We start from the raw sequence: 72089 nt of genomic DNA on the forward strand, positions 1-72089 counted from the left end.
ATTGCCCTACACCCGTTATGTGTACCCCACCACGCTGACGGAATGAAGGCATCAATTAAAGACACATGGCACAGCTTTTAGTGCACGATCTTATTTTATTTTTAGTTAGATGTAGAATACAACAGTAAGACAGGTATAGGTACACTAAATGGGGTTTTATACACAAGTTTTTAATTCTTTTACTTTGTCACATTCTTTTGATGGGAAATAGGTGACAATGATGTAGTTATTATTATGCTCTACGACTATTTAAGGACGCATTCGTCACATTTTGACAGACGAACCAAATAACGTTTAGGATAGAGCCGATACAGCTGAACTACCGTATGATACTAGTATTGGCGCAATGCAGGTTGGAAAGTTGCCATTGATAAAGACCCGGTGACGGGTGATGTGTGATACTGCCCATGAAGTGGGAAGCTGGCCCGGCTCGTATACTCGAGAATCTCCGTAAACGAATTTTGGATTGTGTATGAATACAGCTGTACCACTAATGTCTATGTAACTTCACACACAGCCGAAGAATCTCGACTAGAGTCGACCGTTACCGATGAGCGTACGAATGAAAATTGATCCAATCGGGCCAACCATTCTCCCCACGCTACCCTACTGGAAAGAACATAGTGTCCCACAGTGTGTTCACATAGTCGACTATGCGAAAACAGTGTGAAGATGATTTCACACTGTTGTGTGGTTTTCACAGTGTTCACATAGTAATGTTATGTTTCACACTGTGAATTAATGACTCACATTGTGTTCACGCTTTAAAATACTCGAATTTAACAGTGTGAAGAGATTTTACACTGTGTCCACACTGTGGTCACACTGTGTTCTTTCGAGCAGGCTATATAATGGGTCTTTACATTTTCAGACAATATAGCGGTTATCGGTTCGTCCCCACCCCCACCCCCCACCCCAACATGGACCGCGCGATATCGGTAACCCCATTTACTGTGATAGTACGATTTAAACAATAATTGTTTTGACCCAAGATTAAAATGGCTTAAAATCACATGGCTTAACACTAAAGGGCCTACACCTGTTCTGCCAGAGCATGTTTATAGCAAGTAATAGTCTAATCTAACTTACAATGACGATTGAAAACGATACTAGTGATACTAGTGATAATAATACACATGTATTGATATTAATGAATAACCTCTTCAGTACAATGTATCAACATTGCTGTTAACATTTAACATTAATATGACAGTATGTTTACATGAATAATTATTGCCATTGTACCGATTTTACACATCTTGATCAGTGATGAACGCACCGAGAAGCATTCGAACCCCGAACCGTCTGTTTTTAAAGCCAATGCCTCAATCGCATACAGCCACAATACCACAGTGCTCCCACAAAAGAAGGCGGCCAGCCGACCGTAGTCTTAAGGACCAGTTGTGAGAAGAGTGGCTGATGTGACGATTGCATTTGTGGTTCCTCCTGTTGTCGCAGCTTAAGGAGTAACGGCAGCCATGGTGTTAATGACAACGGTTGTAGGTTCGTCCTCATCCTCATCCTCATCATCATCATCATCATCACTATCTTCAGAGTTCGACCCACTGCTGCTCCTCCTTCTACGATGACCTAGATTAGGGGAGAGACAAGTCGGGTAACTATTACTAAGAGACACAGAACTCCCAAATGCACTTTTGTTCAATGACACACGTTAACGTGCTGACACACCGTCTCCTTTCCAATACTTCCATTTCTGCTCGTTCACATTCCCAGAGACTCCAACTCTCCCGCTTTCAACGGGAGATCTCCCGCCGAAAGCCCATTTTTGCAAAATCCCCCGTTCTCCCGCTTCAGATTTAATTTCTCCCGCCCTGGCTCTGTGTCTCCCGCTTGAAATGATTTCCTACTTATTGTCAACGTATGTTGAAAAAATAAGCCTTAGAGATAGCACGGAGAGAGAATCTAGAACCCTAGAACTTCGCACTTCGCGCACATCAGATTAGAGTCACCCGTTCGCTAGGGGTTTCAGGCGGGAGAATCTCCAGATCAGAAGGGGCTTAGGGTTTGAGTCTCTTCATTCCTTGTCCAGATCATTTTTCTGCAACAGTTTTATTTACCAACCATCAGAATCAAAGTATCGTTCTATCAACCATTTTGAGGCCTTTCCATGTGTGACCGTGCATCACAAAACCAACAGAAAGTCACACAATCGGATTTTATGTGAGGACTCATAATTATTTGGTTAGTACTGTTCAACTTAGTCGTTAATTTGCATAATCTTCTGCTAGGGCGATTCTTCTGCTTGGGCAATTCTTCTGCTACACTGTTCTAAAGTTTGGGATCCAAAAACGAACGGTAAATTTATTTTTAGCAGTGTTTGTAGAACACCTTTTGATAAGATACTGTAGTGTAATTAGGTGTGTCTTAGATCCCAATGTATTTTATCACAGGCCCTTTTCATAGTTTTAAACTTTTATACACTCTTCACTTTCAACACAAGTAACTTTTGAAAGAATGATGCTACTGCCTTGAAAGTTGGTATTAGCCATGGGTAGAATGTTTTAATAGGGATGCCTAACTTCGGCTTAAACCTTCCGCAATGGAGTTTTACAACCTGCTTTTCGTCCCATTCCTTGCTCACAGCACGGCAATGGCAAGACTATCCCCAAACTCCAAAGACTCTTAATATTCTCATTAAACTATACTTTTCCAGAATGTGTACCTTCTATCCATTATTTGGACAGGTTAAAAAAGTCCATTTGTATTGCATGAGTTATACAAGCTCTACTCTTTTATACTCTCTACTCTTTCAGAATATGCTCTGAACTAAAACTCCATGGGGTTAGACAATACTTTTTATTGGTTTTATGATGCAGGGTCACATTTACTTCACTTGGAAGAATCACACCCGTCTCAGACCGACGAATTGTATGTTGCTTTGCGTGGACACATTGATGTCTTTAACTACCTGTGTCATAGAGATTGGGAAACTCTACCTTCAGTTAGCTCTCCTGTCGTGCCTGTGAAACGAATAACCGATACCAAACACTCAAAAGCCAATGAGATTATTAAGATCACGAGAGAGGAATATTGCAAGGAACGGAGTGATTATGATATCTATGCGTACTGACGGATGAAGAAGTGAATTTTCTTATTTTGCTACCAGTGCCTTCTGAACTCTTATACCTAAACCCTTCACCTAATTCTAAACCCCTGCCCTAACGTGTGAATTTAATCACAAACCTTTATGCACCCCAAAACCCATGACTAACCGGTAATTTTATACATGAAGTTAGCCACGGTTATAACTTATAAGGGATGGTACGGGATTTTGGTTTTAAATGGTGAACATTAATTGAAGCTGAAACAAAAAATGAATTGTAGTGTGTACAGTCTTACCATGCTGGTGACCATGTCCGGATCCATGCCCGCCCTCGCCCTCGCATTTCTTTAAACCGCTGCTGTTTCCCATCAAGCAGATCTGGTCTAGGATTTCGCACGAGTTGTTGAATGAGGTTCCATTCTCTCTGCACACGACACTGCTCAACATGGTGACGGAACGCCGACCCATACCCCTGCTTTTATTCCGTGTCGTCAGTCCATCGAGGAACGCGTCGGTGCAGTTTGCTCGCGCCTCCTCAGATGACGTGTTGTATGCTGGACACACTTTTTCAGACAAACGTGATGCGAGATTTCCGATGAGCCCATTGCCACCATGTCCGCCAGGGCCCCCACCGCCACCATGCCTGCCATGGCCCCTACGACCTTAAAGATAAGAGGAGTGGTGCGAGAATGAGTGAAAAGTTTTTTTTGCGGTGTCCCTTCAGGCCTTCCATGAGAAGGTGATAATGCATGTTGTGAGACTGGAAGACTTGGGCAAATCTCAGCTAGAGCCATTGACTCCAACAATTTAAAGGGGAAATTCAGTCCAAATATAAGTTAGTCTGATAAGAAAAAGTAAAATATTACTAGTTCAGCGGTAAAATTTCGATCGAAATCGGCTGAAAAATAAGGAAGTTATGACATTTTGAAGTTTCGCTAATTTTTCAGGAAACAATTCAAGAATGGTCAATATGAATATGCACATGGCGAAGTGAGCACGTCATCCCCTCAATACTTGCCATATATACAAATAGGTTTGTATGCATAAAATTTTGAAATTTCCAATTTCTCATTAATTTTGTGATCACTATTCTGAAGTTATTCAACGAGGAATAACTTTGTGTTTCAGACTTCAATGACAGAAACATCGAGTTTTCGTCATTTTTCTTTGTATACCATGAATGGAAAATTATGAGGTTATGACATGCTTAGCTCAGTCATTTGCATATTCATATCCACTGTACAAGTACCGTTTTGCAGAAATAATCAGGACTTGAAAATGTCATACTTCTTTATTTTTCATGCGAATTCACTCAAATTTTATCTGTTGAACTCGTAAGATTTTACTCTTTTTTATCAGACTAACTTATATCAAGACTGGATTTCCCCTATTGAAGTGAATTTCCTGCCTCATTATTCACAACTTCACAGACAGATCTCTTTGAATTCCCTTATAAATCATAATTATAAACAGTTAACATTCTATTTTGTACATCGGTACTTTATATTACGAATTAGTCCAATCTCAACGAGGAGCTCTCTAGATAAGAACCAAAGAAGAAGAAGAAGAAGAAATTAAAGATCCGGCAACACCAGTCCATAAGACTACATCATTGTTGTCTCATTCTTTCGAACCACTGCTGATGTAAGAAATGAAAGGACTGGCCTGTTTTCTGTCTTCCCCTGATAATTATTTTTAAAAAATCATTGCCTATAAAGTGAAGTTGATGTTAGTCAAATGAAAAATCTCTGAAATGAAACCTTTCATACTACTGAGTTTCTCTGGTTGCGTTTTATCCAAATCTCCGAATGAGTGGCTTTGTAATTCGTTTACTACAGATAGTCCTTAGTGTAACCAAGCCATAAAGACATCCCAAAATATTTATATGTTTTGTGTTTCCTTTTGAAAATTCAGTTACATGCATACACCGCCATGACGGCCGTTATATCGTGCACTGCCACTGTCACGCGGGGTATACAGTATATATCATTGTATTTGTTGCTGTTGTTGTTTTCGACCAATTCTCTCTAGCAGCTAGAGTTATTTATTTTTAATGGTGTGAAAAATTAAAATCAGACAACTGGAAACTGGAGATTTCAGGAGAGCTGGAACTGAAATAAGAGAGTTATGGACTGTCAATTTTACATATTTTCACAAAAGTATTGACAAAAAAGCCCCGCATTATTGTCTAAATGAACTGACTGGATAATTTCATGACTGGCAAACGAGCCACCTCGCTTGTTTATTTACATGAAGCAAAATAAACCTGTATACCTGAAGTATACTGTGTAGTAGGTTTTACAGATATTTCAGAATCTCGAAGAACGGATTAATTCAAAATGCTCCTACCTTCAGCGGTCAGCAGAAAAATGACGACGAGGACACACCCAACTGCTAGTATTGACTTCATCTGTGACAAGCAAGAAAGATAGAAATGAAGAGTGAAAACGACTTTAAACGACGATCAAACGCGATCATTTTCCACCTGTTGTACCGATACAGGGGAACCCCGTTATAACGAGGACCTATAAAACCATGACATCACGCACTTGGTTTTTGCCAGGTTTCTCACTGTCAGGGTACAAAACATACAATTTGCAGTTACATTTTGATAGAATGATAGCTTTACACAAACCAATGTACCCATATGCCTATAGTATAGCGTCACTGACAGGGAAACGTTTGAATTGGTGAACACAAGCACACACACACACAAATCATTAAGAAATAGTTAGGCCTTTGTACATGTATATTTATAAGATATAACAACAACAGTTTTACAAAGGTTAGGCCTTTGTACATGTATATTTATAAGACTTGCCCGAAACAGTGAAAAAAAAAATATGCAGAACTCTTTGAAGAAAGGACAGCTTAAGAAGAAGAAAAAAAAAACACGCACTAAAAACAACACTAACTTAATCCTAATACATTTATGATGAACCGCCATATCAACTGCTATGAAATCGAACAAACAAAACATGTAATAAGGAACAGTAAAGACGAAAAGAAGGATCCAGCAATAACACTATCTGTTGAAGTCAAAATGAATATAACAAAATAAAATTTGAAACTATAAGTTTTGAAAATAGAAACTTACTTTGGCAAGAGTATTAGGCCCTTCGGAGAAAGAGAAAAGAAGATTTTTTTTTTTTTTCGCACGCCTAAACGGTACTGCTAGAAAAGCTAACAGATGCTGATTTATATTACTCACTAAGTTCTCCCGGTTTATATACAGTTACGCCTCGGGCTTACAACGTGACGAACAGATTCCCAGTTTTTCGTGGTTTCCAGCTTCCGACTGTTCCCGGTGGTAGCGGTTGGTGTCCCAGTTTTAGAAATGAAAAAACAAAGAATAGGTACACACCTAATTCCCTCTTTAGTGACTTAGTTTCACCACAACGATGAGAAAAGAAGTTCCATGTGAAAAAAAAAACCAACAAAAAAACCATTAATTTCTAAGTAATTGGACCAAGGCAAAATATCGAGGGCATGATTCTGTCGAGTTTAATAGTGGCTATCATTGTACTTGCATAGCACACAAGTCCATCTTGCGGTACTCATGGCGCTTAAAAAAAAAAAAAAAAAAATAGATAAACTATGTACAAAGATGACAACAGAGAATTTGAAAATGACAAACAACATACGAACAGATACCAGATACAGAACACAGTTGTTCCGAACACTATACACTGTAAAAAGAGCTGCGTTAGATTTAAAACTACGGTAGTTAAATCTAACACCGATCAGGTGTCAACAGAGGACCACACCGACAGGACTGGTGTAGAAAGTACGTTTTGATGGTAAAAAGTGTTCACCTGACCCTTCCTGAGGGTTAATTTGACATTCTAGCTGGTGATATTTTGACACTGCGCTGGTGTTAATTAAACAATCATGACAATGACATTACTTGGTGTTGATTTGATATTTCTGGTGTTAATGTCAATGGTATAACACCAGCACAGCTTCAATAGGAGAACACAACAACTGGTGTTACTGATGTCGTGGATACTTTATCAAAAAGTTCTTGTTCGTCTCATTGAAGCTCCAAATCAACAAGAAAGTTATTTTACTAATTACCCATCTGAACATTAGTTTTACATTTTGAAGTGACACCCGAGGTGTTGATTTAACACCACAAATGAACACCAGAAATTTAACACCAGCACAGAGTTTCATAACACCCGTAAGTTTGGAATTGAACGTTTCTTTAGATTACAGTTGCCGTATGTTTAAAACTGAATGGAGTTATACTCAATGAAAAGTACCTTAAATTCATTCCTGCTTGAAGGAAAGTTTGCGCTGTCATACGCAATCAATTACAAATTAAGCATCAGAATAAAGGACGATTGAACTTATTATCTAAGAGATCCCGGTAAGTTCAGTGCATGATATACGTCTAGGAAAGAAATTAAAAACAATTGCTGATTAATTTGCAGTTTGTCGTCCAGAATGAACCTCCTGCGTAGCCAGTATAGATGGGTACACCTGATTTTTCCACTTTTTTTCCCTTTTTTTTTTTTACTCTTCGTTTACTGAAAGTGTGTTCAGAATTATTTTTACTTACACTCGCCTATCATCTCATGACTTTACATTTTTCTTAATTCATACAACTGCCGAACATACCATAATTATGAATGACTATAGTGTGGAATACAATAAGAAGTTCTTTTTGATTAACAGAGTAAAATCAGACTGACACAATGCGAAAAATATCTTCAAAATCAGATCATACTACATAAAATGATTTACATGGATTTTGTGTTTTCACGTAAAAGTAAGTATTATTCGTAGCAAAGACATGGAAAAAATAGTACAAACAATGAAGTCAGTATATCATCTGCAACTAGTTTACATAGATTATCAAAATTTCAACACGATGAAATATCAATACCAAAAAAAAAAAAAAAAACTAATTTGATGCAAGAGGTATATCACTCATACTTTTATCAATACCAGGTCAAAAAAGAATTTGGTTGATAATGCACACATAATATTGAAGACTTAATTACGTAATGACATTATAATCTCTGCTAATTTGAATATGCATGGTTAAGACTAAATACATCTAATAGAATTTCCCAACGTTGTCAAACATTTTCCAGAGCAAGGGATATTTGTGTACGTATTACAGATTAGAAGGTAATTGACTATGGTGATTTTTTATCATGGTAACAATGTTTGTTTCTTTATTTGTCGCTGCGATGGGGTTTATAGAAAACAAAGCAAAACAAAACAAAGAGCAAACGGGAATAACGTGCTAGCCTTGTGACGTAATAGAGAACCCTGAAACAACGTTCAACTTATTGGTCGTTTTGTTGTGTTTTATTTTACTTTTTTCTTTAGGGTTTTATTTGGACCCAAGGGCATTATAACCATGCAGAGCATACCGCGCGCTTTGACCACAGAAAGAACTCCACATAATCTGAGCTGTGATATCAGAGCTGTGATATCCTGTTAAAAAATATACAAAATGATGAATACAAATAGAAATACAAGTCACAAGAATTCAATGTTCTATAGGAGCTATACTTGAAGCTGGCAAAATGGAAGAAGAATTAGGTAAAAGGAGTTTTAAAATGCTGAATCACAATTATAACCGCCATTCACTGGGCTTTTTCCGTAATTTATTCTTTTTGTTGTGAGTTTCGAATGTAATTTCATTGCACAGAACTCCAAGTTAGCTTTTGTATCATAGAGAGTAAACTCTGGTGAATCACGAACTGCAGAACTGTAATTATCATAAGACAAATTGAAATTTGAAATTTATGACATTAGAATTTAATCTGTAAGCACAGTGATATTACATTGGCGTCAAAGAGAAACTCATGCATTTACAAGTTATAATGAGATGAAGTTACAGTGTACAAATTAATCATCCTAGAATACATGACTGACACATCGATCTTCACTGTATTTCTTTTAATATCTTTCGTTGGATGATTAAAATGAAAGGACTTGAACTTGGAATCGATTTTCTTTTTAATTGATATTCTTTGGCAGAACACATTAATGACAAAAAAAACAACAACAACAGATCAGAACGAAGTTTGTATCCAATGTTGTATTGCGAGACCGGAAATGTTGGCTGTGTGAGAAGGGGTGCACTTGCTAAAATACAAACAAAAGACAATAAAAACACGCCCCAAACCATTTTGTACATACTATTGGGAGAACAGTATCGTTGTAAGAAGATGTAGGCCCTGTAATTCTATGTGATTGTGACTATTCGTTTAAAGTATCTGTGACCCTTTGAAAGTCACTAACTTCTCTTTACCGTAGTGAAAATCACCCGCTATACGTCTGTTGACTTCCCTCAATCATGTCAATCAAGTCAATTTCACTCTTGAATGTATGTAGCATTATTTGACCCTTGCTTTCTTTTTTAATGCAACGCCAGTTATGGTCTACAGGGCAAGTGTTTTAAATAATTATAATGATAATAATAATAATAACAATAATAATAATAATAATAATAATAATAATAATAATAATAATAATAATAATAATATCATAAGAAGAAGAAGAAGAATATCTGTATGATAGCATACATATTTTCACTTTCGAAAAGAATAACTTTAGGGCTGTTATCCTTATATGGTCAATTAACTGTAGTTTGCGTTCAATCATTAAATGTACAAATGCAATATTGCTTACAATGTAATTTTCATACAGATGAAATTATGGACAGGCCTATACATTTTCAATTGTATAAATTGCCCTAGTGCTCCATGATTTAATGTGTTGTGTTTCTCAGGAGTCCCCCTCCAATTTCTGCTTGTTTGTTTGTTGTAGTTCGTTCTTTCTTCTTTTCCCATAAAGATAGATAGGTGAACATTGGCAAATAACAAATGAAAATCAAACTTGATATCAAATAAAGCGTTCATAGGAATATCAAAGCAACAAATAATTCATGAAAAAGAAACAGTAGCAAGTTCAATGAGTGACACATGTAAATCCGCCCACTTTTGGTTTGTTATACCTTGATAAATTTGCTTGTTTATTTATTTATTCATTTATTTATTTTTTGACTTTTTCCACCGTTTGAGAGAGCAATTTGGTGTCAGGCTGAATCAAGGATCAATGCCACCTTGGGATAATGCTGAATCATACATTATCATCGGCATTCTTTTCCGCTGTGAGAGTTCTGCAAAAACACACAAACAAAACAAATACTGCGACACTGATGACAATAATAATAGTAATTGTCGATATATGCACGTAATTCCGGCGGAACTTTGTAAGCCTTTGTTTATATTTTTGTTCCGTTTGTGTATTTTCCAACACTGAGTTGGAGCTGAAACATTTTGCTCTGCGGACAGCACAAGCTATTATTTTCCTTAATATGGCCGACCATTGAAAATGAGGTCAGTCTTTTATCATTTGATTCATCGGACATTGAAAATGAGGTCAGTCTTTTATCATTTGATTCATCGGACCGATACACAAGTTAATAATTCATCTTCTCAATTTTAAGCACGCTGAATTGCACGCTACCTTATCTTAAAAGACAGATTTACCATGTAGGTCAACATACTTATCAAAAAACTATTAGTAACACGTATAATGTTTTCGATGAATATACTGCGTGCTTCAAGAATCTAGAACAAAATAAATCAGAAATTATCACTGACCGGGGGCTAATCAATTTCATACGTACTGTTCACTCGAATTTGATATGTGTTAAATGTGATGGGGTAGCAACGCCTCTACTGATTTCAGAATCTAGTTTAGAACGGCTTGAAGATTATCTTCCTTATGTTTTCTACGTGATTCCCATGCTGTATCGGTCGCACTATACATGCAGATCATGTTAAACCCTGTGACCTTGATAACACAGAAATCTATAATAATGTGCGTAGATCCGCAATCACATCAGCATATATTATTATCCATAACATTTCCTTTTATGGCTAATCAAAAAGAACAGACAGAAGACCAATGATTCAGAGCCAAATCAAAGGTTATTTCGTAATTGCATCTTTCCAAAAGGACCCCCCCCCCCCAAAAAAAAAAAAAAAAAAATCAGAAAGAGCTGCTATACACACTGACACACTATAGGCCTGTATACATTATACGTCTTCATTCGAAATCTATTGAAAGAGCTCTGTTTTATGTGAATTTATTATATACATGTATGCCCTATATAATTCAAAATGACAATGTATGGTATAAGAAGCATGATAATATAGAAAAAGGAATGCAAAACCATAACGATTACAATATATATATAATCATTTTGACCCTTTCCAACAACGTTTGTATATGAACCCGTCTTTTCGTGAGCATCGCAGTTTACTGCACGATTTTTATATGGTATAATGTAGATTGTAAGAAAGTGCATGTATATAATGATAATGTTAGTGATTAGTAGACTGCTGACTGAATGATCGGCACTTCATGGATCATGCAGATGAGGAGGACGTGCAAGGAAAAATTGAAGATTCTGGAAATTGTATAGTAATCAACATGAAACGAACAACCCCACAAACTGTGACGTCACATAAACAGTGTTGTAAGCCTCATAATAGATACGCCTTAAAAAACAATGAGTTATCAAGGTGATGAAAATGAAGGATGTGGGCCTACACGTATTCCCACGTGTTGACCTCGATATCTGATTGGTCTAAGGTCCAGTCCAGCGGTTTTGACCAAGGTCCGTAATGGCCGGATACCGCGTAGCGCTCAAGGTTGAGGCGAACAACTAGAACTCCTCCCCCCCCCCCCCCATGTCGTCCATGTGAGCAGCGCTATAGTAGAGGTCACATTTCTTAATTGATTTTTTAAAATCATGAATATGTTTTTGATGATATTTACCCCTACATCATGAGGAATTGCACATTGAAGGGTTGTAAAGCTTCTCAAAGGGACACTTTTGAAAATGATGCACATTGGGGTTTTTCAAAAATAAATCTTCAAATACCATGAGGAAAGCTTTCATCTTCCAACTAAAATGCAGTTTGTATATAGAGTAATTCATACTTAATATCTGCAGCTGTTCATTTTTTGCCAAACTGCCTTCACAATTTTAAATATTTTTTTCTTCATTAATCTTAGTTTCTTTGGTACGATTTTGTGATGAGATCAGGGATATTCCATTATATCTACAGGTGTGAGCCCTATAATAGTATGGGACAAAAAGGGACACTGCCTTGACAATTATATCTAGCCACTTTGCTGAAATGCATTATGATAATCAACACGCATTACTCAAATGCGACAATGCTTTAAATAGACAACATATTCTCTGCTCCTTCTCTTTCCCCTCGTTATTCGCTGTGCTGAAAAATGGCATTCTGTTCTCGTTCTATATACATGTAAAATATTTCGTTAATCGTGACCATTTTGACATTCCTGCATGCATGGTAGGCCTACACATCTCATCACGGCTCAATGGATATTGTCTGCATGAACAGTCACGTGACCATAATGATTATTGTTATGTCATTCTAAGTTCACATTTCCCTGTCAACGCACGAATAACGTATGCTATAAATTTGGATACGCTTTATATTACGGAGCCCACCACTGTGACAATTAATGTTTGGTTTTGTATTTTGTATTATTTGTCTGATGGAAATGAAGTACACACTGCTCGCATATTATATACCAAAATTGAACTGCATTATTATTTTGTTATCATTAAATCGGTAAATCTTCAGTTGACAGCATGTACCCTCTGGAGAAAGATTTTATGAATCGAAAAAAAAAAGTTATGCAATACGCACAATATTAAGATTGTAGACAAAACAAAATAACAAATCTTCTAGATTGCCTTGTAAATTTGATAATCAGGAATCAAGGTCCCATTAATTCAGCGATAAAAAAAAGGCTTTCAATCATTCTACAAGCGAAATAAACAGACCTGTAAACAGACCTATTTGACTAAAACACATGGCTCTTGTTATTGTATCTTAAGAAATGCAAGCGATGACTGATGCAGAAGCAAGTATATCAACTCATTAATGTGACTGGTTTATAGGTTGAATTGAGGGTAGTCGAAAAGGGGGCACGTCACGAGTTCGATACCCACGAAAACAGCCCACGAGTCACACAGCCAATGAGTTCGAAGCTAAGCAAAGGTCCGGCGCTATTCTATAGGCAAAAGAGGCCCACGGGTTCGACATTATCAAAGCATGCAATGCCCATGCATGCACGAGACGGATACATTAAGCCCCATGGGTCGTTTTTTATAGAGTCGAACTCGTGATCCTTTTGCGCTTATAATGTCGCAACTCGGGGGCCTTATTTAACAAGTGTCGAACTCATGGACTATTATAATGATAATAAGATATGTGGGCTGTATGACTCATGTGGACCTTTATTCAATGTTGAACTCGTGGCCGTATAACTTGTGGGTGCATAGATCTCGTAGGATGACTCCGTCAAAAGTAGCTGTTATGGTGTAATATGCCAGAGGCAGGGTCTATGAAAGCAAACAAATCGTGGGTGAGTCTGACTGTCTCTGAGATACTTCTAGGCCTATAATGTATAGTTCTGAATTGTTGTTGTTTTGTAAGCCCTTGATGCTGCATGTGATTCAGTCGTAATGAATACTAATTTTTGTATGGTGAAAGAGTTTCACTTACACAGTAATCACAATTTATTCCACAGTCATAACAGTAGTGCAGGCATGTTCAATGGGCCTTATAATCTATCTGATGTTTGATGATGATTATTTACGTATAAAGTTTACGTTTCATTGAAATCTGCAGAGATCGCCTTCATGAAATGAACGTCTAATAGACGGGGAATGCTGCCTTGAAATACTTTTTTTTTAGAAAAAGTGTTAATACATCTTTAGGTGTATAAGAAGTTTTTGATACAGAATTTGCAGAAGATATAATGCATTCTTTAAGAGTGCATGCCATAATAGTGATTAATGCTTGTGTTTATTACGTCAATTAACATTTCAGAAGCCTTTTGGCAACTGCAGTAAATTCATCCTTCTGTCCTCATGCACTTTTGTGACGTATAGATGACTTTCTCTTTAAACTCAACTTATTTCATATTTCTTTAATCAAAGACAATACATCGTAATACATAGATAATCATAATTATGATGTTAATCATACCGGCACCAGTAGAATAAAGCACGGAAACACTGACTGAATTAGGAAAATAGCGGTTGTTCAACCATGGTTGTTCAACCAACACATTGAATCTTAATGGAGCAGTTAAAGATCAATGTCAGAGACTTAGATTGACTTGTAAACATATCAGCTATATAGATACTACTGTAACGGCAAATCAGTGGCTGTTGAAATTGATACACAGCACCGATTAAAAAAACCCGAATTTGACACTCAGAAATACAGAGGGTATAAATATATAGGCCTATAAATCAATTCAATTCAATTCAATCTATTGAAAACCAGACATGAGGTGAACTATACTTATTAGAATTGCATAGTATACCATCCGAGGAAGTACCATCCCAGCTAATATTTGGACGTTTTCTGAACGTTCTTGAAACGTTCCAATTTTGTTATTTCTAACGTTTTCTCAAAACGCTTTCCGCACAACGTCTTTTTGTGGAAGGTTTTCGACGTATTCAAAAAGTTTCAAATAGACGTTATAAAAACTTTTTTTAAATGTTTAAAAAACCAATGAAATTTATCTATACCTATAATACATCCTATTCCCATTTGATGTAATCACATTCTTTTATATACCAGCCAATGTTGAATGCATGAAAACATGGCAACTAAAATTAAATCATACACACCTTAGTTAGGCCTATTAACATATGAAAATATCTCTTCATAGACAATTTGAAATTGGATAACGTAGGTATAATTTTTAACACAGAAAGTTTGAAACCGGCATAAATCTTCTATCTATTTCCACTAGTTTTGAAATCTTATATTACTTTTCTTATTTGGGTATTTATAAAGCATGAATATTCATGATAAAAAAACCAATGACGAACACGTAGCGGACCGTCTCCACAGTCAGACCGCAGCACGTATGCTAATGAGCCGATCCGGCAAGATTTATTCAGCTCTCTCGTTGACGATCTTTGCGTTCGAAAGGTGTCTCGTCGTGCGAGATTTTGCGAGAGTTTGACAGGGCTATGGGTTTTCACAGTGTAGCGATTTGTACATTACATTCATCATGGCTACAAGTCACGGTAAATTGTTCTGCAGACTCTGATCTTTATTTTGATACTAAATTTGCGTATAACATCGGATCTTATCATGACGATATAATCAGTTGAATTTGCGTAAATTTTACCTGCTTTTCACGGAAGATTTTGTCGTCTAAAGTTCGTTTTGGGGTCCTGACCGGTTTAAGAAACTGTTGTTCCTGATTTTGGCTTTTCATAGAGAAGAAACTTAGATACTCATCATATATTAAAGTCAAGGAGATGCAAGCATGATTTATACTAGTTTTTCTGTTTTGAAATGTCTGTAAAATTCACTCCTAAGCCGGAAGTATGCTCCACACAAAGTGTACAATGGCGTCGAAAGAGCTCTCTCATTGGACAGTGCTTGCATTCAGCACTTTAACTTGGCTTGAACTACACGCGTGCCAAGAAATCGCAAGTGGCATCAAACCGTTATGTAGCGTAATGACGTAATGCAAGCGCTGAATGCAAGCGCTGTCCAATGAGAGAGCTTACTCTTGAGATTGCACGGTTTCAAGCTGATCAACACTGACATCGATGTATATTTTACTGGTTCCTGACCGAAGCAACAAATTGTCAAAATGTTTACATGTGTAGAAAGATTAAGAGATAGACTACCAAATTATGCATTTCCATTGAGATGCAAAGTGAATTTGGTATTCTTTTGACGTCTTGAACGTGTACTGCACGAATGACTTTTTTCATCACTTTTCAAGCTCAAATTACGCTATGATACTTTTCATTTACAATAATTTGAGTAACATGTGACGATAGTTTACACATTTTCCTAGAATTTGCTACCAAATTTGTGAATTTAAGGTGTATTTTTGTTGCCGAAAGCCAAAGGACAAAATGATAATAATAATAATAATAATAAAAGGACATTTATATTGCGCAGCTCACTATAATGATATACTCTACTGCGCATTACAAAATGACATGCATATAAGAAATTCAAACAGAATGTACACTACTTCAAGAGATGACTTTTTAACCTGGCCTTAAACTCATTAATTGTGACTGCTTGTCTTACAAACAAAGGGAGATTATTCCATAATTTTGGTGCAGCGTACAAAAATGCCCTGTCACCAAGAGTAACTTTTGATTTCCCCGATGGATATTTCAATAATGTTTGATCCCGTGAACTTCGAAGATGATAAAATGTTTGAAATGATGTTTTTAACTCTACAAGTTCTTGTATCCCCCCCCCCCCAAAAAAAAAAAAAAAAAAAAATCCCCTTCCGCAGCTCATTACGTATGCAAGCCTAGAGCGGGCTTGCATACGAGTTGAATAAATACGAGCGAATTATCGGGTGCTGCGGTCTGACTGTCCACATTAAAACTTTTTTAAAAGTTCATTAAAGACGAAGTCGACGTAGGAGACCTAATAAAAATGTTTTGCAGACGTTTATAAACGACGGATACGTAGCAGACAAAATGAAAACGTTTTGTAAAGTACATTGACGTTTTTAAAACGTTTTCCAAAAAACCTGGGGCCGTATTCTGAGAGCTAATTAAGTGTCTGGGGTGGTATTCTGAGGTCGTAATTAAGTCTGTAATTAACTTCGTGATTAAGTCGTGAAGTTAATAGGCCCTTAATCATGGGCAAAATCGGTATTCTGAGGACGTAATTAAGGCATGATTAAGTCCCCTGTAATTATCTTAGGTCCCTCCCATCTAATTGTTATTCCATCCAATCAGACGCGTTGTTAGAAGCCAAAATGATGATTACACGCGCAAATATGCCCTCAATGCGCGCTCCTGCACGCCCCCTGTAATACAACCCAAGAGCCCCGTGCGCACACTCCGGTATTTGATTACAACCCCTCACCTACGCACGCGAAGATCTCAACCTCTTTGCTCACATAAAATGACAAAATTCCTCGAAGATCGGCTGTATTTCTTTTTTTCTCTGAATTCTACGGATACCATGATTACAAGATTCAACCGCTCCTCGGTTACCGAAGACGGTAAGCATCGTTGTGGCAGAGAAAACACGATGTAATGCGTGATATCGGAGTAGTTAATGACACTCTTTGGTATCATTAAGTTTTCCATTAACTTTCATACTTAATTACACCCTCAGAATACCGATTCGTAATTAACTCTGTGATTAAGTCCTCTCAGAGGTGCACGCGCATTGATACGCGCAAACGCGTAGGTCCTTCCCGCCAAAACACTTGTTGCTATGGTAGTTAATAAATCCCCTACTTAATCATGCTCTCAGAATACCAATTCGGTAATTAAGTGCTAATCAGACACTTAATTAGCTCTCAGAATACGGCCCCTGATTAGCACTTAATTACCGAATTGGTATTCTGAGCGCATGATTAAGTAGGGGATATATTAACTACCATAGCAACAAGCGTTTTGGCGGGAAGGACCTACGCGTTTGCGCGTATCAATGCGCGTGCACCTCTGAGAGGACTTAATCACAGAGTTAATTACGAATCGGTATTCTGAGGGTGTAATTAAGTATGAAAGTTAATGGAAAACTTAATGATACCAAAGAGTGTCATTAACTACTCCGATATCACGCATTACATCGTGTTTTCTCTGCCACAACGATGCTTACCGTCTTCGGTAACCGAGGAGCGGTTGAATCTTGTTATCATGGTATCCGTAGAATTCAGAGAAAAAAAAGAAATATAGCCGATCTTCGAGGAATTTTGTCATTTTATGTGAGCAAAGAGGTTAAGATCTTCGCGTGCGTAGGTGAGGGGTTGTAATCAAATACCGGAGTGTGCGCACGGAGCTCTTGGGTTGTAATTACAGGGGCGTGCAGGAGCGCGCATTGAGGGCATATTTGCGCGTGTAATCATCATTTTGGCTTCTAACAACGCGTCTGATTGGATGGAATAACAATTAGATGGGAGGGACCTAAGATAATTACAGGGGACTTAATCATACCTTAATTACGTCCTCAGAATACCGATTTTGCCCATGATTAAGGGCCTATTAACTTCACGACTTAATCACGAAGTTAATTACAGACTTAATTACGACCTCAGAATACCATCCCTGTGGTCTTGCTGCGGTAAATGCTAAGTCCCAACTTTGACGTTGTACGTACGTTTTAAAAACGTCCATTTTATACGAGGACGTACGGAACCTCAAAAAAAAAAACGATTAGGAAACGTTCTGAAAACGTTATGTGTTTGTTGGTATAAAGTAGAAGATGTATTTTATTGTGTATACACACATTTTTGAAAACGTAGACAAAATGGTAGAGTCGGCGGTGTAATCTATGTTGCGTATTATGTAAAGAAAACAAAAAGTGGGCCATGTTTCGGACTCTATACTAGAGTTATGTAGGCCTACTACAACTTTTTTTTTTCAGGCCATTGCTTTGTTACGTCATGAGACAAGCGCAGAATAATGACAGTGGTGGGAATCCATTCATGTCGTCACCTAGCTTTTCCAAGGTGATGCGCGCAATTAAACTCGCTCCGCGTAGAGCACGCGATGGTATATGTTGCTAGTGTGTTCTTTGTTTGATGATGATAGCGAGTATTTTCTGCTGAAAATTGAAGAGCATAAAATAACAACAAGTTGCTTTGAATTCAGCGTATAAACATCTATTTGCACGTGAATGATATTTGGTAGGCGCCTACGTGGGGGAAATCGCTTCCATACTTGGTAAGTAGAAGGTGTACAGGTTAGTCGATAGTATTTTGTAAACACCGAATTAGGCCTATCTATGGCTATGATATGACGCCCAGTAAGTCGAAGACTTGTAACATGTTATAACGTTAGAGCCATTCAAAGAATTTAATCCTGAGCCTGAGATGAGTGAAGAGTTCAATTTGATGTATCCACGGGGTGGACGGTTTATGCAATGGGGGGTGTTTCATAAAGCTGTCCGTAAACTTACGAACAACTTACGAGCGACTGGTGATCAAAGTTCTTGTGCTAAATTAGGCCTAGTATCTATGGAAATTCTGAGTAGGCCCCATTAATATATATAGCACATCAAAACTGATTATCTGGTAGGTGTCCAACCCACCGACCGGGTCCATAACGACCGACCGCACATTATAATGGCATTGCGCGTACAGAAAGAAAATGTACGCATGGGACTACGCGCAACGGTGTTCGATTCTTCACTGGGCTACGCTACCGAGTAAAATATGGCGAAAACAACTAAGTATTCCCTCTAAATTACCGAAATTTAGCAAGATCGAATAAGGTTTATCGTGTAACTACATATAACTAGGCCTACCTTTGCTGATTCGTTGTTAGATGTAGAGTATCCTTCCGTAATAAATTTGACGATTTTGACCGCAAAATTGTCACCGCCGCTTGTACGATCGTGCACACATACACATGACATAAACATTTTGTCGCCCGCTACGACCGTACGAGTTGATGCAGAAACGAGAAATGAATGTGAAAAAAACAAACCGACTCATCTAATCTAGATATCTATTTCAATTACGATGAAAAGTTTCCTAATGAAAATCAAGTCAAATTCATCAAACAGTCCTTCAAAAGTAATATCGAAGGATTCAAAATATATTCAAATATTATTGGGGAAAAAATTACGACTAGAAAAAAACAGCAGCTTGTCGAAAAAAACGCGTTTAAGTACGCTTTATACGTATTGTCAATAGAGGGCGGGGTGGTCGGTCGATATGAGCCGGGCAACTGAGTGCGGAAAAAATGACACCCCACGCGTTCGAAGCCGCCATCTAGAGCGCGTACCTCAGATTGCATTTTCAGTGCGCGCTTGTGAATCCGGAGTATTTTCTCCACACGTGAGTAAAATTTCAGGCAAATTGTGAGATTTTTCACGTTTCTATTGATAGAAAAACGTTAGGTGTCCGATATTATGAACACCCAACCATACCACTCAAATACCAGTCGCTCGTAAGTTGCTCGTAACTTTACGAACAGCTTTATGAAACACCCCCTGGATTAACACAACTAATACATAACGTTAACTAGACCTCTCTATTAAACGTTACTAGTCCTATTCTAACTTTGTTAGCATTACGTCTACGGTCTAGATGCATACTTCATTCAAATGCTGCAGGTAGGCCCTAGCCTAGGCCAGGGTAGAGTAGGCCTATCACGTCCGAATTAGATAGCAGTAGTAAATTGAATAGCAATACCGGTATCTATGAATTTATGATCAGTTTTCTAACGACATGTTTACTGTTACATGTACATAAACTGCTTGACATTTTGTACGGCACCCCGTCTCACATAGCAAAGCCAAAGTGCGACACTAACGTTACAGCCAATACAGGTTCCAGGGCCGGCCGCCGGCGCAGCGTTTTCAAAAGTATTGGGGCCCACATCCGGGTTTCATGAGCTAACCAACATCTTAAAGAACACACACACACACACGCAGCTCATCTCTCCCGTCCACTTCCGGGTTTCTTCAGCTGACAAGCAAAAAAAAAAAAAAAAAAAAAGGCCTCGGCTCATTCTCTCCCCTCCTATTTCCGGGTGCTATCAAAAAAAAAAAAAAAAAAAAAAAGGTCTTCAGAGAAAAAACATAACCTTACCGCCTCCATACTTCAAGATATCTAGGCACCTATCTAAAATAATCTATTTCTATTTTAGTGCCACTTACGTACTTCCGGGTTGAAAAAAGTGTGGGGGCCCAAAGTGATGACACCTTATGTATTCCTTTCTATGGTGCACAAAAAGTTTAGGGGGAAGGCCCCCACGGCTGCGCCGGCCATGGGTTCTACCAGATTGCAACATGACGAAGCAGGTTTCAGACTGTACCAAGTTAGACTCTTCAATGAATATCAGACGAAAGTTCGCAATTTTTTTCACTAGCTCTATTTATTTTTTTTTTTATTGTTATAATGTTAATGTTAGGGCCAAAGATCGGCAGGATCTTTGCTAGGCAGGGCCTAGAAATAAAATTACGGGGGGGGGGGGAATTTTTACTACGGTACTGCTTTAGTAAAACCTGTTAGGTCCCTAACTGTTACTGTTAGTAGGGCCTAGTAGAAATCTAACAAACGTTAGATTGGCCTCTAACTCGTAACTGTTAATAGGTCCTACTGTACTAAAACTCTTAACTACTTACCCTAGAGTATCTAACGTTAGACACTATAGCCTAGGTGCTACTCCACCTTACAATCTCTGTGTTGATGTGAAAACTTTATTCGATTAGAATTTTTAGACTCACGTTATTCCTCTAGGCTGCCTTTTTCCTACATGTATAACTGTATAAGGCATACCAAATACAGTTACCTAGATCTACATCTAGACCGTATGGTATAGACGTCTAACGTTAGATCTACATGACATTACATGTTCCCCCTAGCTACTAGCTGGACCGTTTCTGATGCAATGTTTGTTTGTTTGTTTGTTTGTTTGTTTGTTTGTTTGTTTGTTTTTCCATCTCCAGTCCAGGTGCAGTCGCTTCACTTCCGCAGCTGCAAGGAACTTGACGACTGAGGGATATCTAGAATCTAATTTCATTACAAATCATGGTCAACGAAGGAATCAATCAGGTGCAGGTATCATTAGTAAATTATCTATATTGATTATTCAAATTAGAATTTAGATAACTACAATTCACAAACAGTAGCCGATGACAACATGAGAAATGCAGGCAGAAGTAGCTAGCGGTTGCACAGCTAGTCTACAAAGAGCAGGTTCTGTTCATGTTCTAGGTTCTGTTTGTTTGTTTCCGGGATTCTTCACCTGAGAAGATGGCTGGGCGACAGTGGTCTTTCGTGGGGTCCTAGTATGGGGTCCTAGTATACTCAGCATGTCCTCTCGCCATGTCTTTTGTTAGTCACATTAGTATGATAATAGTGAGACTCTTATAAAGCGCACATTTCTACCTAAAAAAGATACCTGGTACTCAAGGCGCTATAGAACAGAGTACATATTGTGTCACGTTACAACAGTATCACAGAAAATAATAAGACAATAAACCAACAAACAATAGGCCTATATACGTACACATACTATACATACAGGTATGCAATATTGTCAATTTAAATTGAAAATATATGTCTTGAGATTCTTTTTGAAACCATCAATGGAAGATGCTTCTCTAAGAGATTTTGGTAGGCCATTCCATAGTTTTGGGCCCATATATGAAAAAGCCCGATCCCCCCCCCCCCCTTCCCCCAATTATGCTTGATTCGAGGTACCTGTAATTTTAGCGAGTTTGATGAACGGAGATTCCGTGGTTGTTGGTGAAGATGAAGAGTATTTTGAAAGTAGACAGGGGCAAATTTGTGCAATGTACGGTAAACAAGAAGAAGAATCACAGAAACATGCAAGTTATGCTGACTCGAAAGGAAGGTGCATTCCAAGGTCTTTTGTTAAACATTTTCAGTACTTTATCAATGATTGAGAGATGAGGTCATCTCAAGAATATTGGTTTGGAAGGATTGTTTGTGGGCGTTCCCAAGTAATCTGAAGAAAAATAGAAGAAAAAATGCTAAAAATATATGGAATGTTTCTAGATATTCATTTCACCGCAAAAGTGATGTTGAGGGTATCTGAAATCAACACAAATCAACATGCATTTGGATTTCAGGGCTCCTTTAAGACTGTGAAGGCGTGAACTGATGCCACCTGGACAGTATCAGCACAAAAGCTATTAAAAAATCAAATAATGTATTGCTTTCTTGGTTGAAATAGTTTAAGGACGTTCCTCAGTGAAAGTGAAGTCCATGTCATTTTCTTCAAACTTTCCATACCTTAACTTTGACCCATCCGAAGCCCAAATATGTAAATAAAACCAAAGGTTCATGTGCTTGTTTTTCTTCTACGGGACTTTGAAGAATGTGACAATCTGAAGTCCAGTACCAAACTGATAGCGTTACAGGATCAAGACCATGATTAGCCACAAAATCTGCAATGACAAACTTAAATCCCCACAATTCTTTCAAAATCCACGTTATTTTCTCAAAATTTGCAAGAATTGCAGAGAAAGGTACCCAAAACGAGGAAAAGGTTTTAAAGTTAGGGTTTACATTCTCATTCTTGAGCAAGCAGCGCCCTCACACGGCAGAAAACACCGAAATCTCTCAAATCCTTGTCAGGGCGGTGAGTTGGCTCAGTCGGTAGCGCGTCTGCCTCACGATCACGCGGCCCGGGTTCGAACCCGAGTCTGGATTGAGCAATGTTGTGTGTAAGCATACCGTCCCCTCTAGCAAGAGGCAAAACACTGTCCCTCGGATAGGACATAAAATGGAGGTCCCGTGTATGAGAGAGTAACAACTCATGCACGCAAAAGATCCCGCTTCATTTATTCATCCAGATTCATCGCAAAGAGCAGGGTGTTTAACCCGGTGAAGTGGTCCCATCTCACATCCAACTGGACCACATGAGACCAGCTTAACGTAGCTGAATATGGGCTATATGACCCAGCCATCTTCTCAGATGGAAATGAACAAATAAACAGGGACGTTTTCTGTTAGGGGTGAGCTAAAGGACAAGGTTCATAAAAGTTATGCTGTACATTCAAAACCCATGTCATTTTCACGAAATTTGACCAAATTGTAGAAGAAGGCTTACTAATTCCAGAAAAAATGATAAAAAGTGGAGGTTCATGTGCTCCTTTTTTTTTTGTGCTAACAGCGCCCCCATGCTACATATACCTGTATCATCGTAAGTCCCCAAAATCTGGTCAGGAACCTATGCAGGGATGCCCTAACAGCAAGGGCGCCGGAAGCGGGGGGGGGGGGGGGGGGCAGGGGTGGCACTTGCCCCCCACACACACACACACACAAAATGTTGGGGGGCAAAGCGAGTTTTTGCCCCCCCCCCCCCAAAGTGCCCCCTGTAACAAATAATTAATCACTGATTTAAATATCAAAATTAAAAATAAAGACATATTTCTTGTCTAAATGTTGTAATTTCATAACTGAAAATGCAAACATTTTCCCCCCTAACGGGGCGAAAATTATAATACACTAACAACATACATTATTGTATCTATACACTAATAGTAACTTAAGAGTAAGTTTAGTGTATAGATGGTAGCCTCGTGTCCTCGAGTGTGCCCGCTGAAACATACCTTCAGTAAACCTTACATTTTTCATTTTCTTCTTTGCTTTCTAGCAGTATAAGAATATTCTTTATTGTTCGAACGATGCGATCACGTTTATAAGCTTTTAATGAGTGCATTTCAAATAAATTGCAAAGTGAAAGTGGCTCGCTCGTTCTGCCCGTACTTATAGTAAAATGAAAAGTTTTCATATAAGTTATTATCATAGTCCTTCGCAGTGATATCTTTTACTATGTTTAATTCCTCAGAAATTTAATTTAAAATGCTTTGAAAAGCGACTTTTATACTCTGTTTTTACAAAAAGTCCCTACCGCGGGAGGGGGTGTCCCCCCTCCCACACCCTCCCCCCGCTCGGTCGCTTCGCCCCCTCGCCGAGGATCTCACACCATCACATTATTAATGTACTCCCGCATGTTATGATCATAGTCCTTCCAACTGATTTTTTCAATATGTTAATTCCCTATATTTGCTTTAAATTCTTTAAATTCTCTATAAACGCGACTTTTATACTCTGTTTTTACAAAAAGTCCCTAACGAGTAACATAGTGATTATTTCTCACTATGTTTAATTCCTTAGAAATTTGCTTTTAAATGGTCTATAAACGCGACTTTTGTACCCTCTTTTACAAAAGCTCCCTACAGTGTGTGGGGGGGGGGATCCCCCTTTCCACCACCCCCCCCCCCCACCTCTCGCTCGCTTCGCTCCCGCGCCGAGGATCTCACATCGTCACATAGTGTGCCCCCGTTGAGATTTTGCCCCCCCCCCCAAAAAAAAACAACAACAACAACAACAACAACAACAACAACAACAACAAAACAAAACAAAACAAAAACAAAAACAAAAAACCCAGAAGTGTTCCGGCGCGCTTGCCTAACAGGGTGGGTTCATTAATCTCACGCTGTACATTCAAAACTCATGCAATTTTCACGAAACTTGACCAAATTGTAGAAGAAGGCTTTACATTAAAGTCAATAGGCAAGGTTTGCACTTTTTGAACAGATAAAACTTCATCTGTCCATGAGACGGCAGAGTCACTGAATGGTAAATGGTTATGCTTGCAGTATACTTAGTATAACTTACCCCTAATAGTGTAATGACTTAGATTTGGACCGAATGTATTTTAAAAACGACTCTGAGTCATGCATTATGTTTTCGGTTTTTGGTTTTGTTTTGTTTTTTGTTTTTTGTTTTGATTTTCAAACTCTCTATTTAATTTCTCGCATGGTCGCCTCGTGAATTTTATCCAAGCATTCTTCTTTGCTCTTACAGCAGGATGTGTTACATTGCTATATATTATACATTCATATGTTGCTTTATTGGTGTAACATAATTTTGATGTTCTTTTTTTTACAATTTCAGTTTCAATAGTGTATTTATTTCCTTAAAAAAGAATGATTCAAATGCATATGTGTCAGTTTGGCTTTCATCCAACTGAAAAGGACAGTTCATTGACAAAAAAATGGAGAAAAACTGCTATAGCACACTTTCCCATTTATTTCATGATCCCAAAGTTAGGAATAATGTAGAAGAAAAGCTCTCTTAGATAATATCATACAAAGCTCAAGATTGACTTGGTTGACCCGTTTCCCCATTTTTTAGTCCTCACAAAAAAAAAAAAAAAAAAATCAGGGTGTGTGTGTGTGTGTGTGGGCGTGCGCGCGCGCACGTAATGTAGACTTAAAGTATGTGCAGGTGGATCCGCAATTACAGATACAATGCCCTTTAAAATAAAATTACTTATATGACTGACATTGTCAGGCCATTGTCAGACATGTCGGGTGGCGATCCGATAAGTCAAGATCGTCCGATTAAGGATCACGCGCCACGTGTCTGACACTCACCTGATAGTCGACCAACCAGTTCGGATTTATCAGATTGCGATCCGATATGTTTTGATGGGTGGGCGGAAGCAATGAAGTTTAGCATAATTGATCGATATATACGGGTAGTCCGGTACTGATGCATGCGCAACATATTACCAGAATATTAATCATGACAATAGATAACGATTATATGAACAACATTATGGAATGCGAGCAAGCTAGTATTTTCTGAAAAAATATTATGAACTCCCTACCTTTGTCGTGATGTGGAGACATTATTTAACTTTGTATACCTATATTTTTCTTTTATTTTTTCCGTTTCACCCACTTTAATTGTTAGCAGCCAATAGCTGCTCAGCCCGCGGTACCTCCCCCTCCGACCCATACAACGGTCATCGTGCGGGATGCCCAGGTGGCCCCCAGTAACTATATGGTGCAGGCCATCCTCGTCACTATCTTCTGCTGTCTACCATTCGGCATCGTGGCGATCGTGAAGGCTACGGAAGTAAGTGCAGCATCGTAAAGTGGCGCTGTTGTGCAGGTGGCAATAGATTACTAATACTCTGTTATAGGGGCATTCTACTTCCAGACAGGTTTCGAGTTCGAATTCGGTGAAGTACCTATGTCCATGGACAAGATTCCCCCCCCCCCCCCAAAAAAAAAAGAAACAACAACAACAACAAACAAACAAACAAACAAAAACAAAACAAAAAACTGTTTCTTTCCACGTTTGAGTGCAACGTATGGGTAGACCCTAACTCCCAAAGCCGGTACCATAATCATGTAAAACCTAGTATAATTATAGGCTATGTTTATCTCAAACGCCACACCTTCGTCGAGCACATACTATATATTTGATTGATTCAAGGTGCAGTGCTGTTTTCCTATTTTCTTTTGTACCTCTCACTCTCTCTTTGTTTCTCTCTATCTTCCCTTCCTCCTTGCTTTCCGTCCATTTTTTTTTTGTATCTTTCTCTTGCCCGTATCTTCTTATTTTCATTGCATCGTTTCAACATACGTTTTTCAAAGAATGCATAATTTTTCAGTTTGGAGACAAGGGATTATACAAAACAATGTAAATATGCTCATCCCTTGTTTTTAAAAAGGATATTTCACTTTTCCCATACTCTACATGTTGTGAATATAGGATACTTGATGATTATGTTGATACTGAAACGTTTGTATGATTTTTGTTACCGTATGTGCATCTTATATGGTTAGGCGTTTCTTTAGAACTGATAAGTAGTATTTTGTTATCATTTTTGTTCATTCCTTGAAAAAATAAATAAATAAAGATTGATCATAACAGTGATGATAATCAATGTTTGTCTCTTTAGGTACGGCGACTTATGTATGTGTGCATGCATTTATGTTTGTATTGATGTGTATACATGCAGGGGCGGATCCAGAAATTCCGTAAAGGGGAGGCGCCTTTACAAAATTAAAGGGGAGCGCACGCACCCCACCCCCACTTTTTTTTTCTGCCTTTTTTTTTTTGGGGGGGGGTTGTTTTAACAAAAAAAAAAATAAAAAATAAAGAGGGGGCGCGCGCCCGGTGCGCCCCCCCCCCCCCCCCCCCCCCTCTGGATCCGCCACTGATACATTGAATGTGTCTACTCTATATCATAATTATGCTTAATCATATTGTGCCAAAGAGCAAAGAACAACTGCTTTGATTGAAATCCAGAACGTTGTTTATACGTTCGGATATCCTCGGTGACAGAGAGATAAACATAGGATCGCCTAAATCATAATGAAACATGATGAAAGAAGAATTTACTGATTATGCACGCATACTAACTAATACTGATTACCCACAGTATGATCATTTCACTTTATATTACAATGCTCCTTGCCCAACAAATAATATTGGAATATGTTGCTTGAAGGTTTGCGTAAATGAGGGGCAAAGTTTGCGATTGGTAGCACCATGTGTGCGTAGTCCTTGTGGGGATCGTTGCTTGGCAGAAGAAAAGCTTTTTCTCTCTCTTCTTTCTTTCTATACAACAACAACTTCGAAAGAGCAGAGTTAGGAGGGAAACGACATATAGAGAGCGTGAAAAGAAACAAATACGTTTAGCACTGAGCTAAATTGTCGAAGTTGCACTAGTGGAGACGGGATAAAGTGGTCAGAGAGAGTCGTAATTGAGAACATGGTGAACATTAGGTAAAAAGTTCGGACATCGTTGGAATGAGAGTTGAAATAGACGGGAAGGGGGATGGAGAGGGGAGGAGTTAGCGGTTGAAAAATCATGGAGATGGGAAAGAGAAGTGAAGATTCATGACACCGACAGGGGAGAGAAACGAAGTCGGTAAACAATCTGGACCTGGTATATGGAACGCGGAATGAAAACAACAAAAGTGGGGTATATCGGGAAGGAAAGAGGTATCATAAAAGTCGAGGAGAGACAGGGGCGGATCCAGGAATTCTGTAAAGGGGGAGGGGTGCAACTAATATTTCTGGTGCCGCTTCCGGATTTTATTTCATTTTTTTCTTTTGTTTTCAACGAAAAATAAAGGGGGCGTGCACCGGTTGTGCCCCCCTCTGGATCCGCCACTGAGAGACGAGACTATAGATTAGCAGAAAGAAAAAGGAAAGAGAGAGAGAGAGAGAAAAAAGAGGAATGAAAGCTAAAAAAAGTGAAGGGGGGTTGAGTTGATGTTAGGAATGAATCTATAGGAAAGAGAAGAAAAAAACTATTAGAGTTTACGTTATCAAAAAGGTTCCTGTGGAAGAAAGGGAAAGGAGGAGTGTAGACATGAGGGGGGAAGGCACTGACGAATAACCTGTAAAAAAAACTCTAAAATATCGGTGTGTCCTGAAAAGAACGGTTTGGGGTGTAAAGAAGCATAAATAAAAGAAAGAAAGAGATACATGGGGTAGAAACAGACTACAGTATAAGAGAAAGAAAGGAGTGGAATGAAAGTGACTGCAGAGAGCTAGATAAGATAGAAAATGAGAAACTAATAGTCTCCACTATAGTTCAACTCGAACTTACAGTCTCTCCACTTGTCATCATCTGCCTTCCTTACACTATCCCTGCGCGCTTCCCTCCTCTACTTTTCTCTTTCTAGGCTCTTCTTCTGCCAAGCAACATTCCCTACAATGACTATGTACACGTGGCGTTGTTAAAACCACAAACATTTCTCCCTCTTAATCGTACATTTATACGCATTGAGCAAACACCGTAATTTTTAATCAAACTTGTTCAAGATACGAATTGATTTTATTTGAATTCATTTCATTCATTTCATTTTCAGCAACAAATACCAGTACGCAAGACATATCTTTGAAATACAGTACCGGGTATACTATTTCTACATACATCGAAGTGTGATAGTAGCCCAAGAAATTCAGAGAGCAATAGATGCATGATATTCACCTCTTAATTTTGAAAATGTTCATTAATTTTAGTTTCCCAAAAATTGCAAGAACAGACAACATCAACAACAAAAACAATTGAGATGACAAGAATGCATATGATTGCTCTGTTAAAGGGACTGTACAGTAGTGGTTGAGGTGGGGATTCATGTTTTGAACATTCCTAAGTGAGATAATGAGAAACCTCTTATGAAATATGAAAGAGCATGTGATTTTAAGAAGGATTCAACGTTTATTTGATGAAAATTGGTTTTCAAATGGCTGAGATATCCCCAAAAGTGATAATAATAAAAGGCGACATGCCCCACCTTTATTAGAATCTCTTTGTTTCACCTTGTTTTTGGATATCTCAGACATTTCAAAACCGATTTTCATCAAATAAACTTTTGATACCCCTTAGAATTGCATGCTCTTTGACATCTCATAGAGTGGTTTCTGAATATCTCGCAAAACGTTAAAAGATAAATCCTCAACCCGACCAGAACTGTACACACCCTTTAAATCCAGATAATATATGCATCCTCTCTAAGAGGTTGCAGTACTTTGTTACTTTGATACATACTTTATATGCAGGGCTCTATGCACCTCTTTAATATCTACAGGTCAATTCACGGTTTGCAACCGGCGACGTTGTGGGCGCTCAAGAGTCTTCCCGCTCGGCAAAGAAGTGGGCAACGATCGGTCTTATCACGGGCATCATTCTCAACCTCGCGTGGATTATCTTTGTCATCGTCTACTACGTCGTAATCCTCGCGGCTTTCAGCCGGTCGTTTTAGTTATCAAAACGTTTAAAATTTGGTAAAGCACTGCGAAAACAAAGCAGAAAGAAAATAATGCACTACAAAATACACCTCTTTCATAGGACAGAGAATTTCTTTACGTAGTGAGTTTGGATCTCAATCACAGTTTTCCATCTTTTACTCATGTTCAATGACACGCATCTTGTATTTTGGGTATTTCATTGGTTTGATAGAATGTGGCCTTGACATTATTATGTGATAAGTATTTTGTATTCAAAGCATTGAGGAGATATGTGATATGGATCTGTTTTCAATTATCCGAATACTTCATGGTACTATAATACCGAAGAGGAAAAAGCCTGCATAAACTGCACACCATTCATCACATTAGTTTTCTGTGACAATACACACAAATGGACGTCATTTTGACTTAATCATTCGATGATACAGGCAAATAGGCAAAGCATATCTATTGTCTTTAGTCTCACTTATTACCAAATTTGTTGCTTTCCTAGTCATATCAAAATGTACCGCAGAGTCAATAAAGAGAATGAATTTAGCCCTCTGTTAACATGATGCCGATTGTGAATGATTTTTTTTCGTGTCTGTTTCAACGCAGATGACAGAAGCAGGGTGAATGATTACTGATGATAAAATTGTCATGGAGTCTGATGGAACAAGGAAAGATTGAAAAGGAACCACTGAACAAGGTGTAGAGAGAAACAAAAAGATATGTAGAGATTATGTGCAAGAAAACATGGGAGAGAACAAAGAAAGAACATGAGGGAGATGGGAGAAAGGGGAGTGGAAGTGACGAGAACATCAAAGGCATAATTTACCATTTGCAGATGAAACAAAAACCCAGCATTAGTGCTTTAAAATAGTTCTAAAATGTGGGTTTGCGATAGAAACAACCACTGTAAAAATTTGAATTTACATAATCAATGTTAATTTCTGTGAACAATAGTTATAATAAAAATGTTTCCAGACTAAACCGCCTGCAGTTATGGTTTAATAAGAAAAATACTGATATCTCCTTATATTTTAGTCTTTATTGCGAAAATTTTATAAAATATGGTAAGATGTTTTGTGATACAATAGACCTACACATATGTTTCAAATGTGATATCTCGAACATTTCTAAAGTCACTGTTCCCAAAGGTAAACTGGACCTTAAATATAACAATTTTGTGTGTGTGGGTGGGTGTGTGTGTTTGTGTGTGGTTACTGTGCCTGATTTTAGCCGGGTTAGACGCAATAATATCATGGTTATTGTGTTCTTACCCTATTTTGTCCAATGGTGTGTCCATTTTTTTCCAAGACACACCAAAAGGCAGCTTGCGTGACTTCTGTAGTTTACCCTCCCTTGCTCCTACACATACACAGACTCATCCTTGCAGAAACAAACACAAAGGAATCTGTGCAGATTTAGTTTCACATGTATCTCTCATATTCATACACAGACCCATCCAGGTAGAAACACACACAGGAATCTGTGCAGATTACTCAAAACACAATAAACTTGATGATGTTACATGCGTCTAACCCGACTCAAATTTCATGTGTATTAATTATCATATACGTTGTATTTGATAATTCAGTGTTTCAATTCAATATATTTCATTTTCTTTTAAACAGAACATAGTGTAATACACGGGAAAATACAAATGATCTTGAGCACACATGGTACATGAGATTTGACTTTACCATGAAAATTAGAGGTAAGTAGGATTTTAAAAAGCATTTACACAGTTATCAACCTTGTTCAATGTTACAATATCCATGCTCTGACTCTGAGTCCATTGGAAAGCAGAGCTTTTACATTATGGACAATTCATATACAATCGACTCAAAACTTACAAAAGAAAAAAAAAACAATTTTGACCAAGATAGACATTACAGGACAGACAGAACAAAAGAAAAAAAAAAGCTACAAAATCACAAGAATATAACATGACTGAATGATGTCTACAAGATGCTATTGAAAAGTCGGAACAGGCATAATCAAGAACGGTGTTTGAATACTGCAAAGATGTACTTTAAAACAAAAACAAAAAAGCATGCGTTTCATTATCTGAGGATGATGATTTCAAAATTCAGTATAGTTTAATGAGAAACACTGCCTCACTAGGATTCCAACAAACAAAATTTTAACTAGCGTTCACAAGAGTATACAATTAGAGGGCGGTTTTTGGGTTTTTTTTTTTCATAATCCAAAGAATTCCAAAATTCAGGGCCTGAACTATAAAGTCCTTAAGAGAGGTAAATGAAAATGATTTGACTGCTTATACATTTCAACTGCTTTGATTTGACTGCTTATACATTTCAACTGATTTATTATTTATTTTATTATTTATCCACACTATCATTATCACTTTATAGAAGATATAGGAAAATATTGGAAGACGTATAATGCATGCATGTAACATAATAGAAACCAATCATTTTATCAATGCGTCGCCCAGGACAAAAAAAAAAAATATAGATAAACACGCAGGACAATTCACAGAATATACATAAATTAGACATAGCATAGGAAACCCTACGAAAAATGCCACACATTATAAAGTTTTATTTGGATCTCAACTCGGAATATCCCCCCCCCCCCCCCTTCAATAAAAAAGAGTAATGAATGTCAAACTTCAAATTTGCTGAGCCAAAGAATTAGCCTTATTTCCAAACGGGAATGGGTATAGGAAGCAGGTAAAAAAAGAGAAAAAGATGAAAAAGACGTAAATCAAAAGTCCGATTGGATAAAGTCAACAGATGTTTCTCCCTATATCCACTGCGTGTTCAACGAAGGCATCGTGGGCTGGTGGGCGTCATATACGTATAAGTTCGGAACACAACACCAGGAGCGGATCCAGGAATTCTGTAAGGGGGGGGGGGCGCAACTAATATTTCTGGTGCCACTTCTGGGTTTCATTTCATTGTTTTCTTTTTTATTTCTTTTGTTTTTAACAAAAAAAAAAATAAAGGGGGGCGTGCGCCGGTTGCGACCCCCTCTGGATCCGCCACTGCAACACAGTATATCAATATTACGTGATTACGTTATTTACGACTTTGTTTTGATAGTACTCAAAAAATGATAATGGTACCAAGTTCATCAATGATTTATTCTGCACACAATAGGGCAAAGTCGGAAGTCCATGAGATCGTATACAGTGAGCACTGATTGTCAAAATTGATTCTTATCAAAACGGCGCATCCCTATAACACCCATGCACAAGAAAGACATTAGAAACAATGCTGTACAGAAATGATCACTGGAAAAGACAGAGAAGAGTGAGCGATTTGTGGTGTATAGAGTGTTACTTCCTTGCTGCTTCTGACATCTGTGCTGTAGACACAAGAAATAATGTCGGGTAAGGACATTCTTTATATCTAGTGTCAATAGTAATATATCACCTTTTTTTTTTAACCTGAGATATTACTGCGCTGAATTAGCAGACGTTATTTGACATCTATAGCTGTACATAGTATTAAGAAGCAAGCTGTGTAGCTTGAACAGACTAAGCTTTAGGTTTCGCGTGTTGCTTTTTCGTTTGTTTGTTTGTTTGTTTGATTGGTTTTTGAAACAGGTAGGATTGTGGGGATTTATTTTAATTTCATAACACTTAAATGATCTACACTGTCACTCCATTATTACCACCCTACATCCATTTCCTGTATAGACCACTGCTATCATTACTATATAGACCACTGCTATCCGCACCCAGACCACTGCTATCATTACGTTTGTGATGTATAGGCACTCTACTGGTGAGCAACAGTGGTCCCTCAGTATGACTGATGGCAATATATTGCTTCAGTGGACCTATAGTAAGCATAATTAACATGATAAACGTATTAATCATGATAGCAGTGATATAGTATCCGCAACGTCACTATCGCCATCGTTGGAAATGTTTTGGAAAACCTTGATTCTTTCCTTATGTTTTGTTTTGTGTTGTTTTTATCTGCTTGGTGTTTTTTTTTTTTTTTCCTCACGGTTTCGACTTCTCTGAAACCTTTGCCATCCTATTCGCCTAAATCTTAAATCCTTTTATGAAAGTCAGCTTGACTGGTGTATAGGAATGATTATTTCAAACCAAAACAAGACCTTGTTTCCTATATATACTGGTACAGTCTAGTTCCATTCGGGAAATGAGTATTGTCTTCATTATAGCAACGTACTTGAAGAACAGAAAATGATAATACAAATAAATCTCGTTACTGCTTTACTTGGCATGACACTTTTTTTCTCTTACTACACCTGCACAAGAAAGACAATTATTGTAGCAGGATGTAGCTCAACGATCATGGCTGCGAATCAATAGATCTTTCAGACCATTTTGTGCACTATATGGTTTTTAAATTTGAGACCGAACGAACAGATTACATGCATCTTGCGTTGATAAGAATTTAAGCGCTCCGTACTTCCTATTCAAGGTTATGCTGGTTCTACTCTCAGGAAATGAGTTTCTGTATTTCCGTAATACTATGTTTTCTGTAGACATGGTATTGGACAGTTAATGTTAATGACAGTTAAATCTTCTTATCTCATCGTGATGTTCGAACCCTTGAACTCACTATTAATTCAGAATTACCACGCACGGGGTGCACGGGGGTTGCAACGATTTTCAAGATTTAAGCTTATGTTGCTATTCCTTTGCGTGTTCGTTACCTTGAATAATGTAGCTCTCTTAGAGTTGTATACTATTTCTGTAACTGCTTTTTATCAATGTATACTTATCGTATATATTCTGTCTTGGCTATATGAGATGTACTTGCATACATTTTGTATGCACTCCTATTTTGTGAACACGCATGAAATCTTGAATGAATAAATAAATAAATAAATAAATAAATAAATAAATAAATAAATAAATGAATAGGTTTTCCCGCCCATTTTCATCGGATTTGCATTCGATTTAACGATGCGGTCATTCAAGTTCGAGTGAATTTGAATGATCACCAAGATCAGCATTAAAAAAAGATATAATTCCTTCATCAACATCCATGCGATTTCATGAGTTTCTCATACAAGGGTGTAAAAAGGGCATTCATATTAAAAATGCAAGTGCAACGCGTTCAAATTCGCATCACCACCGCCGTGGAGAGCGTCATTAAAGGATTTTCAAATTCACGATAACGCAAACAACTACAAAGTATGGGCAGTCTTTTTCGGTGATGTTTTATTTTTTGTAGTAACTCAGTTGTTTGAATATGCAAACTTAATATACCTTGAAATGTGATTTTTTTTTTTACTCATACTAGCTAATAACTCGTTTAACCCCACTTTTTTCAAACACATATATTACACTTTATTCATACACGATTTTAGCCGCTGATACATTAAGAGTATATATGCGTGAACATCTCGAATACGGACAGAATTAAGTGGATAAAGCATGTCCTTGACAATCTTCAAAAACTGGCGATATAACCCTTTGGTGAAATAGGTTTATCTACAGCTGATCAGATTGCGGCAACTTATGGACACAGGAAACTAAGGAATGGGATCAAAATGGATCAATATTGGTTTGGAGGTATACGTGGTATAGGACCCCTAAGATATTCTGAGATATGGCTATCTCCTAAATGTTACATCAATACTGTTAGGGATGAATTGAAAGTGACAGAGAGGTCGACAGGAAAGAAAAACATTCAATACAATTAAGATAATTAAATGAGACTTTGAAATGAAAATGAAATTATATCATCCAATCGTATGACAGTGAAAACAGGCCCGGAAACGGGCCCGTATGCGGGCCTGTTTTCACCGTCATACGATCGGATGATATAATTTCATTTTCATTTCAAAGTCTCATTAATGTTTAGATGTTGTGTATGTTGAATGAATTCGAACGTTCAAAGAGCGATGTTGTGTTCCTATAAATGATATTGAAACTGGTATTTGGCACAAATTTGAACGTCTATCCAGCTGGTGCGAAATTGAATGCCAACTTTGAGTCGTTAAATTAAATGAATTTCTCTTTAAATTGAATGAAATAAAATCTAAAAGGAATGACATGAAATGAAATTGAGTACTTAAAGAATCAAAATGAACCGTGAGAGTAGAGCAGTGACCAAAATGGATTGAATTTGAACGATTTTCATTAATTCGAATGCAAATCTGACGAAATGGAGCGGGAAAACCTATTTAATGAAACGATTAGACTTCACATTGGTAGCAGGTTAGAGGCATGTAACAGTATATCTTCTTTGTTTCGATTTTTTATGAGCATGGATTAATCTATTTTTCATGGTGACAAACATCCCCCCAAAAAATGCTTAACTGTTCTTCGCAGGTGTTGACGAGAAATCCCTTCTGCAGAGTGCAGTACCGCCATATTACGATGAGGCACCACCTGCCTATCAGCCGAGCCACTACGGTGCAACACCAACAGCTCCTGTTCAGCCGGTGATCATAACTGTAAGTATTAAATGATGCATGCCGCTTCAGTTTGCCTCATTGCAGAGTATACTTTGCTGAGTGCAGATCCCAAATTTCCTATTTGGGAATATAATTATAATAATAACATAGGCGCACCTGTGGCTGAGTGCGTTGTCTGCTACCCTACCGGCGATATCACGTTGCCAGGGCGATCTTCAGGCAGACCGACTCTTGGGTGGCTTCCTGGCTGGTCTGTTCCGGTATCTGGACTTTGATATTCTCGCAAAAGACAGTATAAAGAAAATTCCACAAAATATCATTTTATATGAAAAGTACACATTCCCTGAACTTGTCACTGACATAATGTCAAGGGCAATATTATTCCCCTGCTTTCTGAAAGGGGTAAGTCTAGTGCTCTTCCATTAATATGCTAGAAAAGTGAAAAATGTTCAATTTTCTTTGTATGGTAGTCCATATGTGATGTAATGATCCGTAGTCTTCTGATCAGCGATCTCGTGTCCAAAACTTTAAAAATTCATAACTTTTGAACGGATTGCCCTATTTTCCTCAAACTTTGACGAATGTATTCTACTAATATTGCGCCATTCACTCAATCAACATGCATTTTTGGGGTTAATTCCCACTTAACTCGTGGTATTGTGTTTTAGATGCCACATTTTATCCTGCAAGCTTGGTGTCATTTGAACTGGTATTCATCTTTTATAGTTCTGACAAAACAATCTTCATCATAGTTGTTTGATTAAAATCGGAACCAAAATTATGAAGTTCTGGAATTACAAAGTTTCATATGTTAATAATTAGATTCTTTCCATTCCAACACATGGAACTCAACAATGATTCAATTGCTATTTACTGTTAAATATTGTAATGCCATGCACACCAGTTTTAGTTGGCTATATTTGCCTATTAACAAGAAAATGAGGGGACTTGGAATTTCATGAAGATGAGGTTTTTACATTTTCACACGGTACTGATAATGATAGAATCCCATGCGCATTACATCGGTGCTGTAATGCCTCGAATCACACCCATTTAAACACGAAAAATACGGTTAAGAAGAGACATGAGAGATAGACCAATTCTTCGTTTTTATTCGTATGTGTTGAATTAATTCCCTCAAAGAAGAAAAGGTTTTTCATTGAATTATTTCTTTGTTCATTTAATAGTTTGTCGTGTATCTTATGCGTATATATCTTTATATATTATGCGGATCAGAATGACAATACTGCCATTGAAACGAACCTCCCGTCCTATACCATTTATACTGAGAACAGTCTGCCAATACCATGGATACTGTGAGTTGCCATGCGATGGATTAAACGCCATTACCAGCAAAGATAATCACAAATAAAGGAAAGAAAAATAGTTACATTATAAAGTTCAGTTCAGGTTAATTTCATCTTATAATCATTTCCATATATTCCTGAAGGAAATAACAAATGATTTGACATTGTTACAAAAAAATAATGATAAAAGCACAATATGTTTACCACCATCATGACCATGTCTTCAGAGTGCACATTGCAAAATAAAGAATTTTCTACTGAACACAAAATTATATTTGTCGTGTTATGGTTGTCATAAAGAAGTAACAAAATCTTTTGATAGAGAGTTTGCATAAAAGCTATAAGTTATATATAAAATAACATGTCCCAAAATTCATACGTGTGAAAATTACGGGGAACGGATATGTCTTGGCCAAATATAAGTATTCTGATGACGAAAAATTGAAAATTAAACTTGCATAGACCTCATGTTGCTTCGGCTGGCTGTTGAATAAATTCAAAGTATTTTGTTGGTTTTTGATTTGTTTTATTTTGGGGGGTTTTGAGAGGAGGTTGTGTCAGTATTTGGGTCAACTGAACCTGATTGATAAGTTCGCAAAGATGGTATGTCGAATTATAGGCAAGGGGAAAATGGAAACTGTATCAATCAGCAGGTGCGACACAAATTATTCTTCCAGTTCGTGTTTCTTCTATTCTAGGGGGCTGCACATGGTGAGGCGATTTCCAACGCGCATGTGATCGTTAGACAGGCTCCCCGTCCACCTCCAGACTACACAGTGTTGGCTGTTTTAGTTACTGTCTTCTTCTGTCTGCCATTCGGTATCATTGGCGTCATTAGAGCCTCAAATGTAAGTCAGACCTGTTAACTCTTTGAGTACTGTCACTGTAACCCAATCGTACGCAATATCAGTGAAATTCTGGCATGGTGGCAGTGAGTGGGTTTAACGAGGGGTGTTATTATGATAACGTTGAACCATATTCATTAGGCATCTGCTAGTTCTATTATACGAATTCACAACACCCACTTACCTGTATTCCTGAAAGATATTCAACAAGGTTGCATTAGACATATTTTTTTTTTCTTGTTATGATATCAATTCTGTTGGTCTTTCGCTCAAAAATAGGGTTTTGTTTTCAAATGTAGAAATCTTCATTAATTGTATTCTCTTGCCTCAATGATACATTATATGCTCGGTGACTAACCTTACAATTTCCTTCTGAAGTATGAAGTCCATCCGATTTTATACTTCAGAATTTCTTAAGTAATTATTGTAAATTTGGTAGTATAATTTGTTATTCCAATTATACACACTTATTTTCTTTGTACGAATCTATTGTGATTCTTAGGCATATAGTTGTTGTTTTCTGAGCAATTACTGAAAAGACTATTGGATCTATATATTGGATTATGTTGAAGAAAGTAAATCAAAAAACAAACAAACAAATAAGCACTTAATTGTTATTTCATGTTCATTTCGTTGATTTTCTCTGTTCTTACCCGCAGGCGAGGCAGCGGTACACGCTTGGCGATTTCGAAGGTGCGGAGAGAGACGCGAAATCAGCCCGCAGTTGGTCGTTGATAGGGTTGATGAGCGGATGCGTCCTGGCTAGTATTCTTCTGGTCGTTCTTCTTGTGTATTGAATTGAATTTGAATTTGAATTTCATTTTACTTCCGCCAGCAACAGACAGAAAAACGATATACACATATATCTTGAGCAGGCTTATCATTGCAATACAATTCTATGCAAAAATAAAACAATATTATATGGTATTCTTGTCAATAAGTCACAATAAACACACACACCTCGAGACACGTCATCATAATTATGAAATAATCACTGTAAAATAGAGTAAACAGGTGAAACTTTTCATATAGCAAAGAACATCTTTTTTTTAAGACAAAACAAAAACAATGTAAGTCATATCTGGACTTTCTTCTTGGTTCGAAAATAACAACAACATATTATTGTGTTCCAATTGGAGGCCTCTTCAATATCCCGCCCCCCAAAAAAGCAAGAAAAAAAATGAAATAAAAAGAAGGGTCATTATTGTTATAACATTCAAGACAATTAGTGTGATGTGAAGGATACAGCTTTATATATTGTGGATTCCAAATATCAACCATTGAATTTAGTGCAGATTTGTATGTGAGTTTTTACAAACTCTTGTGTGTTGATGGAACATCACACACTGCCGCCACTTTCAGTACGTGATATATATACTTACATCACTAGTTTGTTAAGATATGGTATGCTTAAAAATTCCATAACATACCCATTATAATATAGGAGTCGCCTTGACGAATTCCATTCGACGGATTTCAATTTTTTTGTTAAGAACAACTTGGACGCGGTATGGCATTGCCCTTGTTTTATTTATTCATGGCTTTATCCAAGTCCAAGATATTGTGAATGGAACGTTATTTTTAATACACAAAGAGGGGGAAAAAAAAGGTCCACCGTTTCATGCCAAAACGAAGTCTGGTTAAAACAGGTAAGTATGAGTACAAAGCTCTCATATTAACTGTTGGAAGTTTAATGTTGGATATTACTACAACGCAAATTACGCATACAGTGTATATATCATGCCGTATAATTTGCTCTTAAATATCTATAATTTTATATCACTGCGTTACAATGGCAATTAAACAATGATATATCCATCAGCCACGGCATCGTGATAATCATGGTTTAAAAATGCCTATTGAATGTCGTTACCAAAATAAGAGTGTCATGAAACAGCCTTCTTCCTTGACTAATCCGCTAATTCAACGCTTCCCATTTGTTCAATATCGTCACAGCTTGCTCTGACAGGCAAGGGAACAAAATAATGTAGACTACGAATTAGTGCCGTTGCGCTCATGTCTCATTATTATTATTTTTTTTTATTATTATTAATGGTCTCAATGAGTAACTCAGAAGTATTGGACGTAGAATCTCTCTCTCTCTCCATCGCTCTCTCTCTCTCTCTCTCTCTCTCTCTCTCTCTCTCTCTTTTGGCCAAAGACCCCTTCACTTTGTATATCAAGGAGGTATACCAGGCGAGCTCACCTGGTACCTCCTTTGTTGCATCAACACAGTGGCGGATTCAGGAGGGGGGCGCACCGGGCGCCCCCCCCCCCCCCCCCTTTAAAGAACCATTGCGCTTGATCTTTTTTTTTTTTCTGCCTGTCAGCTGATGAAAGCTTTCGAAAGCTGAAAATAGCTTTTTGAGGCCCTTTTTTTTTTTTTTTTTTTTTTTTTTTTGCTTATTAACTGACTTACCCCGGAAGTGGCACAATAACTGCTTTGCGCTACTCCCTCCCTTACAAAATTTCTAGATCAGGCCCTGTCAACATATTGGAACGTCGATTGCCTATACTGTATCGACGTAAAAGTTGCCAAGAAGTTGCTGAAAACGTGGTTCATTAGTGGGGAAAAAAAAAAAAAAAAAACCTTCATGGGTTTAAAGGGATCGCACAGTTTTGGTTGAGACCTAATTTCGGGTTTCTAACATTTTTTTGTGAAATAATGAGAAACCTCTTATGAAATATGAAAGAGCATATAATTCTATGAGGAATTCAACGTTACTTTATTTGATGAAAATTGGTTTTGAAATGGCTGAGATATCCAAGAAAGAGCGATTCTAATAAAGTGTGGGACCCACACTTTATTACAATCACTTTGTTTTACTCTGTTTTTGGATGTCTCAGTCATTCCAAACCCGATTTTCATAAAATAAACTTTGAATTCCTCTTAAGATGGTGTGATCTGTACTATATCATAAGTGTTTTACTGTACCATCCCTTTAATAGTGTGTAGCGTTATCTGTTTTGTTTGTTTGTCTATTTTGGTTATTTGTGTTTTTGTTGTTATTAGCTTCTGTCTGTCACACAGACATAAGATTATTGAGTATTTCAAAAGAATAGCATGGAAGGACAGTCATGTCTATTACACTATAAGTTGTCTGCTGTGAACCAAAAGGGCTTCATCATAATTTTGGTGATATTGAGTTATTGGTATTATGTTGTTTAAAGCTCGATGTCTCTGCATTATGGTATTAAGAACTTTCAGTTAAATGTTAAAAATTAAAACAAGCGCGGTATTTACTCTACATTTGTAGCAATTAATGCTTACAAATATACTTCTGAGTAAATAAACTTTTTGTTTCATGATTCTTGTTTGTTTCGTTTTTACTTAAGCTCAATTCTTAGAACGCGGTAGAGCCCTTTTTGTATTTAGCTGACGAAGTTAAAGTACTATATTTATTAACAGCGACAAACACAAAAGTATTTTACAATAAATTTTGTTAGTTATTCGTTGTTGTTGTTTTTTCTATCGTTTAAACTATTCTTCTTGTTACATGTTTTAGTCATTTTCATGTCTGTAATTATTATAAGGTTGATGTTTTACCCCTAAGTTACGGACTATGCAGCCATCGAGTGTTTGTGGAAAATTATAGTCATATGATTAATATATCTATAGTTTTTTTACATTCTTGTGGATTTTTTAACCTACATTAAACTGTTATGACTTTTGGTGTAAGTTCTGATTCGTCCAGGTAATGTTCAATAAGGTACAAAATTAAATCAATTCATCTGGACTTACTGTTTTGATTCCGAAAACGGTTTCACGTCCGACCTTGGACGCTTCATCAGCTCATCTGATTTGATGGCGGGAAGGTGTCGTTGCGCAGACGAAAAACCGTTCTCGGAATCAAAACAGTAAGTCCAGATGAATTGATATATTTTTGTACCTTTATTCTTATGACGTTTGTAGGTGTGATATTAGTATATTTGTGGCATGATATCTTCTTGACTGTCTTACAGTATATATGAACATGGATTGAGATTAAGATTGAACTTAACATGTGTGTATTAATGACTGAAAAGATGATGATTCATGTTACAAATTTTACTTTTTGACATGTGTAAATTATCAACTGGGTGTATCGTACGTATTCTTTATCATTCTCCCCTCACTTCTGTTATCATAAGAACAAAGATGTTTTGGAGAGGGTTTAGACCATGGTTTGAATACATAACTCTCTTTCTATCTATCTCCTTCTCTCACACTTGAGCCTTCTCTATTTCTCTTTGCCTCTCTTTTTCTCTCACTCTCTTGTGTACATTATACATTGTGGCATTTTGCACCTTTTAATTAGTTTTGTATATTAAACAAGTATACTTATCATTGATCATACTGATTAAAATTTTCTACATTGGTTGTTTCTATCCCTAACAGACATTATAGAATTTTTTGAAGCATTAAACTTGGGTGTTTTGCTTCATCTGCAAATGGTAAATAATGCCTTTAAAATAAATTTTTTACAGTTGAGTATAAAATGGTAAGCTTACTTGATTCAGCGTTACCTTTAATAATTTATGTGGAAATGATGAAGTTATAGGAAAGGGCGGAAGCATTTTACCTGGAAACCAATCTGGTTTAAAGGCTAACATTAGTCTTTCTTAAGCTTTTGATCTGCAGTCAATTATGTTTTTCGTTTGTATATTTACTAACCTGACAAATCTGTTTATGTTTTAACATTATTGTATTCTTATGCTCCTCATTATTGTGGTACATGAATTGCATTATTAAATGCATAAAACTAAAATAATTAACTTTCGTATCGTTAGACTGCTTTTATTTCATCTATATACACTGCCTGATTGTTGTGAATTAAAAAAGAAATTACAGAAGGTGTATACAAGCTCATATTGACAAAAAGAACTCGGGCTCGGCTGTGGTATACCGTTGGTAATAATGAGATGTTTCTTCAACGTTGCCTTCGAGACAGAGTGTGTGTGTGAGAGAGAGCCTTCTAGAAAAAAAGAAGAAGAAGAAGAAGAAGAAGAAGGAGAAACAAAGAGAAACAAACCAAGAAAAGAAAATAAGACGGAAGAAAGAAAAAATGTCACGCCCTCTTGTTCCATTATAAAAGTTTAAATACTGTAAAAGCTGCTACATTGTATCCGAATCACGTTGAATCGCGCATTAAACACCACGCAAAAAATATTGCATGATGATATCATGGTGTAATTAGTCCACATAGGATGGCCGAGGCGTGAAATCGCAAAAACACCATTTCGCGAAAATGTCTTTAACCCCTATACATTCAAAAAAAAAAAAAAAAAAATATATATATATATATATATATCTGTATGCCAAGATAACAACTTCTATAGTATTCTTCAAGTCGGCTTGGATACATTTAGGATTATATTTATGGAATACCAGCACGCTCACATGAAAATTGGTAGTGACAGTGAAACTCTCCTAAAGTGATGACCATTGGTTTTTTCGTGTGTGTGTGTTTGTTTTTTTTTTTGTGTGTGTGTGTGTGTGTGTTTTTTTGTTTTTTTTTGTTTTGTTTTTTTTTTGTTGTTTTTGTTTTTGTTTTTGTTTTTGTTTTTGTTTTTTTTTGGGGGGGGTTAATGCAAACCCCACAAAATAACAAACCTTACGATTTACAAACTGAAAGGACGATTTTTGTTATCTGAAAACGAAAATAGTTTCATATTTTGGAGGTTCTTTAATCCGAACTATACATAATGACTTGTTACTCCAAGAATTAAAGAAAAAAAGCATACTAACTATCCATCGGAATTACAAACCTTATTCATAGGTTCCGGATTAAAGAACCCTTCGGAACAACGAACCTCCGGAATGACGAACTGAAACGGAAGACCTTGCCTGCCAGAGTGACAGAAATTATCAGGGAAAGAGTATTCCTGGATTGTGCGGCCAGAAGGAGACCTTTGGCTAACGTTGCTCCTAAAGACAAGAGAGCTCTGCGAGCAACATTGTAATGGTACAGACAAGCGACGGCATGCAGGGCCTGCAGCATGAAAGTTTTATGAAAATTTCCTTGAAATTTCCTTTTCAACAATATTTTCAGACAGTAACGCCACATTATATGACTGTATATGACTGTAATAAGTTGCACGTCACGAGATTGAGATCGACACCCACCAATCATATATAGTGCTCAAGATTTTTACAGCCCACGAGTCATACAGCCTATATTAAGTAACACAGGCCTACAGCTCGTGAGTCATCGCCAATGAGTTCGACACTAGATTAGGCCGTGTCACACTTTTCCGGGTAAGCTACGCGGGCTTGTTGCGAGGAGGGATTTTCAAGCACGCAGGAGAATTTTCCGCGGGCGGACAAGAATGTTTCGCACTTGTCTCTTACCTGGTAGACGCGTGCTACTTACCTTTCACTTGCGTGTATTCCGTGTGACCTGCGTGAGAGCTTTGAAAAGAAATTTGGAATAACAAACATAAAATACCAGTAGTACAACGTGGAACTAAGCTGGGACATCAACGAAACTACCAGAAAAATAAGCAGACCTTTGTATGACGAGACAAGGGAAAATCGGGTAATGAAAAACAAAGCACTCGGACTATGAAGGGATTTTAAGCAATAACTTATAAAAATAATAATGATGATAATAATGATAATAATAATAATAATAATAATAATAATAATAATAATAATAATAATAACAATAATAATAATAATATGAAATATTTATATATAATAATACAATATGTTTCGAAGCGCTTTACAATACGTGTTATCAAAACAAACAATCAAACAAACATAGAATTTAGCTTCAAATACAAATAATCAACCTATGCCATTATAATAGGTTTAAGAGATAAGGAAGTGGTAGTAGCTCGGTTGAATAATTATCATTAGCACAGCGTGTTTGTTTTGTTTTGTTTTTGGTTTTTGCTTTTTTTTTTACAATTTGGTACTGTATTGTGAAGCTCTGAATTGTTGTTTTTTATGCATGTCATCTCTGAGATATTCAAAACTACAATAGTAGCATTTCCCATGAAAATCGGGAGGGCCGGCTGTTTTGGAAACAGACTCTCAAAAGTCATATCTTTGTTCTATTTTGTACGAAACTTTTGACTTAACCTTTTCATTATCTAGTCAAAGCCACCGAAGTTTCAGAAGTGTAATTAATTGTCATATTACACAGATATGCAGAAGTTCCCTTTTAGTGCTCCCCAGTGACTTGTTTTAATGGGCAAAAAGGATGCAAACTGTCCTAATAAGTCACATAAGCAAAATGCTCCAAGAGTGGTCGTAGGGGGAGCTAATACCGTGCACAATATTTGTGCAACTCGCTGATTTCTTTGTGTGCCACGGTAACAGAGTATATTAATAGGGAATTTTAGATTTGCGTACCTGACGTTAGGATGAAATAAAAAATACCTTGTCTGCGCAAGCGCAGGAACCTTATTAAAATCGATCTCGCGTCGTCTCAGTTTTCACAACAAGTCGTGGACCATTTTGGGGGCAAATTCACGATGCAGAAAGCTACATGATGCAATGATCACTGATGGTGGGAATTTAAAGATAATTTGCAACACGACGCAGAGAGAGTAGAGAATATAATAATAATAATAACACAGTGCTTATATAGCGCATATCACTACCGTGGTGTCTCTATGCGCTTTAAGGGAGAGGGATGAAAGTAGAAAGAGGAAATGTCGTGTACAATGTATGAACCATAAATGCAAAACCAAACTCATTCATAATACTTTTTGAACAGAAATGTCTTGAGAGCAGTTTTAAACTTTAACACTGTGGGAGCTTCTCTTATATAACACGGAACAGCGTTCCACAGTATGGGGGCAGCATGAGCAAAAGATCGCTCACCATAAAACTTTGTTGTGATAGCAGGACACTGGAGAAGATTTTTCTGAGTTGATCTTAAATTATGAGAGGGAGCGTATCTTACCAAAAACTTACTGAGATATTCTGGTGCCATTGAATGCCTGCACTGATAAGTCAGTAACAGTATCTTAAAAACTATACGTGACTGAACAGGAAGCCAATGTAGCTGCTTCAAAATGGGGGTTATGTGAGAATTCTTCTTCGAGCGGGTGATCAATCTTGCAGCTGCATTATGAATTGCCTGGAGTTTATGTAGCTGTGAGTCAGCAAACTGTTACAATAGTCTAAATGACATATAACAAAAGCCTGAACAAGCTTCTTAGTGGTCTTTACATCCAAAAACTGACGAACTTTTCCAAGTTTATATAAAGCGAAGGATGCCGATTTACATTTCTCTGAAACAAATTTGTCCATGACCATATTCTGATCGAATATCACACCAAGGTTTTTGGCTGTTGTACCAGGTACAATGAAAGTACTGTCAATCTTTATTGCAGGAAGTTCCATTCTTCTGCGAAATCGAGAACGGCCAATGCAATCGTCGAAACGTCCGCTTCGCAAATCTAAAGCTCCCTATTACATGCTATACTATATGACCATGTCTACGGCCACGGTGTATACCCCCTGTGTGTCACTTAAGGAAGCTTTGGATCCGCGTCACGGTCGTTAGGGGGGGGGGGATCTGTTCTTTGCAACACGACGCAGTTTATTTTTTGATACACGACCTTTCGGGCTCCTCGCCATTTTTAAAGTCTTCTTGATAAGGGGCGAGGAGCACTTCGTCAAGAAGACTTAATAAAGGGCCCGAAAGATTGTGTATCAAAAAGTAAACTGTTGGTATTGACAGCATGAGCTTGAGTTCTGTTCTGTTTATTTTCTATTTTTTATCTTAAAGATACTTTACACAGAGATCAGTGGGCTCTGGGTCATTTTAGCGTCCGCTCAAATTCACGACGCAGAGAGCTACTTGATGTCATCATGACGAAGGACGTATAATTGGGGCTTACTTTTTTTTTATATAGGCTGCGTCTTCGCGAAATCTATAGCTACTTTCCAACATGACGCAAAGAGAGAAGAATGGTCAACGTAACCGTCGTCTCGAAGCCCGCGTCGCACACAAGCTTTAACAAACAAACATTCTGTTTACAGAGACAGAGTGCACAATATTGTATTCTCGGGCATGATTTCACATCCGTTCAGGAATATTTCTCTTTGAGGCATGACTTTTTGAAGGCACAACCTAAACAGAAAATAATATATGAGAAATAATATTAGTACCAACAAGGGACGGAATAATGAAGATGTGCTTACATCTTCAGCTCGTGCAGGAGAGTACCAACACGCATTGGCGTCAGAATTTCCAGCAGCTGCGACGGGGACGATTCTAGTCTGGGCTCCATCCCCTTTTCCTTGGTGCGACCAAGAGAGGGCGCAAATTTTCCGATTGCGATAATCGAGAGACTGCGCGCCCAATCGGGTATCGCAGTTCTCGGCGTATCGCAATCCTCGGGTGTCACGCCCTCATACGGCTTGTCGCGTACACTGAATCACCCCTACGAGTAAAAAGAGTCCAGAAGCTAGACTAGGACGATTCCGGCTTCAGCGGCCTTAGCCACGGCGTCATCGACCGCCAAACTGTAAACCAATCCAAAGGACATTGACATCACGGCCGGAGTGATGGCAGTATCGATAGTGTAGTCAATACCTATGAATAAGGAATGGAATATGAAGCAATCCTAAATTAATTTAATCCTCAGCTTGCCAAATTATTTTACAAAGGTATTATGTACGGGGGGTTATATATATATATATATATATATATATATACAAGCTCTTCCAATGAGTCTGTATATATATATGTATATATATATATATATATATATATATATATATACAGACTCAATGGAAGAGCTTGTATAACAGACAAACAATCAAAAATTCTGACCTGTACATTTCGCTTGGAATAATTAATTGTTTTCGTTTGTTTGTTTCTTTGTGAGTTTTTTTGTTTTTGCTTTTATGTGTTTTTTTTTCGGAACGAATCTTCGGAACTTATCTTATTTCACCTTTCATGTGCGGATTTTCTCGATAACGAATTATCGAAAAGAAAATGTAGATGTTATCCATGAAGTTTACGTGTTTATCATACATGTCATGTCATATGCATGCATCACCTTTGTGTAGTCTCTAAATATACGTCATTTATATTAATTTTACTGAAAGTCTTGCAGTTGCTCCTTATTTTTCTTCTTCTTCTTCTCCTTCTACTTATTCAAGTCTTCCTCCAATGCTCCAGTCTCCCAGAGAGTTTGATTTTTAATTCCTCCTTTCAACCTTTGTATATTCCATTTTCAAATATTACAGCGTGATCAGGAGGAAATGACATGTGAATCAAATGATTGAATTTGCATTTGTTCATAAATTTTCTTCTTTTAGCCAATTACATTTCTTGTTTTTCTCTGTGAAAGTACATAGTAAATGAGCAAATCACATATGAATCAAACGATTTTGTTCATAAATTTTCTTCTTTTACTAATTAGATTTCTTGCTTTCAGCTTGTGAAAGGACATTATATGCCGTTATGATATGACATGATATGATATGATATGATATTATATCATATCATATCATATTATATAATATATCATATTATATCATTTTTACAGGCCCGCCGGTCCAGACGTGCCCGGATAATCGCGGTCCTACTGTTAATGAGAGTGTTTTTCACCCGCAATGATATCTGCCGTAGACCCACTGCCGTCGCAATCGAGCAAGCGAACCGAGACATGTCCACGTTTCGCGCGATCCCATGCGTGCTTCCCGCAGCAGTACCGGCACAATGAGTTCCGTGTCCATGGCAATCATACCACTAGAGTTTAATATTCAAAACAGAGAGAGATAGAAACAAAAATCCAGGGCCCGTATTTGATGACAACTCTTTGCTGGAATGACTATTGTCATGGTAACGACAAGAATCCAGCTTCCTGATTGGCTGTTTGCTTTGGAAAGTTGTCATTCCAGCAAGAGTTGTCATCCTGACATCTTTTATGAAATGGGGCCCAGAAGTACACCGAACGTACTTCACCTTGATAACATTACAGAACAGGTGTATCAAGGAAATACGAATTTGTTTCTCTCTTTTTTTAGTTCTTTCTTTGTTCGACTGATTGTTTTGTTTGTTTTCCTACTCGAACAGAGAAACTCTGCATGTGTATGGAGACTAGTGAGAAGCATGGCCCATCGTTCATAGTTGAAACCGTTCGCTTTTATAAAGGCCTGGAAAAAAAAAAGAAACAAGATAAATTTGAAGGGCTTGGTTATATAATGTTTGGCATGTGTTTTGACGTCAGACAAAATTAATTGGTGGAGTATACTGGTCAGAGTAATCTTTACGACTCATTTGTCATTGCAGTTGATTAAATTGTCAACATTTTCAAAAAATAAATTATAATGATCACACAAAAAAAAAAAAATCTTTTGCAGTGTCCCATAGTGTGTTCACAGTGTGTTCACTTATAGTCGACTATGTGAAAACGCTCGAATTTAACAGTGTGAAAATGATTTTACACTGTGGTGTGGTTTTCACAGAGTGTTCACATATTAATGCTTTGTTTCACACCGTGATTTGATGACTCACATTGTGTTCACAGTGTTAAAACGCTCGAATTCAACAGTGTGAAGAGATTCCACACTGTGTTCACACTGTGTTCATACCGTGCTTCTCACACTGTGAGGCACTGTGTTCTTTCCAGCAGGTAACCTCGACGGGATTTTTGCATTTTCAATGAAGGTCAACGATCTCATCACGATAATTGTAAAAAGGCATGTTTTTCTGAACCAAGTGCATTCTTTGCAATCTTTATCAATTCTGCATCAAAGGCATAATTTACCATTTGCAGATGAAATAAAACCCAGCATTAGTGCTTTAAAATACTTCTAAAATGTGAGTTAAGGATAGACACAACCACTGTAAAAATTTGAATCTGTATAACAGATGTTGAGTATTGTTAAGTACATTAAAAATGAGCAATAGTTACAATAAAAATCTTTCCAGACCAAACCGTCTACTGTTATGATTTACTGAGAAAAATACTGATATCTAGGATTTACTGCAAAAATTTTATATGGTATATAGGATGTGTTGTGATCCAACTGACCTATACATTTGCATCAAATGTCATATCTTTAGTTTTTTTTTTAATCCTTGCTCCAAAAGGAAAACAGGACCTTTAACAATAATCAGAAAAAAAAAGAAAGAAAGTAACTGGATAGAATAGAGAGGAGGGGGAAAAGAACTAAAAAAAAATATTCACGTATCCGCCGTCTCCAACAAAGTCAACGTCAGCGCTAGTAGCCCTCCCGCCAAACTCTTCATGCGTCTCTCTTATTCCTGTGTCCAGTATGAAGACTGTTACATCGGCGCCATCGTATGGATGATAAAAAATAATATGTATATGTATGTATGTGTGTATATATATATATATATACATATATATACATACATATATATTTATACATGTTCTGACAGTTTAAAACCAAAATGGCTCTAAAAATAAACCTGTGATTGTAACAAAATCAAGGAAAAAAAATATCGCATTGAAATCGTCATTTGATTAAAGTGTAGAGTTTGAGTCAAAGAAAAAAAAATAAATGTGAATTAGAACAGTTACTGGGGAAAACAGCGACATTTTCACGACGCATTGGGCCGCAGACATGAAGAGGTTGACGACTGCTATCGTATGTATATGGCAACTGTGTGGTACATTTTCAGATATCAAAATCTCTTTATATGTATCATCCGTTCTTTATATGTTGCCAGAACATAGTGTGAATAATATTGTCAAAGTGCGCATATCGAACTGCCGCTGGAGGTATAGAGCTAATGCAGAAGATCGATATCTACATGTATGTTTGACTCTTTCTAGATTGATTTTATATGTATAGTCTAAAATAATGAAAGATAATGCATCTTTCTTAGTAACTATAGATCTCATTCCAAAGGCACAAATGGTTGTTTTCTTGAATAATGTTTTTTGGGGAAAGATCATCAACTGGCGGATGTCTGACAGTTCTCGCTTACACGGCCACAATTTAATAGACAAAACAAATAAAACTTGAGAAAAAGAAATGCAAAGACTTTGCCTAAATTAAGTTGAAATAGACGTCGATATTTTTCTCGATACAATAATCTTTAGGCTCCATGGGGCGAAATCATGATTTTCTTTTCGAGCAAACTAGAATGGTTTATTTTCGCTATACAAATAGATTTGTTTGTTGTTGTTGTTGCTTTTGTTAGCATATTTTTTTCCTTTTCAGTTATGACAGCAAATGACATTTGGGGGAGCAAGCGCCGGTTTACAGAAATAGGTCTACCACGAATTAAAGGGGAAATCCAGTCTAAATACAAGATAATCTGATAAAAAAGAGTACGAGTTCAAAGGTAAAAAATTGACTGAAATTGGATGAAAAATAACGGAGTTTTGACATTTTGAGGTTTTGGTAATTTCTGCAAAACAGTTCTTGTACAGTGGATATGGATATGCAAATGAGTGAGCGAACCATGTTATAACCTTACAATTTTCCATTGATCGTGTACAAAAAAAAAATGACGAAAATTCGACGTTTCTGTCACTGAAGTCTAAAACATTACTTTATTCTTGGTTGAATAACTTCAGAATATAGTGATCAGTTAGATATACCAGGATTTGAGCCTTGGGCATATATTGTATTAATTTTGAATGAAAAACTGGAAATTTCGAAACTTTATGTTCCAACGTGTATGGCAAGTTGTGAGGAGATGACATGCTCACTTTGCCATTTGCATATTCATGTTGACCGTTCAAGAATTTTGTTTATAAAAAATTAGCGAAACTTTAAAATGTCACAACTTCCTTATTTTTCACCCAATTTCAATGGACATTTTACCATTGAACTCGTAATATTTTACTCTCTTTTGTCAGACTAACTTGTATTTGGACTTAATTTCCTTTTAACTCGACACGTTTTTTTTTTTTATGTATTACTCACTAGTTCTAGAGTCCTTTGGTCAAGAGTCACCGCCAATCCCTTCAGGGCTTTGTAATATCTGCATCGAACGTCCCACCAATCAACAAGCTCTTCAGCTCAAGACTCCTCACGAGGTCATCGACGACTACGTTGTCCTCTTCCCCGAAGGTTTAAAGATATTTGCAACCAACACTTTTCTATCATGTCTGTCTATAGAATATGGCATATATGTGAATGTAAATCACAAAATCAACACAAAGTCACACCCCTTTATGAGGACTCAAAAAAGATGACACCGGTCAACCAAGTCAATCTTAAGTTGTTATTTTTTCATATTTTCTGAAAGTGCTATTCTCCTACATTATTATTAAATTTGGGATCATAAAATGAACGGGAAAGTGTGTTATCAGCGGTTTTTGTACAACCCTTTTTTGTAGAGCAGTGTGAGCAGGTGGTCTTTCGGAGGACCTTCTTCATTTCTTGAAAATCCTTTGTATACTCTTCACTTTCAACTCTTTCAACTACTTTAAGAGTCGGCATTATTCATGAACATAATGTATAGATAGAGAATGCTCAATTTCAGCTAAATCTAATAATCTCTTTACTGTCGTTGCTCCGGTGGTTTACATTCTGTTTTCCCCCAATCATCGCACAAATACCACGGCTTGGTACAGATAACGCGCTCCAATAGACCCTGTATAATGTATACTTCGGACTGAGCCTCTTTTCTCAGTTTGCACTTTTCCAGAGTGTGTGCATTCTCTCCAATATTTAGATAGGTTCAAAGAGTCCATTTCAATGAAGTGATACATCATTTGAAAGCTTAGAGTCTGCACTTTCAGAATCTGCTCTTAACTAAAAATCCATATCTGTGATGCAGGATCACATGTAGTGTAGGAAGGTAGTCAATGTCATGAAGATATTTTGCATGTCTATGTTTGGTTTTTTTTTTTCGAAAAAAAAAAGGATGAAATAAAATTTGAATTGAATTGAATTAAATGGATTGAATTGAATGTATCTGTTGAAATCAACCTGCTTCTTTTAATACATTTTATTATGATAATAATTATTGGCATCCGGCTCTCTTCAATTAGATGACGTTGGTATGTCAGTTAAACCCTTTTTATGTTTTGGCGTCAGGAATGACCTCTGGTTTTAGGGTAGGTGTATTTTTAATAATTGTGAACAAGTCGGTCTATTGCAAAAAAAAAAAAAAAAAAAAGAGGAAAAATACCAAAATATTAGCACATTTCTTTGCTCCATTTTTTTTTTTTTTTTTGTTGTTGCACATGTAAGTTGTTCTTAAGGTAAGAACGTTTGTATAATATTGTCGGACATGCAATGCACATTTTGTTCTAAGTATTGATAAGAAACAGAATGATAACACGAGTTTATTACCATATCCCCAGAAAATATATTTCCACAAAATCACATGGAATAGTGCTCTACCTGATTCAAAATTTGATAGTCTGGATTAGAATTTCTCTGCCAACCGTTGATATGAATAGATTTGGCCTTTTTTTAATATTCCAGAGAGCTTTTCAGCATTCTCAACATATAAAGGAAATTAATTTTCTGATCTGTGTTTTGCAGCAATATGTTATGTTCAAAGACCAAGTGTTGCATTTCATATATATTTTACACATTTTTTTTTCATTGAGTATATTTTTCGCTCGTTACTCTCTAAAAAAAAAAAAAAAAAAAAAATCGAGTGAAAATATTCACTCTTGAAGAAGTAAATACAAAAAAAGAGTGAATTTAGAGTGAAAATTTTTATTTTCACTCATTTTGGAGTGACCTCATGGGTCACTCGAAGATTTTGGAGTGATCCCTGAGGTCACTTCAAAATTAGTGAAAAATGAAAATTTTTACTCTAATTTCACTCCAATTTTACTCTAAATTCACCCTTTTTTGTATTTACTCCTTCAAGAGAGAATATTTTCTCTAGATTTCTTTAGACAGTACGAAAAAATCTCGAAAATGAGATCATTAATTAAGATAATACGTACGTAGTAACAGCCTTGGGGTATTCAAAGCTTTGAGATTTGGACTTTGGCTGATATTTTGCATTTTCATCGTTACCCAACTGAAATCGCGTTATTACAGCGTTGTTTCACCCATTTCTTATGCAAACGTTTTGAGTAGAGCAATAATAGACAGTTATGTTTTGGCTTTACTTATGATTATGAAAATTTGATTGTTCATGTTTGATTTGATTTTTGTATTTTTTTTTGTCAATAAAACTAATAATTCAATTAACAAAAAAATGGGTAAATAAGTACCTCGAACACGACAATGTAGCGGTCCTCAATGGCTGCAAGCTTATCAGTTACTGTGTTCAGAATCCCATTGGTCGCAGTGATTGATGTCATGAAACAAAGCCTGGAAAAATAGCATAACGTCGTTGCAAAATGTTTAATCCCTGATTGGGGTATGTCTTATATTCTGAAAAGAATTATACCTTTCAGTGATGTCTTTTATGTTCTATTATCATCTATGAAATTAAAATGTATGCGTAACAATACCAACCAAAATCCTTTCATTGTTTTTTTTTTTATTGCAATTATTGTTCATTGCAATCCATCGCATGAGATTAAAGCACAAAAGTATACTCTGAGATTCAAAACTCTTTTTTTTTTTGTTGAGTTAACACGTTCCCAGAATTGTTATATTTTCCATTATCCAGATGGGTCAGAAAAGTCAATATGTATTAAGTAATATGTCATATGTCACCTTTATCACAACAATGGCAACAAAAATCGGTTATACCACATGAACGCAGCTGTCAGAATAGTGACTTTGAGCGTGAAATACAACCAAACTTGTAGGAGAAGAATTTAATTATTCTGTTGAGAAATTATACATCAAATTTTCTAAATCTGCATGATCAAAAAAGAGCAGAAATTGCTCATTCGGACAAGAGGCACCTATAAAGTAAAGAAACATTATGATTTATTAGAAATTTCAAATAAAAACAAAGAAAATATAAACAATGAACAAGAGATAAAGTAAATATCAAATTGTATACATGATTATATTGTATCTTATATCTTATATAAGGCAGTCTCCATTGTAAGATGTGGTTGTACGTCGATCTGGACAATATCAGCTTTAATATGCTTGAATAAATACCATGGACCCTATATCACATCTCTCGTAAACTCGCAAACAAGCAATCATTATCAATATTTTTTTTTCCTTTTATATCTTTCACCTTTAAGATAACGATATGATATGTAACACTAACTTTGATAGTATAAAAACGGTGCAAAATGTATTCCACAACTTGCCCCTTTAAATACTTTGAGTGAAGGTGCAAAAAATATTTTCCCTTCTCTAAGAATGTGAAGGATGAAATTGCTTAAGATCATCATTCGCAGCAGCTCTAAACCATATTTTCGTAAAATTTGCATGGTAACGGGAAAAAAAACACAATTGGCAATAATAATAATTCCGGTTTTGATATGACTACTGAGACATCAAATACAGGTGGGGAAAATTCAAACACCGTTAATTCTACCTCAAGCTCGGATGACCAGATCCTTTTTAAAACAATGACACTTCTTCGAAGCAGAGGTTCAAGAAGTTCTACTAATGCAAGAACTTTAAAAAAAAAATACTCCCAAACCTTTTCACGAGTTTTTCAAACGGAATAATACTGTTCTTTTCCCGCTCGTCATTCGCAAATTTTCATTAAGTAAAGTTATTGATTGCAAATAAATATATATATATATATATACATATATATATGTATGTATATATATGTAAATGTATATGTATGTATATATATATATATATATATATATATATATATATAATGCATATGCCTTGGAAGGGAAAAATTAGTGTGAATACTCATGCGTAAAGTTTCCTTTTAACTGACCAACCAGTTTGATTTCCAATTAAATTACCTTTGGCTGAGTGTATACATTATGATAAACATATATGCATACGTATTCATATATGTATATATATATATATACGAAATGTGAATATATACATACATATATTTACATTTCGTATATATTCAACGAATAAATGCCTCATTGTAAAGTCATTTTATTTCTTTCCATCAATTCCATTTAATTAGTTTCCAAACAAATTACATTTTTAACATCAGATCAACGATTATCAAATACTTGACAATTCAAAAGTATGCGAACTTTTAGTAATTGTCATGCTACAGTCTAGTGTACGTCATACTCATATTAGATAATGTGCGGGGAAGTCTACAGAAAATCACATTGTTGTGGGGGTATAGGTCCCCCGAAGAAAAAGTCAAAATAATACAATCGCTTACAAACACATATTTTATACACACTGCATACACGCAAGTTCACCTGGACAAGCATGCGTGCACACACAGGCACACAACAAAGACCAAAAGAAAGAGAAAAAAACCGTCATAGGGACAGTGTTAAGTAGAAAATAATGTGGATGCCTGCAGCTGCGAGAGAGGAAGAATAAGAGAAAACAAGAAATTTGAGCTTAGACCATGAAGACGTATTCCACAACCATGCCGAGGAGCGTAAATCAATTTCACTTATTTCAAATTGTCTATTGACTTATGTTGTCACCTATAGAGTTCAAGTACATACTGCAAAATGTTTTTGAAGCTTTCATCTAATTTAATGTATGAAATCCGTATGTCCGTTGTAATTAAGAATTTAAATTGGACCATTACAAATAATATTATGTTGCGATAGTGTGTTATCCTTTATATGATTATGGTAAATAACACTCTGCCTAGTTGAATAATAATGTATTCTTTTATTTTTTTTTAGAAATAAAACTCCAAAATTTAGGCAATTCACTATTGTTCCATCTATACTTCAAAACTCCTAAGTTCATTAAATAAAATAATCTATATCAAGAATATTACCCTCAAACAAAAGCCGATCAGTATGCGCACAATACATTGTCATTTCTTCAATAAGATCAATCGGTATATTTCGTCTTCTACTATACTGCATTAATGCTGTTTATTTGTACGCTCTCTTTAAACGATTTATGGCCCAGTTTGTCTAGACAATCTGCAAATGCTTCGTACATGTCTTTCACATGATGCATTTCTTTTTTCTTATGAGTAACTAACTTATCGGTTGTAGAATAGTTGCTGAAAATCAGCTCTTCGGCATTTTTTTTTTCATCCCGTGCTGAAATGAATAAATACATACCCGGCGATAAAATACTTGTTTTGTGTAGAGCAGTCATGGGCACTCAAGAGGGGGTAAAGTGTTCTTTTTTCCAATAAGCCTTAATCAGAGTCGTATTACCGCATACTTGGTTCTAGTGTCATCATTAGGCAGCCGCAAAGCTTATCTAAGAACCGGGAAGTAACATGGCTTGAATTTCAAGATGTTTTGACAAGATTAAAGTTTCGGATACATGCTCTCAAATGATTTTGTGTGTTATGTTAAGAAGCGGAAATAGGTTCACGATGTCACATTCATCCCACATCAAGCATACTGAAAGTCTTACAGAAAAAGAAATAGAAAGTGTTATTACACTACGTAAAGAAAGAGTAATTACAATGTTATTTTCGTATCGTTTATTCCATTTTCATCAAAGAGTGACGATGTACACACATACCGCGAGGTAAATATATTGTATGTATTTTTTTCTGTGAATGAAGGGAATGGAATAAGTTAAACATTGTAGTTTCCTCACTGTTTCATGATGTTGATTTCAACATAAATTTCAACACTAATTTACCTGATGAAATTCGGGGTGTTTTAGAAAACTAAGGCCAGAGATGTCCCATTCTTTTTCCTTCATAAACTCAACGTGATCGTAGATTACACATTTCATGTGCATAGTTGTGTTCAGGAATTATGTAAAAATTCGCGTAAAGACTGGGTTAATTCAGGAGTTAGGCCTAAGCAAAGTCGATATAATTAAGAATGCGAATAAGATAAACATCAGTTTTACAATTTATTGTAAATATTTGCGTGTGGTCAGTAATTTTGAGAGAACACTGTTATCATGATGAATAGTAAACATGCATGCATATCTAAATGTAATCCAGAGATTGGGGAGAGGACAAACAGAGATAAAAATCATCAGAAAATATGCCACAATGAGTAGTCCAGGGAAATTAATTGGCCACATCCAAACGGCTTTTGCACGTGTATCACTGTTAGGAATCGTATGACGGAATGCTTATAAGAGTTTCATGAACCCGAATAGATATCAAGAATCACTGAGAATAATGCATTTTGCTTCGCAAAGTAGTCTTCTTTAAAGGACAAGTCCACCTTCATAGGCCTATACATGTGGTTTGAGTGAATGCAACAATATTAGTAGAACACATCAGTGAAAGTTTGGGGAAAATCGAACGATCCGTTCAAAAGTTGTGAATTTTTAAAGTATTTGCGCAGTCACTGCATGCTGGATGAGAAGACTACTGACTATAGTGTATGATATCACATGCGTACAACGATATAAGGAAAACAAAAAGAGAATTTCACAAAACTTTACTTTTGGTACAAAGTGCACATTAATTTTCTTTGACTTGTTACTGACGTATGTTAAGGGTAATATCATGCCCCCTGCCTTCTGAAAGAGAGAAGTTGAGTATTCTGTTATGAGAGAAAAGTGAAAATATGTTGAAATTTCTTTATTCTTTCTTTCTATCGTTGTACTCATGTGACATCACAAGCTATACGTCTTCTCATCAAGCCGTGACTGAGCAGAAACTTCAAAAATTCATAACTTTTTAACGGATAGTCTAATATTCCTCAATCTCTCACCGATGTGTTGTACTAATTTTGTTGCATTCACTCAACCCACATGTCTATGAAGGTGAACTTGTCCTTTAAAGTGAAGGAGGGTACAAAATTTAGTATTGGGTTGTGTTTTTATTAGGGGGCGGGGCAAAGTCATGAACCACCAATTGTTAATGGCTGACCATAGATAGGCTACCTACACGAGCCTCTTTCCTTCATTGGAGAACATTGTTTTACTTTTTTAATTGACACTACATGTATTTACATGGTGTAAACAAACTACATACTCAGAAATCTAGTCTGAAATATGATCTCCAAATCTCGAATCTTCTTCCTAAACTGAATTATGACATTCGACACTGGCGCGCACGCGGAAGGATATTATTGCGTCCGTTGTGTGATAAGATAGTGGGCACACCCTACACTGCATATAGGGCACACAAGAGATTCATAAATCTTAGACCTACTCTTCCGTCCGAATCCAGACTGGACTTCATAGAACATTGGTCTGCAAATTTATCTTCCAGATAGTAGAGTACAATTTTCCAAAAAGGACAGGTTTGTATATATATATCAAATAATAATTAGATATGATTATATAATGAATACACTGTTAAGACCCTTTGCTCTTTTGTACGGTATAAAAATAGCCATATAGAACGATTCCTTCAACTCTTTGAAGATGCGTTTATATCACGCCAAATAGGTTTACATGTTATTCTATCATAGCTGGTAATAATTTTTACTTTCACGTCTTTCTCCAACTATAGGTTCATCGGCTTTCGGTTGACGAGGATCTGTTAATCACAATGAATAGCAGCAGGAATTTAGCGCACCTGTGGACTCTTTTCATAGCAATCAACGTATGCGGTAAGGCAGGATTTAAAGAAACATCACAAAAAATCTATTTCCTTTCAACATTGTAGATGCTTTTCACGTGTGTCATTGCTTTGTGTCTACTGTGTACTGGAACATTTGTCTATCATTCAGAATTCATTGAATCTTTAAAGTCACAATTATATATAATATACAATCGGTAAACTATCGTTTTAATATCAAATCAGAGTTCATACGACACACTCATTTTCGGTGACTGGTAAGAAGATAGACGGTGAAAAGTTAAAACAAAGTCCTATACAGTCCAAAAAGCTTTTTATACACAGAATGTACACTGCATATTGTGATGCCGTAATGACAGCAATACCAATAAAAACTAAAGGATATATTGCACTTACATCTCTCCCTCCTCTCTGTTTTCTCTCTCTATCTCTCTCTCTCTCTCTATCCCTCTCACACACACACACACACACACACTCACTTTATCCATCTGTCCATCAATCTATAAATGTAAATCCATCTCTCCTTATTTTTTTCTTTTCACATCCAGCTGCAACGAGTGTTACATTGGAAGTACCCAGTTCTGTTCAAGACGACGACTCGTTCACTGCAGTCTGTTCTGCACAGGAAATCTACGGATCAGACAGAGTAGAATGGTACTTGAATGGCGTCCAAATTACTGAGGGCATACAAACTACGAGCGAAGTGAACCGAGTAACACGCATTGCTAGAGTGTTTGAAACAAAATTTAAAAATGGCTTAACGGTCACGTAACTCGATAATCGACTTTCCATTTTCATAACAAGAGTAGTTGAAAAGGCTATTTATCAAAATATATATAATCTGATGCAGTTTTTTGACAAATTAACCTCAAATTCACAACCGTTTTCTGCCACTGGTAGAACTTGGAACATATCCAGTGATCACTTCATTGTCCTTGAAATATTTGACGTCATTCAAGACGTACTAGATTCCCCCTTACGAGAAAAAAAAAAACAGGAAAGAATTCGAGCAGATAATATGAAGGTTGTTTTCACCAATACAACAAAATCATTAGGGGTATTCTTCACTATAGGCATATAAGCATGCTTGCAACTATACTTGTAAAATCACTACTTGACATCATACTGGTAAATACTGGGGTATCGGAAATTAAGAATTAGTGAGACTGTAATGATATCTATATTTTTTCTGATATTTCTCGCATTCATACTATCGTGAATTTAGTTTTGAGAATCGCTACAGTATCTTATGCCAGATTTTGTTTCTTGCGAATTTTTGATGTATATATTTCTCGAACAATTACAGTCATATTCGACGACTTTTAGTATTCATTAATTCTGAACTATTTCTTCGTATTATTCCAACTTACAAATTTCTACAAACTTCTACTGAACAAAATAATAAGTTTTGTCCTAAATTATCATAGAAAGATATTTATCAGAGACTTGTAATATTTCCTGCACTTCACAAAGATACTCTGCTATAACTGTCCGAATCCAGTAAAGCTAAACATTTTGTATCTTTCCCTCTCGCACGCGAGATGCACACACACAATAGGCAACCTTCCACTCATTCACTTGCACTCACCCACAGTACGACGCGCGTCTGTGTTCAATGGCCTCCATTTCTTCCGTCGTGTTCTCCTCTGAATAATGAATAACGAACCTGCACACGAAGCTGAGGACCAATATTTAATAGATCATCATAGTGAATACTTCACAATTGACGAATTCAATTCCGAATTTTGCCCCCAAACTGGAAATGACAGTCGATCTGTTCACAGTTTTTCCATAGATAAATACTTCAGCCTCATTCATATCAATTCACGAAGCTTGAATAAGAACTTTGAATCAATCGAAACGCTCTTAAACTCTCTTCACCATTTTGCCTTTTCCGTAAAAGGATTTCTGAAACTTGGTTGCATTATGTCTCCCCAAATATGTTTAGTTTTCAAAATTATGATATGATTCGTGCAGATAGAAGGACTGGAAGAGGAGGTGGAGTAGCCTTGTATATACATAATCAACTTCGTTACAAACTCCGACCTGACTTATCCATCAATGGTGTTGAAAGTTTATTCGTCGAAATTATAAATGATAAAACTAAAAATATTATTATAGGTATTATCTATAGATCACCAAATAACGAAATAGATTTATTTTTAGACAGCATTGAAATTTTTTCAAATACAATTATTCATGAAAATAAAAGTTTGTTCTTAATGGGGGATTACAATATTGATTTACTAAGTACGACAAACCATAATTCTTCTAGATTTCATAACACATTATCATTAAGTAGTCTTTATCCTCACATTAATAAGCCTACAAGAATCTGTAACACCACGTCAACTGAGACTTTAATCGACAACATCTTCTCTAACATTATTGATAAAAACTATACTAATGGCATACTTTATTCAGATATATCTGATCATCTTCCAATATTTACCATTCACGAGCAGATTGGAAACGTTCAACCAAAACAAAAATGCTATAGAACGCGAAGAAAAGAATCTCACGAAAATATTAATTCATTAATATCTGATTTATCACGCGAACAATGGCAAGATGTGACTTCGGTCAATGACGCGAATTTATCTCACGAAATGTTTTTGCATAAATTTCTTTATTATTATAATAATCGTATTCCCTTAGTTAATAAGAACAATCGCGCAAAAACAAAACAACCATGGATTACCAAAGGGCTAATGCGTTCTATACTCACCCGTAATCGCTTATATAAAATGTCCTTACGTAAACCAACACCACAGAACAAAGCAAAATACAGAACATATCGAAATACATTAACCACATTAATCCGGGCATCTCGAAAGCGATATTATTCAGACATACTAGAATCAAATAAGGGCAGTAAAACCAAACTGTGGCGAACTATCAATGACCTTATTAAGAATAAAAAGAAAGAACTCCCGACCGTTATTTCCGAAAATGACCAAGATATTAACGACCCTGAAATCATTGCAAATTGTTTTAATAAGTTCTTTACCAACATAGGCCCCAATCTCGCCTCAACAATACTTCCAAACGCCGGAAATTTTACAGATTACCTTCCAGAAAGTAATAATAATTCTTTATTCTTTACTCCCACGAATGAAAATGAAATACTGAATATTGTTCGATCTTTTAAGTCGAGTAGATCTTGTGGCCACGATGGATTAAGTATGCATTTACTAAAACAAATAATACATTTTTTAGTAACCCCCATAGTACATATTTGTAACTTATCATTATCTACTGGGATCTTCCCAAATTCTTTAAAGATTGCGAAAGTAATCCCTATTCACAAAAAAGATGATGCGTCCCAAATAAAGAATTATCGTCCAATTTCATTATTGCCCGTCATTTCCAAAATCCTTGAAAAGATTGCACATGAACGTTTGTATAAGTTTCTGGTTGATAACCACATTTTAAATCCTAACCAATTTGGCTTTCGCAAAGGTTTTTCTACAGATTTTGCAATCATTCAAACTTGTGACAAAATTATCGATTCTATTGCGAACAAACAGCACGTGATAGGAGTTTTTATGGACCTGAGCAAGGCCTTTGATACAATAGACCATGGAATTTTATTAAAAAAGCTACATAATTATGGCATAAGAGGAATAGTTCTTTCCTGGTTCCGAGATTATTTATCCCAACGTCAGCAATACGTAGCATTTCATTCAAGTACCTCGCTTAAGTCATATATTACTTGCGGTGTACCACAGGGATCCATTTTAGGACCTCTACTTTTTCTTATATATATCAACGATATCATAAATTCCTCAACCCTTCTCACCTATGTATTATTCGCGGACGATACCAGTGTCTTCTACTCTCACAACTGTTTAAACACACTAGTTGATATACTTAATTCTGAGCTTGCAAAAATTTCTACATGGTTTAAATGCAATAAATTATCACTAAATATAGATAAAACGTGTTTTATAAACTTCAATACTTCACATTTGCAACCGATAATGCCTAATAACATTATTATTGATGGTATGCCCATTATTGGAAAAAAATCAACCAAGTTCTTAGGGGTAACCCTTGACTCCAACTTAAATTGGAATAACCACATTGACAATATAACCACATTAATATCCAAAGCCATTGGAATACTTCGGAGATTAAAATATTTTGTAACGGAAAAAGTACTCATTATGTTATACAATGCATTAATCTTACCGTACATTAATTATTGAAATGTTGTCTGGGGAAACTGTAATAAAACCAAAGTAAATGTTATTTTTCTTTTACAGAAAAAGGCAATAAGAATATGTACCAACTCACATTATCTAGAACATACTGATCCATTATACCTTAGACTAAAAGTTCTTAAAGTTGACGATATACACAAATTTCAAACAGCAATATTTATGTTCAAATACACGCAAAATCTACTCCCACTCTTCCACAACGCATTTTCCCTTAACAGGGACGTCCATGCTTACCCCACGCGCCATCGTAATGATTTCCATTTGAATAACCCTAAACTCCTATTAGCTCAAAAATCAATTCGGCATAACGGGCCTGATATTTGGAATTCACTCCCTCTCCACATAAAACAGTGCACATCTCTCTATTCCTTTAAGGCAAATACAAAGAAATATTTCTTGGCACAATATCATACGGTACAGTAATCATTAAACATGTACCTCTTATACTCAACAACAAGGCAATATTTGGTCCACCCCCTTTTCCTTTTCTTTTACTTTGCTGCTTGACCCTTCGCCCATATTATAACAATATTATATCCAATCATTTTCTTAGAAGTGCTGACCATCAACACTTTCGCGCTTCATCACCTGCACACGCACTCACAGGCACCACTCCTGTTTACCAAGTAATTGTATAAAACTGGATTTACACGCACTTTAACATGGCCCATCTGTATTAGTGTTCAAGTACTACAATAAAAAATGGTAATTTAACTCTGGCTGTCCGTCTGTTCAAGCACGGCTTATAACGGCGGCCCTCTGCATCATATGTATATATTATATATTGTACTGTGAATTAAGTCATTATTGGCCATATAAACATTTTGTATGTTATTTAACGTTTCATTTGTCTTTACATACAAAATATGACTTACTATGTAATATGTCAATAATTTTCAGAATTGTATCTGTGTAATTGAACCTGCCTTTGTTATTTTTGTTATTCTGAAAGAAAATATGAAATGCAGAAAATAAAATCTTTTCAAACAAAAAATAAATCAAAAAAAAAAAGTATAAGGTCGTAGTACACTGATCATCATAACAATTTTCACCACCGTGACTGACCGTTCCTGGTAGCAACTTTAGTGAATCAACATGAATTTCTTTAGGTTCTTATAGCTTTAAAATTCATGCTCCAACACACTTCTTTCGTGAAAATTGTACGTCTTTTGCATCAACTGAATATTGTGGTGGAAAACAAATATGATACAAAAGAAGAGAATTCATGAAGTTATATAGTGGTTTTGGGAAAATTTGACAAGACATTACCACTGCTGATACCAAGTCATGGTGTTAAGGTTCATATTCATATGTCTTTATTGATCATGATTATTGTTTTAAATTAATATTATCATTCGAATATTTTAAGCTACAAGCCCCCCCCCCAAAAAAAAAAAATGTTGCCACTTACTAAATGTTTACTGTTCGTTCCTCCCCTTTGTCAATATCAGTTTGAGGCGCACCTTTATATACAGGAGTCATTAAAAAAGTAAACAATTATTAGAAAAAAATGTATATATATATATATATATATTATATACATATATGTATATAAAATAAATATACGATATACAGAATTTATATGTATACATAAATATATATATATATATATATATTGTGTATATATATATATATATATATATATATATATATAATGCCAATACGAGGTAACATAAAACTTCTTAATGGCTAAAGCGGAAGAACTAAAATGATTGCAGAGAACATCTGAAAACAAAGGCTAAAATTCATTTTTCTAAATGAGACTTTAGCTTCACGATGGAAACACAATTTTCTTCAATTATTTTCACGATACCGTTCGCAAGGAATCGTTCCCATCTGAAACAGGTAAAAGCCATAACAATGAATTAACCAAAAGGTATACCTTCATTTCAAAAACGCATGGAATTAATAAAGTCATGGATAACAAATAAGTTTAAAACATCGAGGTCCAATCAATTCACTTTTACTTATCGGGAAATGACTCAGACATTGCAAAACATAGTCTTCCGAAACATAACACAGTGATGCTTTCACTTCTTACCCCATGACGGAAGTGAACTTTCACCCAGAATACTTACTTCATTTGCTAGTATGGAAATATTTTCATTAAGATATAATAGCATTCCATAATAATGGTGAATATAGATGAAGTAATAACTATTCTTCCTCTCAGGAACGAGAAACAGGATAAAACAGGCATATCTGAGCCATAATGTCCACTACAAAAGGCTGGTTGAACTTAGAAAGGGAGAACCGCGATAAGGCAGAAAATGTCACATCTCTCAACGGACACCCTGGGGATAGGAAAGACGGAAATAATTCAAGAAGAGCAAATGAATGGTAATAATGTTTCATATAGAAGAATCTTTTACAATTGAATCAAAAATCATGAGGCAATCAAAAAAATTCTTAAAGTTTCTAAAGGAAAAAGCTGTTACCATTCGGTGATGAAAGTGTATTTTTCTGCTCGTGCTTTCTATTGTGTAATGCGACGCAGGTTACGTCAAAATACAGTGCCAGTGAAAATACCATATCCCCATAGCATATTGAGCAAAACCGATTCGACAACACGGTTCGTTCATCAGCGCCATGAACGCACCGATTATGGCCGTCTTTAATGCTTGGCATCACTCTTATCAAGTTTTCTTCATAAAGTTCAATACTTTTGGTAGTACGCTTTGAATTTTCCCCAAAAGACGAATTTTACGTAAGTTTTTAATGGTCAGACTCCACGACTGACTGACTAGACAGTGAAGACGGAAATGAACTGTAACTTACAAGACTCGTTCGTATCGTTTGGTTCCATTTTCGTAGACAAAACACCTTTCCATTTTTGTTTAACACCTTTCAGAGAAATGAAGAGCTATTGTTCTCTTCGCTGATATTTACTGGGAGCATAGACTCTCTCTAAAATGATGCAAATTGTCGAAATATGTTTTCACGATCGAATACCTCTTGTCTGGCAGAATCGCTTGAATGAACAACGGTCTGTCTAGTGGGAGTAGGCAAAACGCAGAAAAATATCAGCAGTCGATTTGAAAACAAAACGTTTCTTAAAATTAAAGACAAACGGTCAATTTATTCAGAGAGTATGTTTCTGTTTCATTATTGGTGTCTTCAGTGGTGCAAAAGCAGAGTTTCATGAATCCCAGTGGAAGAAAATTTCGTCATATTTCGTCATATTGACGAGCATTGCTGGAATCACTCCGAGTTTCCTTTGAAACACGTTCCTGATAACTGCAAATCATTGGAAATATTACAGGTATGAACGCAAGATGAGCTTAGCAAATAAGTATGATACCTTTTCCGTAGTATAAGGAAGACAAGTTTTGGTGACTTATATGAATAATCTAACAATAATATTGGAATGTATAAGGAGAAGTTTGCATTTATTTTACAACCAGTGGTATACGATACATCATTGATGTGATGGGGACACAGATAACCTCTCACCCATATATCTGTCAATTCAACAAGAAGGAGGTATTTAACATTACTTACAACTTGCAACTGGACCGCAGTGAGGTCTTCTCAAAATACGGTAATATTAAGAGGCAGAAACAGCAAAAATCAACGAAATATCCAAGTAATGTCTGCATTTATACTCTTAGAGATAGTCAAGTTTGTGTCTGTATTTTGCAGCGACATAAAGCAGAAACACCATGTCTTCTAGCGGACTCTCTACCATATGCTAGAGTGGTCCGACAAAAATTACAGAGTAAGAATTTGCCAATGGTAAACGGGTTTTCTGAATTATGCCATGCTGAAAAGAATAAAAGTCCACCTTTTAGATAAGCATGAGTTACATATCTCAACACAAGATGGACATTTGGACGAACCATTGACACCGTTTTCTTCCAGAGGCCTAATACACGTCCAGTAGCGGCAAACTGGTTATAACTTAAAAGTTGTCTATATTCCACCCTGATCCAGAATTTATTCCCCTTTTGCCTCAGAAGAATGTCGCGAAAACCATACACAGTAGCCAAGGAACAAGCAACAGCTTTCTTGTGTCCGGCAGACACAAGGATAATACTTTTAAGTCAACCTGTCTACTTAAATTTGACATTAAATTTCGAATTATGCGAAAGACAAAAATCGTTTCCATGGTTTGTTTCCATAAGCTCTGTTGAAGCATGTTGTGGTATTATGGACATTTTAGAATTGTTTGTTTATTTTGTGAGTTTGACGATCGTACCATTTTTGGCAAATTAAGAATGGCTTTGACAAAGATCTGAAGAAAAAGACGGATGTGAGTCCGGGTTGTAAAGCATCAAATCTTGCATTCATCAGCTACAGTCGATTCTCAGATAGACAACTTGAAGATTACAGCGTCTAGATTCCCGGTGCCAATCATCTAGCACAGCTAAATAGAATATCTGCTGGGATGTAACAGCGTTATAAAACATAACAGACTTTTTTCGAGTAACTCCAACAAAAGCAGAAAGGAGATCCTCCATGATGGGATCACTAAACTATGACTACCAACTGCTGGGAGATCAGTGCGCTCGCCCGTGCGACGGCAGAACTGGTGAGTGTTGCACAAACACATGATTTATTGAACTCGTTCCAAAACACACACAGGCACTGTAGCATATCTCAAAAAACTGTATCCAAGTTCACATGGAATATGATTGCAAAGATTTCCACTGGCTCCCTCCCCTCTCTCTCTCTCCCTCTCTCTCTTCTCTCTTCCTTTCCGTCTGTTTTCAATAAGACTTTTGTAAGTTTTGCACACACACAATCAGTCATATAATACTATATGTATCTATATATATATATATATATATATACAATTATATATAACATATATAACATACATTATATATATATATATATATATATATATATATATATATATATATATATAAAATGGTATTATTATCCGCGTGTTGGAATAAGAGCATGAAGACGATGAAGACAAACAAGTTGACATAATGCATTAGAATCCAACTTCATTTATTTGTAAACCAAATTTTCGACCCTTGCACGGATCTTCCTCAGGGTAACAGTGATATTTGTATTTGAAGCTCAGCACAGAAAAATAATAATAATAACAAAGAAACGCGCCTGGTTGTCAGCTTAGAGTTTGAGCTAGCAACCAACACGCACGGTTGTTAGCTCAAAATTTGCGCTATCTTCATGAGTGCAAAATCCTTAAACTCAATAATGACGTAACAATGTATCATGAAATGCATAAGAAGTAAGACATAGACATTTTCAAATCAAACTGATCGTTTACCAGTCGCGCAAAATACATACCAACACGCACGGTTGTTAGCTCAAAATTTGCGCTATCTTCATGAGTGCAAAATCCTTAAACTCAATTATGACGTAACAATGTATCATAAAATGCATAAGAAGTAATACATAGACATTTTCAAATCAAACTGATCATTTACCAGCCGCGCAAAAGACATAGCAACCCGAAGAGAGCATAACGATTAAAATATACAGATAAAACATTCTAAAGGCATGTTTGAGTAATAGCCGGTAAACTTTATCAAATTGGGCCTAAATTGAGGCGCAAAGACAAAGAGATATACTACTTAAAGAAACTATATTTGCCTAGCCATGACAGGTCTCTGTTCAGCCCAGTTTGAAAACTCTTGCTACGAATTATAGCGCGCAGTTCAGCCAATTTTCTCTCATCCGCGGATTTATACCCGCCTCCGAAGAGGCAGATCTTAAGATCACTTAAGGAATGGTCGGTTTGGCTGAAATGCTCGGCTACTGGGAAACCGGTTCGGCGTTGCCTGAATGTACATCTGTGGTTATTGAATCGCATTTTGAAACTTGTACTTGTTTCACCAATATAGGCTACTCCAGGGCATTTGTTACAAAGAAAACAATACAAAACGTTACTTGAATCACAGTTGTGAGCAGGAGGATAGATAGCCAACTATTGAGGTACAAAAGAATAACATCCGACCCTCTTACCTACGAATCGGATGCACTGCAACTAGGCAGGCATTTCATTGAGCGCGGTTATCCGATCAACTTGATCAAGAAATCCATGGAAAGGGTGAGCCGAAAAAGTAGAGAGGCTTTTCTCGTACAAAAAAGAAAAAACAAGGGGGGGGGGAAGCAGTCCCCTTTGTCTCCACGTATCACCCGAAAGGTCGCCAACTTGCCCTTACAATCAAGAAAGAGTGGCCCACAATCACGGTCGATGAAAAACTTGCTAAAATCATGCCTAGGGCCCCCCTACATGCACAGAGGCAGCCGCCCAGTCTGAAAAGATTACTGGTGAGAAATCAGCTACCCGGCCCACCTCAACCTAGAGGTAACAAACCATGTGGCAAAACGCGCTGTCAGATATGCGCTCACATAATAACAGATAACTCCGTACAGCTCTCATCTGATTATACCATCTATCCTCCTGCTCACAACTGTGATTCAAGTAACGTTTTGTATTGTTTTCTTTGTAACAAATGCCCTGGAGTAGCCTATATTGGTGAAACAAGTACAAGTTTCAGAATGCGATTCAATAACCACAGATGTACAATCAGGCAACGCCGAACCGGTTTCCCAGTAGCCGAGCATTTCAGCCAAACCGACCATTCCTTAAGTGATCTTAAGATCTGCCTCTTCGGAGGCGGGTATAAATCCGCGGATGAGAGAAAATTGGCTCAACTGCGCGCTATAATTCGTAGCAAGAGTTTTCAAACTGGGCTGAACAGAGACCTGTCATGGCTAGGCAAATATAGTTTCTTTAAGTAGTATATCTCTTTGTCTCTGCGCCTCAATTTAGGCCCAATTTGATAAAGTTTACCGGCTATTACTCAAACATGCCTTTAGAATGTTTTATCTTTATATTTTAATCGTTATGCTCTCTTCGGGTTGCTATGTCTTTTGCGCGGCTGGTAAACGATCAGTTTGATTTGAAAATGTCTATGTCTTACTTCTTATGCATTTTATGATACATTGTTACGTCATAATTGAATTTAAGGATTTTGCACTCATGAAGAAAGCGCAAATTTTGAGCTAACAACCGTGCGTGTTGGTATGTATTTTGCGCGGCTGGTAAACGATCAGTTTGATTTGAAAATGTCTATGTCTTACTTCTTATGCATTTTATGATACATTGTTACGTCATAATTGAGTTTAAGGATTTTGCACTCATGAAGATAGCGCAAATTTTGAGCTAACAACCGTGCGTGTTGGTATGTATTTTGCGCGGCTGGTGAACGATCAGTTTGATTTGAAAATGTCTATGTCTTACTTCTTATGCATTTTATGATACATTGTTACGTCATAATTGAGTTTAAGGATTTTGCACTCATGAAGATAGCGCAAATTATGAGCTAACAACCGTGCGTGTTGGTATGTATTTTGCGCGGCTGGTAAACGATCAGTTTGATTTGAAAATGTCTATGTCTTACTTCTTATGCATTTTATGATACATTGTTACGTCATAATTGAGTTTAAGGATTTTGCACTCATGAAGATAGCGCAAATTTTGAGCTAACAACCGTGCGTGTTGGTTGCTAGCTCAAACTCTAAGCTGACAACCAGGGGTGGTATTCTGAGGTCGTAATTAAGTCTGTAATTAACTTCGTGATTAAGTCGTGAAGTTAATAGGCCCTTAATCATGGGCAAAATCGGTATTCTGCGGACGTAATTAAGGTATGATTAAGTCCCCTGTAATTATCTTAGGTCCCTCCCATCTAATTGTTATTCCATCCAATCAGACGCGTTGTTAGAAGCCAAAATGATGATTACACGCGCAAATATGCCCTCAATACGCGCTCCTGCACGAGCTCCGTGCGCACACTCCGGGATTTGATTAC

The 72089-nt window shown here is 36.6% G+C and overlaps 2 protein-coding genes across 8 annotated transcripts; one reads left to right on the forward strand and one right to left on the reverse strand.

Moving 5' to 3' along the window:
• Nucleotides 1-932: 932 nt before the first annotated feature.
• Nucleotides 933-19493, reverse strand: LOC140226253 (uncharacterized). The gene is made up of 4 exons (XM_072306738.1): nucleotides 19414-19493; nucleotides 5414-5474; nucleotides 3361-3726; nucleotides 933-1590 (listed from the first exon to the last, which is right to left on the reverse strand). The coding sequence occupies exons 2-4, from the start codon at nucleotides 5472-5474 to the stop codon at nucleotides 1460-1462; spliced, it is 558 nt and encodes a 185-aa protein (XP_072162839.1). The 5' UTR covers nucleotides 19414-19493; the 3' UTR covers nucleotides 933-1459.
• LOC140226254 (proline rich transmembrane protein 1B-like) lies at nucleotides 18663-30711 on the forward strand. Of its 7 annotated transcripts, none has more exons than XM_072306739.1 (4): nucleotides 18663-18830; nucleotides 21565-21676; nucleotides 26354-26518; nucleotides 29998-30711. In XM_072306739.1, exons 2-4 carry the CDS (start codon nucleotides 21647-21649, stop codon nucleotides 30169-30171), a joined length of 369 nt encoding a protein of 122 aa, XP_072162840.1. In that variant the 5' UTR covers nucleotides 18663-18830; nucleotides 21565-21646; the 3' UTR covers nucleotides 30172-30711. The 7 variants fall into 7 exon arrangements, with proteins under 7 accessions (XP_072162840.1, XP_072162842.1, XP_072162845.1 ...); XM_072306741.1 differs by having other exon boundaries at nucleotides 26357-26518; XM_072306744.1 differs by having other exon boundaries at nucleotides 21565-21670.
• Nucleotides 30712-72089: the final 41378 nt, after the last annotated feature.

The sequence above is a fragment of the Diadema setosum genome, chromosome 3 (genome assembly GCF_964275005.1).
Source record: "Diadema setosum chromosome 3, eeDiaSeto1, whole genome shotgun sequence".
Lineage (NCBI taxonomy): Eukaryota > Metazoa > Echinodermata > Echinoidea > Diadematoida > Diadematidae > Diadema > Diadema setosum.

Bases quoted from the DNA above. Each gene is read 5' to 3' on its own strand.
- LOC140226253 (XM_072306738.1), bottom strand. From the start codon at position 5,474: ATGAAGTCAATACTAGCAGTTGGGTGTGTCCTCGTCGTCATTTTTCTG. The intron at 3,727-5,413 runs GTAGGAGCATTT...CTTATCTTTAAG, and splicing joins TTTTCTGCTGACCGCTGAAG to GTCGTAGGGGCCATGGCAGG. The intron at 1,591-3,360 runs GTAAGACTGTAC...CCCCTAATCTAG, and splicing joins CGGACATGGTCACCAGCATG to GTCATCGTAGAAGGAGGAGC.
- LOC140226254 (XM_072306739.1), top strand. From the start codon at position 21,647: ATGGTCAACGAAGGAATCAATCAGGTGCAG. The intron at 21,677-26,353 runs GTATCATTAGTA...TTTAATTGTTAG, and splicing joins AAGGAATCAATCAGGTGCAG to CAGCCAATAGCTGCTCAGCC. The intron at 26,519-29,997 runs GTAAGTGCAGCA...TAATATCTACAG, and splicing joins CGATCGTGAAGGCTACGGAA to GTCAATTCACGGTTTGCAAC.